A 72,089-nucleotide genomic window follows, 5' to 3' on the forward strand; every position below is an offset into this window, starting at 1 on the left:
TTTAAACTTTCATTTGCCTAAAAATATTAAACAATATAGTACTGTAGCACTGTTATCCCATTGTTCATCAATTTGCTTGAGTGGGCACCAGTAACGTTTTCATTGTGAGACTTGTTACTGTTTCTGGCATATCGAATGCGTTTCGGGTAGCTTGCCAGGCTCTGCCATTCGGGCGGGGTACTCTCGGTAGCTTACTGGGCTCTCCAAGAGGGATGGAGGAATCGAACCTGGGTTGGTGGGTTATATTCTAGGTGAATATATTTTAGGTTAAACCTAGAATATTATATAATAGGGAATATCAGAATCATAAGAACAGAGGACATTAGTCCAACTAATGTCATGGTTGTATTTATTTAAAGGCCCAACTAATATATAAAGGCAGAAAAAATATTTCAAAGTATGTTTTAGAAATACAAGTTACAAGAAATTACAGAACATGTATATAAATGGAACATTTGTAATCAACTAGAGAAGGAACCACACAGCAATGAATTTGAGGAAATAATTGTAACCTAATGCTTGATAGACACCAGATGACATGCCAGTTTTGCTTTCCAGTTTGGCTGTTACTTTGTAAAAAGAAATTTTATAATTCAAATCTTTATCAAGAGGAATCCTATCATACTGAAACAAGTGGAATTTTAAATAGATTGTCATCTGTGAAAACTTCAGCAGTCTTTAAACACCAATAAGTTAGTGTTAAAACTATACGATAACGTTCTTTGATCAAGTAAAGTTGATTCCATTTGGGAGGATGTGTTTCAGGTTATTTTTAAGTTAAATTGATTACAGAAATTTTACTCTAATTTCATTGTCCTTGGTAATTATGTTTTCTGGTTTATATTCTTAAATATGCCTCAGGTTGCCACAGTCTATCTGTTGTTCATTTTCTCTATAAAACACATAAATCTAGCCTATATTTCATGAAATATTTGTTTAGTCTATCTAATTATGAAGGAGATTCTTCAGGGCTCAGATACGGTTCTTCCTTTAGTCTTTTTTCTATTTACTTTTTGTTTTAGGCCCTATGATTTACAAAACTGTGAATGCTAGGATTTCCAGCACTGCACCCTCGACCAATGTTCTCTTCCCTCCACCACTGTCCCTGTGTCCCCCCCCATACCTTGTCATTGCAAACTTTAAACTAATAACCAGTTCTCAGTTTTGTTTCCTCTGAACATTTGTTATTTCCTAATTATGATTCTTTATACTCCACAGAAAACATTATTAAATTTTTGTCCCTCTCCTTATGACCAACTTTACTCAACAGAATTCTGTCCAGATCAAAACACATACTGCCAAATGCATGATTTGCTTTATTTTATGTGTTGATTTGTTTTTTTTGCCACATTTGGTTATACGTAGGGTTTACTCCTGCCTCTGGACTCAAGGATCACTCCTGGTAGGGCTCAAAGCACCATGTGGATTGCCAGGAAGTGAACATGCATCAGCATCATTCAAAGCACACATTCTAAGTGACTGTAATATTTCTCTAGTCATTGATTTTGTCCTTTATTACAGTAGAGTAGGAGTTCATTGTCATCTTTTCTTGGACTCTTGGATTATTTTGACTTTGAATATTGTCAATCACTGTATCACTGTCATCCCATGGTTCATTGATTTGCTTGAGTGGGCACCAGTAAAGACTCCATTCATCCCAGCCCTGAGATTTTAGCAACGATTACTCCTTACTCGTCTTTCCCAATAATTGGAGGCTCTTTCAGGGTCAAGGTAATGAGACCTGCTATTGTTACTATATTGGCAAATCAATTATGCCATGGGTAGTTCGCCAGGATCTTCCATGAGTATTGCAAATAGTGTTTCAATAAACCATAACAGTACACATGTCTTTTCTGAATAGAGTTTTTGGATACTTGGGGAAGATGCCCAGATGTGAGACTGCTGGGTCACATGTAAAATCAATTCCTAGTTTTTTGAGATGTGTCCAGTTTATCTTACAAAATATTGGACCAGTTAACTTTCCCACTGACACAGGATGAATTAATGTCCAATTAATTCCTTTGATTCATTTTCACCACATCCATGCCAATTCCTGCTGTTTTTATTCCTTGCAATGTGTGCCAGTGTCACTGGTGTGAGATATCTTATTATTGTCTTGACTTTCACCTACATCTCACTGATAACTGATACAAAGCATTTTTTCATATACTTCTTGGCCATTTGTATGCTTTTTTGAGTAAGTTTCTGTTCATCTCAACAAATTTTCCCATCACCTAATATTTTACTTTAATTAATTATTTATGTTCTTCCTTCTTCTATTCTTGATTAATTCCTCTGATCCATCAGTTTTATAAAATTTGTAAAGTACCTCATTTTGGTTAATGTAGGAGTACTACTATTTATTCAGCCATTTATTAAGCTGATTGAATTGGGCATGAACTCCACACTTGAATGTTCTGTAGATATATCCAGCCAAAAATGTCTATAATGGAATACCTAACATGTATTCTTACAAACTCTTACTCTTAACAGATTCTCCTCATAAGACCTATTAGTATAACCTCCAAATGAAAGACAGAAGCTGCAACTTATTTTTCTTGAAAATTTCCATAGACGTTGTGTTAGACAGATTTTAGATTTCTGTTAGCAAAATTAACATAAAATGCAGAGTTTTCACTAGTCCCTCTACGTAAATATATATATATATATCTTTCTATATTATCATCAATTACACCCCCTTTACCAAAGTAAAGAACCTAAATTGTTACTTAACTATTACCACAGTCTAGAGTTTACAAAATGTTTCATTCTTGGTATTGTGCATTTTACACAGTCGTATAATTAAATATCATCTTTATTTCCTCCTGTTTCTTCCCCACACCATGCTTAGATCGAATTTATGTACTACTTACAAAGATTCTACCAATAAGAACAGTTGTTAAATTAGTCTTATTACTCTGCTCCTGGACCTTACCTTACTTCTGGAATACAACAAACAATACTGAATGATGTCCATCATCATTCAGGTAGCATATGTACAGCGAACATAATGTTTAAATGTCAACAAAATCAGCTTGCTTATGGAAAGATGCTCATATAAATTTCATTTAATATAAAATTCTATGTCTTTTTAGGGATTTCAGTATCCAAATCAAGCCCATGCCTACTATTTTAATCCCTTCTTGTACTACCCACTCATACCCAAGTGTAATATCCTTCCAAGTACTCTCATCAAGACACCATACTCTTACCTACTTTGCATAGATTGTTTCCTCTTCCAAATTGCAGGCTTGAGAGGAAAGTGCAGAAAATAAGGAGCTTGTCTTGCATAAGAGCTGTCCCTATTTGAAACTTTGACATCATGTACAGTCCTATGAGCTCTGTGAGGAATTGTCCCTGTTTCAGATGGAAGCCTTGAGCACGACTTCTGTGGCCCACTGTACCTCCCTTCCCCCAGCTCCTCACCAACAAAGAGATGTGATCAGAAGTATCAAGAAAAAATGCTTTATCCCTGGAATTTTTTTGATTTGCTTCCTTTACATAACAACACAAATATCTTTCTACACTCTTCAGATACTTGTTGTTGCTGTTTTGTTTTTTTTGCTGTTTTTAGTTTTTGAGCCATGCCTGGCAATGTTCAGAGGATACTACTGGCTCCGTACTCAGCAGTCACTCCTGGTGGTGCTGAGGAAACCATGTGAGATGCTGGACATCAAATGTAGGTCAGCCGTGTAAGTGTCTTACCCCCTGTACTATCTCTCTAGTTCCTTCAAATAAGATGTGCTTGTTGGAGACGAGATTATTCCTTTCCTAGGAACATAATTTAAATTATAATCGTGATTTTGAGAGCATCATAAGTTTTCTGTGCACTGATTAACATAAATAGATTTTTATATGTAAAATAAGTGAAGTCTTGGGTGTCAGAGCTAAGCTGAATTTCTTTGTACGTAAAAGATTTATAATCATCCTTCACTGCACAATATTTAGCTTTAATTACCTTTGAAAACATACCAACTTCACACAGCAATAATTTTATACTTATGTTGACAAGAGCTTAACTCTACTCAGAACACCACAAAATCCATCATCTCTAATCCCAATGGCTCTGGAAAAAAATAATACTGAAAACCCTCAGCTTAATTTAAATCTGTAATAAGCCAAAGAAGGAATAAAGATAACTATCCTCAGATTAGCACACATTCTGACAATTTTAAGAAAATAATTACCACAGCTTTCTTATGTGGAATTGCTAATTTTGCAAGGCACAGGTTAGGATAAAATAAAAGGACAAAGAAGAATTCTACCATATAATTATACTTTCTGCACCTAAAGTAGAAATATCTTTAACTGAATTCCAATGCCTCCTACCCCACCAAGTGGACTAATCATGTTATTTTTTGTGTGTGTGAACAGCTTTTAAAGTATTAAAATTGCAGTCTACAAAACCAACATATGTTTCTATAGGATAAAATGCCTTCCAAATTTAGGTTTCTAGATGTTATCACTGAATTGTAAAATATGCTGTGTAGAATATAATTAGATACAGTTTTTGCCTTTTTAATACATAGACATTTATAATCAAACAAATCCCCTGCAGTATATTAGCATGTAAAATAATCCTATATACGTCATACTAAATATTTTTAAAGAATTATTGATTTTTTAAAAACATCGGTATTAGTGTATGTATAAGATATTAAAAATAAGATTAAAATTAAAACCTGTAGCATTTTGACATGGTTTTATTTGTCATAAATAATTCAAGGTATGCATTTAAAATTTTCTTAACAGTTAAATTTATGGGTAAGATTCAAGCAATATAGAAAATGGTACTAGATCAGAAAACAATGGGGAAAATTCTTGGGATATCACTTAAAATCAAAGTTTTTGCAATACAAATAAAACTGAAATTGTTAACCATCATTTAATATACTAGTAATAGTAATCATTTGCTATTCTTTACTCATCTGTCAAATGTAGCTACTTATATTTTATCAGCCATGTTGACACATAAAGTCTCTAAGGTATGACTAGATATTAATGCTAACAAAAGCACATTTGTTATAAAAATAAATAACAAGCTGCTAATAATTGCTTTATTAGAGGCATAAAGACTTTCATAAACTATTCTATTAAAAATCATGTAGAATATTGCACTTAAATCCTCTTGTTATCTTCACTTTACAGACATAAAACTCTGTTCATTGGAAAATTAATCACTTGCACATGTCATACACATTTCGATGGCTAAGCAAGAAATCCACTTGTTTGTCTCTATAATTTAGTTTTAAGTGTTACTTGGATAACATTCAGTCAATGTCAAAGAAAACAAGACCTCTCCATTAATCTATTGATTCGGAAATTGATTTTAAAAACAAAACAAAAACATCAGAGATATGGTAATAAACATTTTAAATTAAAAAGGTAGTAATTTTGTGTTCACTAAGAGCCAGTGAAGAATTCCTTTACGTGATTAATCATTAGAGTATCTCTACCATGCCCTTGTCTACAAAGCCCCTACATTATAGTAATAATAATAGTTTTTCATGTACCAGTCCTGACGGTATTTCATTAGGTCTAAGCTCATAACAGTAAAGCAGAAGAAGACTGGATCCCCGTCATTGGTCTATTGCATTGGGAACAAAAAGCACATTCTACAGGCTAGTGATGAATAATCATGAACATGTGAAGATTGTTGCACTTGATCTTAGCCAAAAATCCAAGAAGCAATGGACAAGTGAGAGTGGCAAGCAAGTCAGCACCATTATGCATGTTAGTGGTAGGGTCTCATATTAGAAAGTTTTGATAAGTTTAGAATAGCTTTCAGAAAATCATTTCAAATAAGCTAAACTAGCATGTATATTTAAATTAAAAGACGTGATTTGCTTTTTATTAGACACGTAGAAATAACAGGTAAAAGGTCTTAATTTTTGCTTCTTTTTGATTCTCCTTGGAGTGGAGTGACAGTACAGTGAGTAGGGTGTTTGCCTTGCACAGAGCTGACCCAGGTTCGATTCCTCTGTCCCTCTTAGAGAGCCTGGCAAGCTACCAAGAGTATTTCACTCGCTTGGCAGAGCCTGGCAAGCTACTGTGGCATATTCAATATGCCAAACACAGTAATAAGAAGTCTCACAATGGAGGCGTTACTGGTGCCTGCTTGAGCAAATCGATGAGCAAGAGTGAGACGGAGATCACTATCAAATTGTTTGGAAATGTGCATGATAGAGACACACTGTTTAACCAAACCAACACCTTGTCTTTATTGAAAATAAGGTTGTTTCTTGATAGAAAGTTACAATTCAGACTAGTAATTCTCAATCTTGGCTACACATTGGATCACCTAGGTAGCTTAAAGAGAAGTAGCTATTTCATAGGCAATAAAAGTTTTATTTACTTGATTAGGGTAGTCCCAAATAAGAACAATTTTCTAAATTACAATTTTCTAATTTTCCAAATAAATAACTTAGTAAATCCCTAGGAGATTCTCTGTGGACCTCCAGTGGGAATTACTACCTTAGATTGAATGGCAAACATTTTTTTTCACTTTTTTCTTCCTCCCTTTATTTCTTCCCAAACTCATATTTTTTCGCCTTTTTCTAAAATTAGAAAATTAGGGGGTTCAGATTTCTACTGGTTATACTGTCTGGATACATATTCAATGACACTTCTATTAAGGAATGCTAAACTATATTCTATAAATATGGTGACATAAGTCTGGAGTAAATTATGTATTGAACCTAAGAGATGTTGCATTTATTTTGCCAGTGGGAGACTGCTCCAAGGAAGACCACTTGTTTCGTTGGTTTGGCTAAACCGTGTATCTAAGTAATTCTCATTTCAAAAGAGTTTGGTAATGTCTTCTTTTCTCAATTTATGCTGTTCTGTTTCAACAGATCAACAGTGAATTTTAAAATATATATATATATCGCTATACATACATTTCACAGGGGCCCCTCGGAGGGGATGGGCTCCAGCTTCCCTCCCCACCCTGAGCAGAGCTCCTGGCATCCGAAGACCACCGGAACCTAGCTGCAGCCATGCTGGAGGCCCCTCTCCACACGTTCGGACAGGCCTCATGCATGAAGGTACCGGCAGAGGAACCCAGGTGTGTGTAATCCCATCAACAGCCAACATAAAGAGAGACTTAAAAGCAAGCTCTCAGAAGTGCGGAGCCGCTTTGCGGCCATGTGATATCTTGTAGACTTATCTCCCTCTGGGAGAAACTGGCAATCTTCTGAGAGTTTCCTGCCCACATGGGACAGCCTTGCAAGCTTCCCATGGTGTATTCATATGCTAAATCCAGTAACTAGCTGGATCTCATTCCCCTGACCCTGAAGGAGCCTCCAGTGTGACATCATTGGGAGGGCCAAGTCGAGATAGACTTCTAAGATCTCAGGGAAAGGATGAAATGAGAGGTTACTGAGTCCACCCAAGAAATTGGTGATTAACGAGATTTTGGGATTCGTGATAATCATACAGAGAAGAGTATTTTTAAATGACATTTTGCAGCCTACAGTATTTCAGTGTGGGGTTCTCTAAATTTGCATTTTAAAGCTTACCATTATACTACATGTTACACACTAGTGTATGAATTAATTTACTGAATTAATTTAATTGCAGGAGTGTATCACTGTATCACTGTCATCTCGTTGCTCATTGATTTGCTCCAGCAGGCACCAGTAACTTCTCCATGTGAGACTTGCTGTTATTGTTTTTGGCATATTGGATACACCACGGATAGCTTGCCAGGCTCTGCTGTGTGGACAAGATACTCACAGTATCTTGCCGGGCTCTCCTAGAGGGATGGAGGAATCAAACCCAGGTTGGTCTCATGCAAGGCAAACACCCTACCCTCTGTGCTATCCCTCCAGCCCTGCAAGAGTGTATCTTTTTAATGTTTTTTTTAAAACATGTACTTTATATTTTTAGAACATAGGGGCCGGAGAGATAGTACAGCAGGTAGAATGTTTGCTTTGCAAGTGTCCTGCCTGGTTTGTTCCCCAACACCTCATATGATCCCCCAAGCACTGCCATGACAAATTCCTGAGTGCTGAGACAGGATTGATGGGTGTGACCCAAAAATAAATTAAATTTTTTTTAAAAAGTAAATAAATGGATTTTTTTACTTCTTAAACCAGGACTGTGGGAAAATTCCTTAAACCAGAGATCCAGATCTTCCACAATCAACAGAGAAGCGGCAGACATTCTGGTGAGCAGTGCGGCCCGGAAAATGCTCCGGACCCGAATTGGGGCCAGCAACACCGGGGGGCCCGAAGGAGGAGGTGCCGCCAGCACACCTTCTCCAGAAGGAGCCCTGGCGACACTGCGCAGCAACTAACACGGCTCCAGGATTCGGGACTGGGACACATCTGAGCCGCACGGCCGCTTACGCGGCCACGCGTCCTTTTTTAAAACCTGAAAACTTACAATCTTTTAATGGAAAACTAATTATCAAATGTTTCCTTAGTAGGGTTATCTTGTTTGGGGGTATAACTCCCACAACAATAGTGAGTTTTGTGTTGAAATATTGAACGTAATCAAGGTGAAGAGAAAATGAAGTGAAATTCATCAGTTATACAGTTGGGGTGGGGGGCGGGGGGTATACCGGGGATTTTGGTGGTGGAATATGGGCACTGGTGAAGGGATGGTGTTTGAATATGGCATAACTGAGTCATAAACCCGAGAACTCTGTAATTTTCCACATGGTGATAAAATTAAAAAAAAATAAATTAAAAAAAAAACAGAGATCCAGTAAATGCAGAAAGAATATAACCTAAATTAATGTCTCTCCTGATTTTTATACTCGCTGCATATTAAGAAAACACTATCTAGAGATGTTTAAATTCTGATGTTTAGAAGAAAAATGAGTCCCCCTCTCAAAGGCAGATTGTATTTTTAAAAAACGATTATTCTCTGTCTTTCTGTAGAATAGTCTGAAATCTCCTGATTGCCCATAGCTCCTATTTGTATACTGTAAATCTGAGTTATTTCCAATCTGTCAGCACTACACTCTAGGCTAGGAAGGGTTTTCAAATTGAAGATTTGAAAACAGGGTAAACATGGTTTTAAGATAGTTTAAATAGTTTAAGTTTAACATAGTTTAAGATCTAAACTTTTGTTTGTCCAGAACGTACTAAAAATTAAATGCTCTCTGTTTGTACTTTTTTTTCTGAAGTAAAAAAAAAAAAACATTGTTTTCCATTAAAAACATACTTTAGGTAGAATAGAGACTGATTAACACCAAAAATCAGTTGATCTGTGTTTCTCACCTCAGAAAGGTTAAACATTTTCTCTCTAAACAATGTATCAATCTCATCCTGTTGCTCATAGATTAGCTCCAGAGGGCATCAGTAATGTCTCCATTGTGAGTCTTGTTACTGTTTTTGGCTTATTACACCACAGGTAACTTGCCAGGCTCTGCTGTGGGGGTGGGATGTTCTCACTAGCGTAGCATGGTAGGCTCTCCGAAAGGTGGGGTGGGATACTCTCGGTAGCTTGCCAGGCTCTCCAAGAGGGATGGAGGAAACAAACCCAGGGGCCATCATGCATGGCAAACACCCTACCACGGTGCTATTGTTCCAGCCTTAAACAATGTATCTTACTGAAATGTAGAAGCAAGTTGCTTACTGACCTGAAGGAACCCCACCTGCTCCTGGGGCAGGTGCAGTAACTTTGTATATCAAAAGCACCACTATTAACATGATTGGAAAACTTACTGCACCAATACAAAGAATAAATTAAAAAATTTACAGCCGGACCTCCTAGTTGGCAGCTGTCATGTAACCTCACAGTTGTACTCTTGGGCATTTCTCCCAAGCTAATAAAAACCAATGTTCACTAAATGTGCAATTAACCCAAAACAACCTCCTTCCCCAGGAAGAGGAATTCCCCAGAGAAAACAAGACTAAATCAGTTACCACGAAAAGGAAACCAATCCTGACCCCTCATTGGCATTATTTCCTCTTTTGAATGTTAAGAAATATATGCCAGAATGTAGGATCTAACATGCTGCTAATACATGCAACAGATGTAAAAGCCTACTCTGGCCACAATGTCTACAGACCAAGCTGCCTGTATCTCCTTGCTTCAATATTCTTAGATAGCATTCCTTCGCTTTGGGCTGGAGCGATAGCACAGCTGTAGGGCATTCGCGTTTCATGAGGCTGACCCGTGTTCAATTCCTCTGCCCCTCTTGAGCCCGGCAAGCTACCAAGAGTATCGCGCACGCACGGCAGAGCCTGGCAAGCTACCCGTGGCATATTGGATATGCCAAAAACAGTAACAGTAAGTCTCTCAATAAGAGACGTTACTGGTGCTTGCTTCAATAAATCAATGAGCAACGGGATGACAGTGACAGTGACAGCATTCCTTCGCTTTAAAATATTTCCTTGGGCAAAGGACCCAGCTAAGACTCACTGACCTGGGCAAGATTCATCCTGATCTGGCATGTGTCCAAGAGCTGCCTGATTCTCTCCCTTGGCCGCCTGTGATTGCCTGCTGGGCTGGAGCATCAACGTGATCTGAACTTTAGGAAAATGCAAGTAAATTTTGCTTGAGCTGATGTCTGATGTCCATTTAGGAATTCATAGCAAGAAGGTAAACTAAGCTCGAGACCGTTTCCCTATCCTATTTCATGGAAAATCATGGGAAAGGGTTCTTTCTTTCAAGGCTTCATAACTTGAAAGAAAATTTGTCAGAGGACACTGGCTGGTAAGATAGCACTGCTGGGAATGCAGTTGTCTTGCATGTGGCTGATGCAGGGTAGACCCCACACATCCCATACACTCCCCAGAGCACCATCATGGTGATCCCTGAGCTTAGAGGAAAGAGTAAACCTGGAGCTATGGCCGGGAGCTATGGCTTCCCCTAATAAAAATGAAGCTCAAACATCTCTAGAGGATAGGATTTTCACTTCAGAGGGACTCCAGTTAAAAGGTTTTGGTTAAAGATTGCTACTGGGGCTGCCCTTTATTTTGAAGAAAAATGCATAGATACTTTTCAGTCATTTTTCACTTCTTTCTTTTGTGGGGGAGGGACACACGGTGATGCTCAGGGGATACTCCTGGCTCTGCATTCAGCAACTACTCCTGGTGGTTCATGAGGAACTACATGGGATGCTTTGTATTAAACCCTGGTGGGCCATATACAAAGCAAACACTCTACCCACTGCACTATAGCTCCAGCCTTAATCATCTTGTGCTTCTAAAGGAATGGATTCAATAAATATTTTTTTAGCACTAACAAGAGGAGCTACTGAGTTTTCTTACAGTTTCTCCATACTTCACACAATCTTCAATCTGAAAATATGAGCCTTAATATATTTTATTGATTTGCTTTGGTGTGTGTGTGTGTGTGTGTGTGTGTGTGTGTGTGGTGGGGTGTGGGGGTTACAGTGGAGGGTATATTAGTTCCAGCCCAGTACTATCTACTGCAGGGCTATTAGAAGTCTAGATTTGGGGCTGGAAAGAAGTCCAGCAGATAGGACACTTGTCTTGCACATAACAGACCTAGGTACTATCCCTTGTATCCCATGGGCTTTCTTAGCCCTCCAGGTGTGATTCCTGATTGGAGAACTAAGAGGAACCCTGACCATCACAAGGTGTGCTGCCCACCCTCCTCCACCAGCCCTCAAAAAACCAAAAAGCATAGATCGGCTTTTGATACAAGACCCTTAATCTATTTGTATGCATATTAAAGTTTGAGAAGGACTGTTTTCCTTCTTTCATATACATTTCTATGTGTGCACAGACACGCAGTACTGATGCTGCATCAGGAGATATACTTAATCTCTCCAGATATTGTCAGTTGTCAGTCTTTATGAATCTTTGGCTTTTTTCTTTGTTGTGACTCTAGTGACACTTGTCTCATACAACTGAGGATTTTGCTGGATTTTCTGTAGCTAAGAGATAACAGGCAATGATGGAGTGTTGTGAGGTCCGCAGCTGAGGTGTGTAGGGAACACTCACAGGAGCTTTTGCACTACTTTCTTTATCAATAAAATGATGACAAGATTTGTGTGAAGATAAAATAGTTATTGTTGATAATGTCATAGAAATGCAAAATCATATGATCCAAATAAGAAATTCTGAGGCTGAGGTATCAGGTCTCCATGGTTTAGCATACTGTTTTTCAGATTTTGTGTTCTGTCCCTATTGGGGGTCATGCAACCCTCTTTTGGGGTTGGCTCCAACTGGTGGTGCTCAGGGCTTACTCCTCACTCTGTGCTCCTTGATCACTTTTGATAGTGCTAGCGGCACATATGTTATGCTGGGGATCAAACTGAGGTCCTCCAAAGGCAAGTGCTTTAAGTCTTGACAGTATCAGTCAAGCCATGGAATTTACAAAATTCTTTCAAAATAAATTTTTTATGATTTTTTTCTCAGTAAATAAGATTTGCATAACTATGTGTTTACATAGTGTCTCTTGCATGCACGCCTAGCTATCTTCCCTGGGGCCCCTCCAAAGGGATGGGCTCTAGCTTCCCTCCCCGCCCCAAGCAGAGCTCCCCGTGGCCAGAGACCTCTGGAACCTAGCCACAGCCATGCTCAAGGCCCCTCTCCACACGTTCGGACAAGCCTCACGCATGAAAGTACCAGCAGAGGAACCCAAGTGTGTGTAATCCCATCAATGGCCAACATCCAGAGACTTAAGAGCAACCTCCCAGAAGCCCGAGGCTGCTTTGCGGCCATGCAATATCTTACAACGTACTTCTCCCTCTGGGAGAAACCAACAAGCTACTGAGAGTTTCCTGCCCACATGGGAGAGCCTCGCAAGCTGCCCATGGTGTATCCATATGCCAAAGCCAGTAACAAGCTGGGTCTCATTCCCTGACCCTGAAAGAGCCTCCATTGCGGCATCTTTGGGAAGGCCGAGTAGAGAGAGGCTTCTAAAATCTCAGGGATAGGACAAATGGAGAGGCTACTGAGCCCGCTCGAGAAATTGACGATCAATGGGATTTCGTGATCATGAGCATGAGTGTGCTTATATATTTAGAGTAAAATAAAATAAAAAAAAATACCTTTCCAGTAAAAAGGAATCAGTTTAAGAAGTTGTGGTTTAACAACCCTTTAGTATTTTTTTATAATGAAAAGTGTGATTTGTTACTAAGGTTCTTCCCCAGTGATATTGCTATATTTGCTTTTTATACTTAACTTTACTATCATTGATTTTGCTTGAGAATTTAAAAAAAATGTGGTTAAATTTTATACATGCAAAACCTATACACAACTTTAAAACTTACAGTGTTTCTGAAAATAAAATACAGCCTTAATTTTATCTTCATATAAAACCAGCTATTTGAAAATCAGAGTTAACATCAATGTTTGTGAAATTGTAAAGAAATTAACATAATCGATTTATTGCTAATAGCCAATTAAATTGACATATTCTCTGGTTGTGACTATTTAAACATGCATTAAAAGTAAAAAAAAAAGGACATTGAATATGACTCAAAACTTCTAGCTCCATAGCCTAGTGAAATAATTCAACAGAAACAAATATGTGAAATTCATTGAGAACCTGAGAGATACTAAAGGGTAGTTAAAGCACTGACCTTGCATCAAGCCCACAGCTGTTTGATCCTTATCACCATTTCCAGTCCCTAAGCACACTCAGGGGTCATCCCTGAGCACAGAGCAGGAGGAAGTAAGCCTTCTGCAGCCCTTTAGCATGACCAGGAAACTAATAAATAGAATTCAATATGCCAAAAGTATGATACATTCATGTGGGATCCTCTCTTCTTCTCTTTCAAATATACAAACAATTGCTAAATATTTTTCTTCTGCATTTCCTCTGTACCCTCTCTCTATATACATCATATCTTTCTAAATATTGTGTTAGAAGTCGTAAAGTCTAGAGCTCATATTTTCACAGTATTCCAAAGCAAATACGAGCTTGGTTTCTTTCAAAAGGAACAAGGGCTCCCAGAATAAAAATATACTCTAGTATTTTACACAGGTAAGTATCAGCCTAGCAGCCACCACACTTGGCCAACAGAATGTAAACAGATGGTTGGGTAGTTCGGAAAAATATTCTTTAATAGAGGTCATGCCCTGGGGTGTTAGAGAGGCCAGGTGGTACTGGTAATGAAACTCAGGGTTTCACAAATGTTGGCTCTGGCTGTCTCCCTTGATCCATCTCCATTGCCCCTTCCTTCATTTTCTAAAATATGTTTAATGAAATGACAAAAATGTCAGATAGTAACAAAACAAAATGTATCAACAGCACATCTTCAGAGACAGAGTTCGTAAATTTGATATTACAGTGTATCTTAATATATGCTTAATATTAAATTGATCCTATGGATTATATTGGTGAAAACTTGTTATGTCTATGACCTTCGTAATGAAAAGAATTGACACAGTTAAAGTTATATTGCCCTTCGTCTTTTAATATATTAGACAATTATTTTTTTCTTTTGACAACTACCCCAAAATAACAAAGGGTCCAAGGACAACAGAAAGTAGGAATGTATTTTTTTTTAAGTCTTAAATATAAGGGCATGAAAGACAGAGGGGGATGATATATGACTTCACATGAAAGAGGAAGGTGAAATTTCACTGTCTAGGCTTTGAAGAGATATTACTGAGAAGATAGTAAATCTTACAAATACGTAAGATTTGGAAGCACCAGAATAGAGGTTTGAATGCAGATAAATGAGATATGGTTTGAAAAATACTTTTAAGTTCAATTACAACCTCAGGTATTTAACCCTAACCTCTCCTTTATCATTAAGAATGATATAATTGGAAGTTATTCTGTGCCAAAACTGTTTAGAAGAGGTTCCTGATGAAAATCATGCCCATAAAGAGTAAAATGAGTTGTAAGATTCATCCATAAATATAGTTCTTAATATCTTTTGCACCAACTTTGAAAGCCTAGTTTAAAGACCTGAAGCAACAGAAGAATAGGCTTTTGAAACTTTCTATCTATGACCATTATTTTGTCTGAAACATTTTTATAAGATTCCTCATATATAAAATGAATATACAAATAAGACATTTCCTGATAATGAATCATAAAATTATTTAAAAAGAAACTTCAATACCCCCACATTCAGTAGAACTGCCGCCTGTGGGTTCAAGATCCACAGATAAAGAAGCTAGCAATTAGAAGACTGTTCTCCTATTATCTGAACCATCTCTAAGAAAAATCCATAGAGACTGACTGTGGCATCCTAGTACCTAGTAATGAATCTGATACTGGGAAGCCTCAAAACAGAGTAGACAGATGAATTTCCTTAATGAGTTTCTGGTGTCTCATTGCCTGCTGTGTTCCTCAAGCATTTTTAAAGACAGTGACTTTGAAATAATATATATTTAAAAACAATATATAAGCATAAATTCCTGGGATGTTTATATTTGTTTTCAAGTTTATACTTGAAAATAATGATGTAAGTTTCCTGAGAACTATGAGAGACATGCTGTTAATGAAAATGTAAATGTTGAAGTAGTCAAAAAATAATGTTTTTAAAGCCAGATGTTGGCTAATGCTTCAGCATTAAAAAAGAGGGGTGTAGTGAAGGGTTATAGTAACATAATAGGAGAATAACACCTAAGGATAATAGAGATAAGGACCATGAGGATGGCTCCACGGCTGGGAAATGAATCACTTGTGCTGGGGAAAAGGTAGGTGGGATGGAGAAGAGACCACTAAGTAAATGATGGTTGGAGGGATCACTTGGGTTGGTAGGTGCGTGCTGAAAGTAGACTATGGACCAAACATGATTGCTGCTTAGTGCCTATATTGCAAACCATAACACCCAAAAGGAGAGAGAGAGAGAGTAAGAGGGAATGTGTCTGCCACAAAAGCAGGGGGTGGTAAGGGGTAGAGGTGGCGGGAGGGACACTGGGAACATTGGTGGTGGAGAATGGCCCTAGTGGAGAGATGAGTATTTGAACATTGACTGAAACTTAATCACAACAGTTTGTAAGTCTGTAGCTGTATCTCACGGTGATGCATTAAAATTTAAAAAAAAAATAAAGGAAATCATTCCATGCTTTGAGACAATACAGAGAACAATGATGGAATCAGCTTTATGGACCGGATGGGACAGTTATAGTAATGAAATTAACCAATAACTATAAGAGTCGTGCTACCTTTTTCCCCCTAAATATTATGAATTCATGTTGTGCCAATGGTGACATCTTTTCACTGATCCTTGGACATCATACAAGTCTCCAACTCCTACAGTGTGGATGAAGGTCAGTATGGCCGCCTATGCTCTGTGCTACTTAGAGTACATATGAGTGTGAATTAAGGATGCATTGTTGTCCAGGCAGTAAAATAGGCCAGAGATTTGTGGGTTTGAATCCCTGCTTTGGTACTTGCTGACTGATTCTTGTGTAATTTGTTAAATGCAGGTGATTCTCGGGGTTGCCATTCAGGAGCTTTTTGAAAGTTCACTTTGTACACATTTCTGGGATGAAGGAAGTCCAAATAATCAACTTGTTTTGGTGGCAAAAGTAGCCTACTAACATACATGAACTAAACCAATATATATATATATATATATTTAAATGTATATATATACATATATATTTAAAGGTAGCACTACAGGATTTGTATGTCTCTTTTCTAAGAAAGGGTTTATGCAAAATATGGCAATTGGGGCTGGAGTGATAGCACAGCGGGTTGGGCATTTGCCTTGCACGCAGCCTACCTGGGTTCGACTCCCAGCATCCCATATGGTCCCCTGAGTACCTCCAGGGGTAATTCTATGGAACTGGGCTTCGATTCCAGTGTGCCACATTTGATCTCCCTGATTTCCACCAATAGTGATCTTTGAACAGGGACAGGTGTGGCCCCAAAGTGAAAACAAAGAAGAAATCATGAAATATGTTATTTCAGCATTTATATCTTACACAACCCCCAATTATTGTATTCAAGTTTTATTATATGAAGAGTAATTGTATAAATGTGATCATTGGTAAATATGAGATTGAGAGAAATATACTTTAGAGATTATTATTATTTATTTAGTAGTTCATAGTACAGATCTCTTTTAATTAAAGGTCTATTTCATATTAGGACCTGCAGGATGTAATAGTAAAAATGTGTACTGAGAAGGAAACCTGGGGAGGCACAGTTTGGGTAAGAAGTAAAACTTAATTAAATTCATAAATATTGTGAAAATCAAAAGAAATGGGAATTCTGGAGTTCAGTGGTGTCTACCGCAGTTAGAAGGTATCACACCTATTGTTACATGCATCACAAAGAGGACTTCAGCTTCCTTGGATGAACATCCAAAAGCTGCTGCCTAAAACATATCTCATATGGTTTCCTGTTTAGAAAAGTTTTGTTTAAATCACTCTCAGAGAGTGAGGAGTTAATTGGAGCAGCACCTAGAAGAAAATCCATCCTAAATACAGGAGTATCAGGAAATTTCAGATTTCTGCCTGCGGCTGCTTTAAATGGGGTTTCCACTGGCAGATTCCCTTTATCTACCCTCTCCCCCTGCTTCAGAGTTCAGATCACCCAACTGAGAATCCCGCTGTGAGATTTATCCTTTTGCCAAAAAGAACATTACTTTGCAAAGTGTAATGGGGACACGTCTTCCACTTTTACCTCTGTATGGAATGTTTGGGGTCTATAAAATATTTCATAGAAGGCTTTTGAGTAGGAGTAGTGCCATGACAAGTATTTAATTTTTCCCTCAAATATCCCAAAATGCTCTCTCTCTCTCTTTTTTTCTTTTATCTCTTTTTACCCCCACTTCTTAACAATTTTAATAGCACTGAATGGGGATAAAATAAAAATGAAAGCACAGCGCCTGTGTTCGAGAAGGTCAAAGGAGATTGCACTTGCACTTTTAATATCATGTCTCAGAGGACCAAAAGCAGGAACACACAATCCGCTTCTCACACTCCCTTGTCCTATCCCCCCAACCCCCACCAAGTAGCTATACCCTGTTGATTGGCCTTGTGAAATTTTTGCCCAGATAGAATTTCCAGACCTTTTCATCCCAGCCATACTCTGCCTCAAGAACAAAGAGAGCATTCCTAGTTCAGTCATTACTGCTCCACTTTGTTCGTAGACTACACTTTCATGTCCTCAGAGATAAACTCTGAATGGCCAGGCCTTGCTCGTTATTACTGCCCTAACAATAATCTTTGTTAACTGATTTCTACTCTGATTTTGGAAGTTCCAAGCTAGTTAGAATTGAATTTGTTTTAACAAGTAAAATCTATCCTAATCATGAAAGGAATCTGAATCTATGCCACTCTCTTCCTAGGAGATTTATCTTGGTAGATGAAAGAATCTTTCATCAAACTTTGCATATAAATAAAAGGGTCAGAGAGGGAATGTACCAGGCATACTGCATAATGGGTTAAGGCACAAATGACATTTCTGTGCTAAGTCCCTTGAAGGAGGGTTGTTGCTTTTTCCACTTTATTATTTTATTTTCCCTTTCCTTTCATTATTTCTCATTTCTTTGTTCCAGTTCCTATTTTTTGTTTTCTTTCTTAATGGCATATCTTCAAATGGAATATAAATTCTCTTTTTATATTTCTCAGATCATATACCATCTATTTTTAAATACTGTTACCTGTGAGACAAATAAAGTTTTTGATTCTCACATTTTTCAAACACATGAATTCCAAGAAAGTTCTAACAAATATTAGTACATTTTAAAATTCATTTGTTCTAGAATAAAACGGTCTTAAAAATATTCAAGGTTCACAGAGGTAACACAGGAGTTAAGGCAATTGATTTGCTTTTGACTGACCTTTGCTCAATCCCTGGAACTACACATGGTCCTCTGAACATCAGTACAAGTGACCCCTGTGCACTGAACCAGGTGCAAGCCCTGAGCACCACAGAATGTGACTCACCACTACAAATAATAGCATTGTAGCACTGTCATCCAGTTGCTCATTGATTTCCTCAAGTGGGCACCAGTAATGTCTCCATTGTGAAACTTGTTACTATTTTTGACATATTGAATACGCCATGGGTAGCTTGCCAGGCTCTCCGAGAGGGAGGGAGAAATCGAACCTGGGTCGGCACTGTGCTATTGCTCCAGCCCAAAGGGAAACATATCATGTAAAATTTGTATTCATAGATTTTTTCAGTGCATCGTGAATATTTTACATATTATTTGTAGTTTCAATTAGTAATAGAAAAAAAGCTATGAATACAAATTTTACATGATGTTATTCTCAGATTTGATACACTTTATCAGCATTATATAAAATCCCATTTTCACCCATAAGTATGTTTTTCAAAATATGATATAAATATTTATAATTATCATTTTATATTGTTGGTTTATATTTACGGTTATTCATTTATGATTAAATAATATATATTTATATTATACTCTTTCTACCATTTTCCAGTAGCTTGGCAGCCATAACCACAAACTGCCCTAGGCGCCGTGTAATCTCACCAACGGCCAACATCCAGAGACTATAAAACCAAGCTCCCAGAAGAGAGCGACACCGAGTCTCTTGCCCCCTGCGCCTGGTTGTCTTCACCGGGATCCCTCGGAGGGGATGGGTTGCCTTTCCCTCCTCGTCCCAAGCAAATCCTTGACAGTTGAAGACCTCCGGAACCCAGCTATAGCCATGCTCAAGGCCACTCCACTCTCCACATGTTTGAACACTCATGAATGGCCTGGCAGAGAAACCCAGGTGTGCGGGGCCCGGGCTGAGATCTCCAAGCCTGCTCAGATTGGGACTGGGCCTACTCCACCCAGACCCCCCATTTCCAGTAGTTTCGCAACCACACCGAACACCCCTCCCCCTTCCCCTTCCCCCCACTGTGTAATCCCACAAACAGCCAACACCCAGAGACTATAAGACAAAGCTCTCGGAAGCAAAGCGCATGGCTGCAAATTGACCACTTGACATCTACTAGCCTTGTTCTCCCTCTTGGAGAACCTGACAAGCTACTGAGAGTCTATTGCTCACTCAGGAGAGTCTGACAATCTCCTGTGGTGAATTCATATCCCAAATACAGTAAATGATATGTACATACCTCTTGGAGAGCCCAGCAAGCTACCGAGAGTATCCCAGCCGCATAGCAGAGCCTGGCAAAGCTTCCTGTGGCGTATTCGATATGCCAAAAACAGTAAAGATAGGTCTCATTCCCCTGACCCTGAAAGAGCCTCCAATCGTTGGGAAAGACGAGTAAGGAGAGGATGCTAAAAGCTCAGGGCTGAGTGAAATAGAGACTTTACTGGTGCCCACTAGAGTATATCGATGAACAACAGGATGACAATGATACAGTCATCATTTTATCACATGAAATGCTTAGCATTTAATTTTTATAAGATAGCAATCTATATTATGTAATAAGAACAATATAGTTTTGATATCTACGTAGGTAGAGAGTGCATAAGAAAACCTCAGTCTACCAGGGCCAGAGAAACGGTGCTTGGATCAGATCCCCGACACTGTGTATGGCTGTCTGAACATAATCAGGAATAATTTTTGAGCCCTGAGCACAGAGTCAGAAGAAAGCCCACAACACAGTTGGACACAGCTCTTTATATGCAACCCTCCAAGAAAACAAAGTCTACCACAGTAAAAATTACATAAGTGATGATATTAATGATAATGGTAAAATGTTAATAAAGCAGGCTATCATTTAGTAGTTAACAGGATAACTACTCTAAACACACTATTCGTTGCATGTCCAATTTATTTTTTTGTCAGACTCTAATGTTAACTTGGGTATTCTTAATTTTAGTTTCAGTCTGTTACTAAGAGATAAAAAGTCAGATATTTCACACTACTCATGAAAGGAGTAAAAAAAGACTGGAATACAGAAACCAATAACAATACAATAACAAAAATAATAATAAAAAACAAAAATAACAACAACAAAAACCAATAACAAAACAATAGAAACCAATAACTCCCTCTGTGTATTTTGGCAAACATACAATTGCCTAAAAAGATAGGTTATTGCATTTGGAAGTCTTGCTGGTCTTTCATGTGTTTAATAGTTCAGTTAAATTGTATTCTAAGTAGACTGGAAGTTTTTCAAGAGTCTTCGGAATTTCCAAGTTCATCTGTCATTAAGTAATCTGAAATATCATTTTGAATTAGAGCTGTATTCTTTAAATGATCCTAAAATATCATGGCCTTCACCTACATTAAAACATACCTTTGACTCTTTAGGTAGTTTCTAAATACAGGTGTTACTGCAATATAATATAGCAGTATGAATATTATTCTGTCTAACACATGCAAATAAATGCATGTCATTTCCTCTGAGTTGAATGCATTTAAAATGTTGTATATGACATCCCCATAAAAGATAAATACTATCAAAGAAAAAAATAAATAAACGATTGAATAAATTCTGTCACTGCCAAGGATAAAAACTTTCTAAATCAACAATAGAATTAACTTTAGAAATGTGAGCTTATGTGCCAATAATGAACAAAGTGAGACATGAACCAATTACATTTTTCAGAGGAAAAAATAATGGAGATAAATTTAAGAGTCTTTTTGACTTTGGTATTGAAATTAAATGTGAGATACAAAAAAAAATCAGTTTGACAGACTGTCTTCACCTTGCAGTAGTGTTTAAATTCTGCAGAACCCATGGGATCTGCATGAATGAATAAATTCCAGCTATTTAAATATAATACCTTTTTTTACTTAAATTTAGGACCTTTGGCATGTAGCACAGTAGAAAATTCATGTTTCATCTAAAAAACACTAAGTTTGCTAACATTGCTTATTTGTCAGTATAAATTAGACACAAACCTATTAAGTTGCTTTGGTAAGGCTTTCAATTTATACTTAAAAGAAGTAACATCAGGGTCTGGAGTGATAGCACAGCGGGTAGGGCATTTGCCTTGCACTCGGCAGACCCGGGTTCGATTCCCAGCATCCCATATGGTCCCCTGAGTACCGACAGGGGTAATTCCTGAGTGCAGAGCCAGGAGTGACCCCTGTGCATAGCCGGGTGTGAGCCAAAAAGCAATAAATAAATAAATAATAAAGAAGTAACATCAACTACAAAACTTGAGTCACAGTAAACTCACCTCTATTAATAATGACTGAATTTCCTGATCAAAATTTAGTCATCACTGGAAGTTTGTGTAACTCAATTTAACTATCAAATGAAATGCAAACTGTTAACCATCTTACCTGTTATGTGCTAACCATTTGAAAGTATATTCCAGATATTTTAATATTTTATCCTACCCACTGATATATTAGGATCATTTAGTACCCCATTTTCCTAATGGCTTAGAAAATATCTACAATAAATATGCTGACAGCATTAGGAAAGGGAATCAATTTTGCATGTGTTGAGAACACACAGACATACACGTATTTTATAAACGAGATGTAAATCATATTCTTGAGTTTTTTGACTTTGGGGATACAGGTAAGCAACAAATAATATTACTATTTAGTATGATAAGCCAAAGAATTCGGTGACTGAAGCTTCAGAATCTTATTCATTGATAATGTCATTGATACTGTCATTGATAGTGTCATTGACAGATAAACAGTGAATGAATACTTTATAAAAGGTGACATAAAGAAGATAAAAAGCCCCTTCCGAGCCTTGAAAGTACTGTTCAATGAATAAAATGACTTGCATTACCCCATTATTGCTCCAAAAGCATCTATTCTCTTGGAATTTGTGTTGTAGGAAGGAGAATCTGAGGACATAGAAGATCTGGTTTATGATATAATCTTTTGGATTTCTGCTTTGCAGATTTATGAAAGGTAAGGCAAAGCTGAACCTCAACAAGATGATGCTCATGAAAAATGAACTAGTCCCTGACACTCCATTTGCTCTCAAAGGAACAAACATCTCTTAATGCAGCAGCTATGTGTACCTGGGTTGAAAACTCAACATGAGGAATGACTTGGTGCCAGAACTGCACAGGAGGAAGAGAGCAGTGTGGAACACCTTCAAGAGCATAGGAGAAGTGGTTAAGAGGATCAAGGACCTCCAACTCAGGGCACATCTTTGTGATCCCACCGTTCTTCCTGGGCTATATTATGCCTCAGAGACCTGGGCCCTACACAAACAGGATGAGAACACTATTCGGGTATCCCAAAGAGGAATCCAAAGAGCTATTCTAGCAGTATCATGTCTCACTCAAGTGAGAGAAGGAATCCAGAGCTCCGACCTCCGTCTATGATCAAGAATCAAGGACATTGTCTTGTTTGCCAAGACATCAAAAATCAAATGGGCCGAACATGTAATGCGATTCAGAGACAACAGCTGGGCTGTTACCAGCTGGATTCCACGGGACATCAAAAGACCACGTGGCCGCCCACCAACGAGATGGTCAGACTTCTCCGTTAAAATCCTGAATGAATGGTTTGAGGCTCTTCCTCTTCCTAGAGTGAGCAGATATCATTGGGCTACAGTAACACGCAATAGGGACAAATGTAGATGTTACTGGAGCCCGCTAGAGCAAATTGAAGATCAACGGGAAGACAAGTGATACACCAGTGATACAACACAAGCCAAAGTTATCACTGAAACAAAGCTATTACAGAAAAATTGCAAGCACATAATTTCCCATTAGGCCAGATTTGAACTCAACTTTTTGCTAGGTCATCCAGGACATAGAATTGACTTTACTTTCCTGATTTTTTATCTGTAAAATGGAATCATAACATAGTGTTTTCTTCAGTGTCCAGTAATGATGATACATATATACCATGTTTATTTCTGCATCGTCTTGCTACCACATAATCATTGTACCCTGTATTTAACAACAAAGTTTCACAGAATAACCATCCACTACATCTTTTGCAATAAACTAAAAAAAATATTCTGGCACAATATCTGTGACAATTATGCATTAAAATAAAGTATAAAAGGTGTATAAAAGTCTCTTTCACTGCTTGTGGGAATGCCAAATGGTTCAGCTCTTTTGGAAAACAGTATGGACGATGCTTCTCAAAAAATTAGAAATTGAGCTTCCATTTTACTCAGCAATACCACTTCTGGGAATGTACACTGGAGAAGCAAAAAAAAAAGTATATTACAAATGACTTCTGCACTTGTATGTTCATTGATGCACTGTTTACAATAGCTGAAATTTAGAAAAAATCCAAGTGCTTAAGAACAGATGACTGGTTAAAGAAACTTTGGTTCATCTACACAATGGAACACTATGTAGCTATTAGAAAAGATGAAGTCATAAAGTTCAAGTGGATTTAAGTATAAGTGGATCAACATGGAAAGCATCATGTTAAGTGAAATGAGTCAGAAAGAGAGGGACAGACATAGAAAGACTGCACTCATTTGTGGAATATAAAGTAACAGAATAAGAGACTCAAACCCAAGAATAGTAGACATAAGGACCAGAAGGTTTGTCCTATGGCTTGGAAGCTCGCCTCACATGCTGGAGGATAAGACAGCTCAGATAGAGAAGGAAAAATCAAGTAAATGGTACTGGGAGGACCCGCTTGGGTAGGGAGTTGCCGAAAATAGACTATAGACTGAACACAATGGCCACTCAATACATCTACTACAAACCACAATACCCAAAAGGAGAGAGAAAACAAAAGGGAATGCCCAGCACAGAGATGGGATGGGGATGGGAATGGGGTGGGGGGAGTGGGAGGGTTACTGAGATCATTCGTGGTGGAGAATGGGCACTGGTGGAGGTATAGGTAACCAATCATTGTATTATCTGCAACGCAAATACGAACATTTGTAAGTATGTAACAGTACCTCATGGTGATTCACAAATAAAAAAGTTTTAAAAAAAGGTGTTTGTACTATTGGGAGGTACAGTGCTATTAGATTTTACAAGTGATTTATTTTTGAATGGCTGAGATATTTATATAATTGCTTTTAAAAGCATTTATTAAGACACACTGATTTACATCAAGACACCCTGATTCACATAGATATTCATAGTTGAGTTTTGGGTGCATTATATTTCAGCATCAGTGTCAACTTTCCTCTTCTGGTGTTCCCAGATTCTTACCATCCCCCTCAATCCTGAGGCATCACTGAGCTTATGATTTAGATGTTACAGTAGCTACTATAAGAAATAAAATTAAGAATGCATAAGTGTGTAAATGCAATAGTCAGGAAACTGAGGGAACTGAAGGAAAAATTAGAGAAAAGGGGTAAGTTGTTTATACTTAATTTACATTCTAAAACACATCCATTCCCTGTTCTAAAACACATCTATTCCTTGTCGCCAATGCTACACATAGCATATTTGTGTCTCCTTGCTCCATTTTCATAGTGAGATTCTAGAGCTAATATAAATAGTGCTAAGATTTAGGGCCGGTTAGGAAAAATGAAGTCATGAAATTCGCCTATAAATGGTTGGATATGGAGAGTATCATACTGGGTGAAATGAGTTAGAAGGAAAGGGGCAGATTTTAGAGTCATTGCTTTCATTTGTGAGATATATCTATATCTAAAAAAATGGTATGAGACTAATATGTAAAGTCAAAGAAAACAGGGGCCAAGAGGACTGGTCAATGGTTATAACCTACCACAAATGTGTGGTAGATGGAGGGACCAGTATGACAATAGCACTGCACTGTCATAGCACTGTCATCCCATTGTTCATTGATTGGCTCCAGTGGGCACCAGTAATGTCTCCATTAAGACTTGCTGTTACTGTTTTTGGCAAATCGAATAGGTATGGGTAGGATACTCTTGGTAGCTTGCCAGGCTCTCTGAGATGGAAGGAGGAATCGAAACCAAGTCAGCTGCGTGCAAGGTAAATGCCCTACCCGCTGTGCTATTGCTCCAGTCCAGTATGACAATAATAGTTGGAAATCAACACACTGGGTAAGAACTGAGTATTGGAAGTAGGTAAAGGGATATACATATAACCTTTCAGTATCAGTATTGCAAACCACAAGGCCCAAAAGAAAGGAGGAGGGAGGGAGAGAGGGGGGAGGAAGAAAGAGAGGGAGAGAGAAGAGAGAAGAAGAGGAGAGAAGAGAGAGGGGAGGGAGAGAGAGAGAAAAAAAGTGCCGGTTATAGAGGCAGGCTGTGGGGGTGGGGGAGTGGAAGGGAGGGAAACTGGAGACATTGGTGGTAGCAAATGTACACTGCGGGAGGGATTCCTGTTGGAACACTGAATGACTGAAACCCAATCATGAACAGGTTTGCGATGGGCTATTTCATGGTGAGTCAATTAAATTTTCCTTTATATAAAAAGAATAAGGCTTTTGAAAGCATTGAAGTCAAAAGGGTAAAGCTGTCATGAGTAGGATTAGTACCCATATAAAAAGGAACTCTCCGGAGTCATTTTCCTTTTACCATATGAGGACATGTGAAGAGACAGTTGATTGTAAACCAAGAATTGGCCCCTTACCAGAAAGTGAATTTTGCCAGTACCCAGACCTTATACTTCTCAGCTTCCATAATTAATCTTTTTCTGTTTATAAGCCAGCAAGCTTATGATGTCCTGCGATAGTTGCTCAAACTTCATGATTTAGTAACTAATCTAATAATCACACTTCTTTTCTACTTCCAAAATCCCCAGATAAATTATAAAACTTCAAATAAAACACGTGGGGCTGGAGCAATAGCACAGCGGGTAGGGCGCTTGCCTTGCACGCGGCCGACCCAGGCTGACCCAGGTTCGAATCCCAGCATCCCGTATGGTCCCCTGAGCACCGCAAGGGGTAATTCCTGAGTGTAGAACCAGGAGTAACCCCTGTGCATTGCTGGGTGTGACCCAAAAAGCAAAAAAAAAAAACAAAAAAAAACAAAAAAAAAACTTCAAATAAAACACAAATCTTGCTCTGATTTATTTGCTTTAGATTCTTGTGAAGTTTCCAGTAGATTCTCAATTTTTATTTTTTTCGGTGCACAAAGAGTTTCACATCACCCCAGTGAGCTTTTCAGGGCTGGTTGGTTTACACCTTTCCTCTCATCTGATTCAGCTCTAAAAACTATACACACCAGTCTCTTTCCTGTCTCCACCACTCAATTCATGCTGCTCCTCTGCTTCCAATATTCTTCTCTTCACTTCGATTTTTTCCTTTGCTTTGACTTTTCCAAGTTAACACCATTTGTCTATACGTGCACAAGCCATTAAGTTCACATATAAGCTCACACAATTTCCTGAAATTGGTTAAGTACACCCCACATTAGTATCACCATAGTCTTTCCCTTTTATTATTTAAAATTTTATCCTTAGAAAATTTTCATTTTCGTAAGGGTAGTGAACCTATGATTCCTCAATAAGTAAGGTATTAGTTAAAAGTTTATTAGAGTACAATGAAGGGAAAGGAAAAAAGGATGTGTTGTCATAAGATTAGGATCAGTGTTTTTTTTAGCATTTTTTCTAGTATTAGAATTGCCCAAAATACTTATTTCATATTGATATGTTTTGAGTCATTTCTTGAATTTAGTTTTTTTTATTTTTGCTTCCCAACTTTAGTTTATTTAAATGAAATGTTTATATTCTTACCACCCACATAGTCAAGATAAAGTCTCCAGAACTGGTGGAAAGCATAGTACCAATTTCAGATGAATTTCTCTTAGATTACACTAACAAGACTTTTTCAATTAACATGTAAGGGATATTGATAATCTATATGGCATGGTTATTACTGTAAAAGTTTAGCTCCCACTTAAAATTGTTTGATGGCATGGTTAATCAATCATTCAGTTCTCATTACTTTGGTTGAGAAATTTTCTATATCTTAGGTCTTATGAAATGCTCCATTAATCTTTCATATTTTAGAAAAATTTAAAGAAAATGTAATTATATATTCCCATTTATCACTAGCATATCTCTACACAAGACAATGTTAATTGATGAGAAAAATTAAGTGCTTAAAATGAATACTTCTATAAACATTCAATAGCTATAGACTCTTTTTGAGCATCTAAATGTCAAAACAGTTTTGATTTACATAATTAAATTTGCCAAATCATTAGCCCATAATGTAATGGCTCTTGGTATAATTCAGGGGGAAAGCAACAACTAAGCTCTTAATGTTTTAAAATTGACTACAACACTGGAAACGATTTCCACATAATCACTAGAAAGAGCTAAATAAAAATGATTTATTGACAATACGTTTGAGAGGGTAACAGCTTCTACAGGTCTTGCTTTAAAACATCCAATTAATGTTTCTATTTGGCGATGCAATTATAAATGTGCCCTTGGAAAGTTTTGTGTCTCTAATTGAGGGTACAATCCCCTCCTTTAGTTCTGTGACCAAGAGCATCTTTTCATATATAATTTCATGCTATGAGTGAGTTTGATATCTGCTCTCCACCCATGTGAAATCTGAGTATTCACTTGGGAATTATGGTTCAGAGCTTAATCTTTTAATACACACTACTTTAAGTATTTAAGCATACTTCCCCTGGAGCATCTCTAGTCTTTCTCAAAATAGAGATTATGAGGGACCTCTAGGGAGATTATGATGTTACTTTTTAAAGAACTGAAAATAAATTGTTGAAATTAACATTAAAAAACAAAATACCAGATATGAAGTCAAGTTTTAAGTTAGTATGACTCCACAAACATAAAATAACAGTCAAATTGCTATAAACCTTCTTAGAATTACTCATTTCTGTATTGTTCTATTTCTGATGAAGTTGTAATGTTCTTCAAGCTGTTCTAGCCACAGATCATACGGTGGGATATTTGAATCAATAAACAAGTATTCTGTTCACAAAGTCATATGTACACTGAATGCAGATAATGGCTTATTTTCATTTCAATCATCAAAAGATAGGGCATATGTCTAAACATAGATATTATTAGATCACAGTCATACTTGATTTTCACCTAAAGATCTTTTCTTTATTTATATGTTTCCCTTGATGTCTACAGCCTTACGTGAACCCTCCTGGACATACTTTACATTTCCTCAGTCAATTCTTAATTATTTTAATTATATTCAGTGTGTGTTTATGTGTGTGTGTGTGTGTGTGTGTGTGTGTGTGTGTGTGGATGGGTGGGTGGGTAGGTGTGTGTGGGTGTGGATAGGTGTGAGGGGGAAGGGATTGGCCCTCAACCAGTACCGATCTAGGACTATTACTAACTCTTTGCTCAAAATTGATCTGTAATAGATCTTGGGGACCATATATAGTGCCAGGGATTTCCAGGAGGGTTGGTGAGATGCGAGGCAAGTGCCTTAAATCCTGTACTGCCTCTCAGAATTATATTTTTGAGGTAAAGTGCTGTTCAGGGGATACTCATGGTTTTGTACTCAGGAATGGATCCCGTTATGTGATGTTGGGGTTTGAGTTAGGAACAGCTGATTACAAGTAAAGCACTACATTACTTTCTACTAAATATTTAACACCCCTCAGTTAATTATAGGGTTGTTTGAATTTCTTTCAACTTCTTAACAAAGTTAGAGACTTTCCTTTAAAGCATAAATTGGTTCTGCTTTGGATTAATAAATTTTGTCTAGTTTCATGGAAAAACTGAGAACCGCAATGCATGATAATTGGAAGAATTAGAAGACACAGTGGTGTAAATCACACAAATAAACTGAAAAGCTAACTCGAGACAATACTGGCAGGTTTCACTAGCTGAGAGAGATTATAACAAACACTGCCCTAATTCTCATCAGCCGTAATGTATAGAGAAATGTGTTGTTCTGTATCAGGTATATACATAATAGGAAATCTTATATAAAGGTATTATATACCACATGTGTTACATTAATTATATGTTTAATGTTAATCTGTTCACATATAAAGCATAAATATATAGAGATACACAAACATGTTTTCATACACACCTTGCTCAGAATTCCCCTATACTGAAAATATATAAGGTAGCATTTTGATAGACCAAATTGGTATAAATGATCTTAAATGAAGAATTTCAATCTAAATAATCTTCTAAATTCCAGTTTCAAATATTTAATACCAATCCATTACAAGTTAGGGCCTTTAGTTCTTTCATAGGGATATGATGTTTCAGTATATCCACACTCAAACTTTTAACTACCTTGTCAAAGGCAGTTTTTTTCCCCCTATGGATCTATGTCAAATGGCCCTTCTCTAGGAATTTATTTTATGAAAATGCATGAAAGTTCATCTTTATGAAGACTTACTAACTATTGTTAAAAAAAAGGTATATAAAAATCTCAGTAGCTGTTTAAAAAAGGATATTTTTAATGAATATGTTTTTATATTCTGACCTGAAAGATATGATTAATAATGTGTTATAATCTGTCAAACTAGGATAAATAAAGAAATTGGAAGAACATGTGCAACAATTGTGTGTTTAGTTTTGGGTACTATAGAAACTTCTACTTTCAAAAGTAATAATACTAGTGTATAAGACATTTTAGTAAGGATTTGTAGGGTTTTTTTTTTTTTTTTTTTGCTTTATTTGGGTCACACCTGGCAATGCACAGGGGTTACTCCTGGCTCTGCACTCAGGAATCACCCCTGGTGGTGTTCAGGAGATCATATGGGATGCTGGGAATTGAACCTGGTCAGCTGCATGAAAGGCAAACACACTACCTGCTGTGCTATCGCTCCAGTCCAGATTTGTTATTTTAAAGTGAGAAAAATAAACTATTTAAAAATAAGGAGAAAAGACATAAACAAGTGATCTTTTAAGAAATATAGGAAAGAGATGAGGACTCTAGGAGAGAAAATGTAAAGAGTTTCAGGTACTTATATTCTGGATTACCATTCAAATTCCGAATTTATCAACTAAAGTTAAAATGTCAATTTTACATAAAATGTGAATCAAGCAATTGTTTTAAATGATGAAGTAAGAAGAAGTTTAAATTGCAATCTATATTCACTAATGACTTCTTTGCTTCCCTCCAGCAAGAGAGGACATCTCAGAATCTGAACTTTCCATTGAATGAATAGAAAGACAGAAGATGACCCTTAAATCCAAACATTAAAACTACATAAAAAGAGTGTTGTGTTGGTGGATAATGAGTTACAATTGCCCATGAAGTAAAAAGTTCTTTTGGTTTGATTTCACACAGTCATTTCCTGCTACTAGTGACTGTTTGCTGTCACTTTTATAAAGATGTCTTTATTTTTGGCCAGTTTTAACTGATCTTTTTAAGTGATGCCTTCAAAATAAATCAAGATAATGTGCCTGGTGACAGAAGAGATTAATAGTGCTATATATGGTATTTTCTGAGAGACTGAATTTTTTAGACATGTAAAATCTATGGTACTGACTGCATGTCAGGAAACAAATGATAAAATAATGTTTTAATGGGTACCCACAAACTATCAAATACTCTCAGGCCAATTTTACAAATTTCAATCTTAAAACAACAAAAGTCTCTATGCAATTGACAGCTACAATAGAATTTAGCTAGCACAGATGATGTGATGCCAATTACACAGAGCAGCAAGCCCAGAATTTGTGACTTCAGTCAAAACAATTTCTTGATGAAACTTCCATGATTATTATATTTAATTAAATTTACTAGTTTTTTTTGTTTTCTCTTAGATCCTTTGAAATAATACATTTTAAAATGGAATGGATACATTGAAGACCCCTTTAATAATAAAACCGACTTGCATTAACACTGTTGTATGAATTAGTCTTATTTCCAAAGCAAAACATATTAAATAAAAATGTTTTATTTAAAAACTAGAAGGTCTGCACACAACTTCTTTTAAGGGGAGGTCACACCTGGAAATGCTCAGGGGTTATTTCTGGTTCATGCACTCAGGAATTACTCCTGGTGGTGCTCAGGGGACAATATGGGATGCTGGGAATCAAACCCGACTGGCCACGTGCAAGGCAAATGCCCTACCCGCTGTACTACTGCTCCAGCCCCTGCACACAAAGTTTGGAAGATTTTTTTTTCTTATTCTCAAGGCATATGTTTTATATAAAGTATAATAGAAAACTACAATAATTGTTTTGTTACTGATTGCTTTAGCCAGAACTGATTTTATTCTGGAAAGATGAGCCTAAAGAGATTCCATTACGTTTCACAGTTGATGGAGTGTTCAGAAAAGGAAGTACACATGTGCTGCAGAGCCCATGTGCTATCTGTGTCCTTGTGTGGCTGATGACCACATGTAAGGTAGCACATGTCGTATGTATCTCCCTTTGTTGAGATGTGTACTTTCATACCTCCATACTTTCATGTTCGGATGTGTACTAAGGCTCTCTTGGGCTCTATCTCTACTCTGAAGAAGCCCACATTCTCTCTTGAGTACGTTACACCGTCTCTCCTCTCTCCTCCACTCTCTCCCCTCTCTCCTCTCCCCTCCCCTCTGTCTCTTCAAAACTTTCCAAATAAAATCTGCTATACTTTTAAAAATGTTTTATTTAAATTTCTATGTGGTAAGCACTGACAATTAGACTGTGAAATATCTAAAGTTATAACTGATATTTGGTAATTATAATCAGTTATACTTTCCACGTTTCATAGCTGTTTTACATAACTCATAAAAATATTCTTGAGCCTCTTTCTTATTCTTTTGTTTCTCTTTTCCATGTTTTCAAACTCTTGAAGCAAGCACTATAACATTTTACTAATTTCTATTTGGTGAAATCCATGATATCTGTCATTTTTTGGAACACCATATACAGGGATTATCAATTTTCTACTTGTCAAAATTTTCTATTAAAAAGTATGTATATTTGTACATCCTGATTTTAAATGTTTTTTTGCGATTTTTTTAAAAAATTCACCTTTGCTTTTCTGCTGCCGTGCGAGCTCGACCCCGGAGGCAACTGAACTCCTTTGTACATGAGCAGCGCCCCAAAAATGCCTCCAAACTGTGTGATTGGAACTACTGGCCCCTGGGCCTCCAGCGGGGCATGGTCTTTTCACTCTCGACTCTCTCTTATTGACTGCAGCGAGGTGATTGCCGGTTTTTAGAGTATGCAGATAACCGCGGAAGTCCGGGAAAGCCGAGGGGGCGGGATTTCCGGATCCGCCCTGCGCCGATATTTAAGCACAGCGCCATGTGGGTACATTCTTTTCTGCTGCCACAGGAGCTCGACCCTGGAAGCAACTGAACTCCTTTGGACATGATCAGCTCCCCAAAAATGCCTCCAAACTGTGTGATTGGAGCTACTGGCCCATGGGCCTCCAGCGGGGCACGGTTCTTCTCTCCAGGCTTCTCCATCATATGAGCACCACGAAAGGGAAGTAAAAGATTGCAGTGATGCAATTACCAAAAGAATTTTCCCTGGACTTCATATGGAAATCCCAAACCGTGAGGCTGCTGTCACAGCCACGTGACCTAATATCTCCTGATTGTCAGCAACGTGAAAAGGTTCCTTTTTAGCAGATCTTACTGTGGGGGGAAACTCCAAATAATAGTACCGAGTTTTTTGTTGAAATATTGAAGGTAATCAAAGTAGCAGCTATTTCTTTAGACTGTGAACTAAGCCAAAGCCCCACACCGGCCAAGGTGAGGAAATATCCTTCTTTCTCGGTTCTTTTCCCTTTTCTGGGAGAAACGCGGTGTGGTGTCCACTATATTATGAAGTCTATTAAGCAGACACGAACTTAGAGGCGAGGGAATGGGAGGGGAAAAAAAACAAAAAAGACTATATACTTGGAGCAGCAGGACGCTTGTGAAGTCTCGGGCCAATACCAGCGCATGCTCCGCCGAGACTCGACCCGGGTGGCCACACTTTTGAGTGGCCGCGATGTTGCTGATCAACCAGAACCCAGAGCCTAACTAGACTACTTCCGGTTCCAGAAACTACTTGTAACCATGTCTCTAGACTGAACTAAGCCATAGCCCCACGATCAAATGCTGCATGGGCAGTAGGGCTGTCTTTCTTGGGGAAAACTCCAACAATAGTGAATGTTGTATTGAAATATGGAATGTAATCAAGGTAAAGTGAAAACGAAGTGAAATTTATCAACTAAGCAGGCAGGGATGGGGGGTGGGGGGTGGGGGGTGGGAGGTATACTGGGGTCTTTGGTGGTGGAATATGGGCACAGGTGAAGGGATGGGTGTTTGAGCATTGTATAACTGAGACATAAACCTGAGAACTTTGTAACTTTCCACATGGTGATTCAATAAAAAATAAGTTAAATTAAAAAAAAAAGACAAAAGCCCTGTAACTGTTCTCACGGTGACTCAATTAAAAAATAAATAAATAAATAAATAAATAAAAGAAAAAAAATAAAAACTCACCTTTGTATTAAATGATGGATTGCTTGAAGTTAGCTTTAATTTATGGCTATATAGTATTCTGCTATAGACTATTCAATGTACAAACTCTTATTGCAAATTTTTGAATATTTTCTTATGATAAAACACAGCAAATAAACTTCTGGTAATTTTAGTATGAAAACACTTTGCATATGTACATTAGGAACATCCTGAACCATACTCTTGGTAATATTTAAAAAGAATCAGTAGCCTCATTTGAACTCTAACCCCAATAATTTATCAGAAACATCCAATATCCCCATATTTGTTTCTGTTATAAAATTGCATTACTATTAAACATCTTTTATTTTAATATACTTATTTCTACTAAAATATTAGTTTTTTCTAGATGTGTTGACATATTCCTACCTAAACTAGTAATATTAATATGTGAAATTGATTCCTGTTTTTAGGTCTATAATAACCCTTGACTTAAACCTTTTTGTTCCTATGTTTGTTTGTTTTTTATTTAGTAGTTTTTACTTTTTCTAATTGGACAGAATTAGAGAGTGTTGGCTCTCATGGACACTAATTCATCATGTATAGGTATCTTTTTGTTCCTTTGTTTCTGTTTTTGGGGGCCATACCTAGCAGTGCTCAGGGCTTACTCTTGGATCAATTCTCAGGGCTCACTCCTGGCAGTGTGCAGGGTCCCATGTGTAGTGCTGGGGATAAAACACTTGTTTGTTGTGTTCAAGGTATGTGTACTTCCCACTGTTCTCTCTCTAGTCCCATGCATTCTTGCTGTAATTTTACTTACATTTTCATTTTTTAATAATTTTTTTGGCTTTTTTGGACCACACTAGGAGATGCTCGAGGGTTATTCTTGGCTCTGCATTCAGGAATTACTTCTGGTGGATTTGGGGTACCATATGGGATGCCAGACATCGAACCCAGGTTGATCCCGTGCAAATGCCCTACCTGCTGTACTATCACTTCGGCCCATTACGGTCAAGTTTAATAAAAGCCTTTCAAAAAATCATTAGTTTAGTACCTCTGTCATTAACTCATCAACAGAAATTATTTTATATTCTGCCAAAGAAACACATTTTTTTTTTCCTTAAAATGTGAACTCAACCAAAACTTGGTCAACCATTTCAAAAATTTCCCCTGGTGATTATTGTGGCACTAATTACTGAAGACTTTCCAAACTGAGAGATTATTGCTGATACAGAGAATGCAAAGTGTTCAACAAGAGCTGTAATGGGTATTAACTTTGATGATACCTGACTGAGTTCTTAGACAATGGAAAGTTGAAGAACTTTCTTGAATATGACTAATAAATGACATCCCATCCCTGTTCTCTACTTCCATCAGTACTTAAGCAGTACTACTTTGAATGCTCAATTTGGGAATCCTTTGCCCTAAGAGAAAAGATTGATCACGAGTGGAAAATGTCCATATTAAAAAGGTAAGAGAAGATCCAAATGATATCCACTTTTGACCACTATAATTAATAGCTGAATCTTCAGTGGTAACTAATTGAATGGAGGTCAGTGTGTTGCTATGGTAATGTCCTAGTCAAGCAATTTTACCCATTTTCCAGTCTGCTGCCCCTTTGCATAACTGAAGTTATAAAATGCTTTAATTGCAAGATTTGCAAATGATGCAACATCTGGGCTTGAATTTACATATAAAGGGAGAAGTTTAATGGAGTTATTAGCATATCTCAGTGAACTCCTCAGTTTTTATATTTAATTATGAAGCCCTCAGTTTCACCAGTGAACACTGTATATAATAGAAAAGAGTGGTATATTTAGAATAAGAATAAGCTAGTCTCCACCATTTTGACTTAAGCAATTGAATTTTTAAAATGGCATTATCTTTATGTGTCTTTAGGCAATTAAAAAACTTGGTAAATGTCAGCATTTACTAACAATAAGCCCAAGCCATTTACACGAATGTATATTAAAATAAATCTTAATGCATGTACAAATCATGCTTTAAAAATTAAATCAAAGAGAATGATAACTTCACACTAATAATAGGAATGCAATTTTATTATTGTTTATGAGCATGTGAAGAGAGTAATAACAGGATAGCTGTCAGAAGATCATAATATAAATTAGTTAATTCAGATAATATCTGAATATTAGGATAACATCTGAATATTAGGACTGGAGGGATAGCACAGTGGGTAGGGCATTTGCCTTGCATGTGGTTGACCTGGGGTTTGATTCCTCAGTCTCTCTCAGAGATCCCGGCAAGCTACCAAGAGTATCCCATTCTCACGGCTGATCCTGGCAAGCTCCATGTAGCTTATTTGATATGCCAAAAATGGTACCAACAAGTTTCACAATGGAGACGTTACGGGTGCCCACTCAAGCAAATCAATGAACAACAAGATGACAGTGCTACAGCGCTACAGATAATATCAGGTACACTGTAATTCTATAATAAAATTTTTAAAGATATAATAGATCTAATGGGCTTATAAGTTTAGTGTTATTGGTAATTTGTGTAAAACAAACAAACAAAAGAGCAACAGAAAACAATCAAAATCCTACTACTAGAATAGAGTTTATTCTGACTGCTGGGATTATAAAGAAAAATTACAAAGTGGACAGTGATATATAGATATAGCAAATATCTTTTCAATTACCTGGCTCACTACAAAGATAAATATTCATCTTGTTTGTAGAAAAATACTGAAACCTAAAATAACAATGTTAGTATTTAAAAGGAAAAAAAATGCCAGATTTTCTAATTTTCTAATGTTTCTATTCTGAATAAGCCTCACTGAGTGAGCTTTCTAGTAGAATTTTATGCCTGGGGCACATTTTCTATCAAAACATGACTTTATTTTCTTTTATCTTTATTTTCCAGGATGTTGACATAATTAATTATCTGATCTTCTATACCCCTAAATTCCAATGTTTGCAGAATGTTAGAATTATTTTAAAAAGACACACATTTCTTAAGATGCAAAAATTTATACAGACATTTGGAATATATTTCTTTACCATTTATTTTAATCAATTTGTTAAATGTATTATCTGAACTTTAATATTTTGTCTAAAGTTAAGAGTTACAGTGTAGCCCAGTAGAACCTGGTATCCTGAACTCTACTCAAATGTCAGCTTTCCCCTTATAGTTACAGAGAACTTGGGTAAATCGTATGACTTCTTAATAGGTTCTGCACGTATGATCAGGATAGATAAATGTTACTGACCATGTTGTCATAGAAATTTAGCAATGCAAATAAAGTCTTTATTAAGATGCCTAGCACATAATAACCTCCGGATAATGGTAGATAATATCATTTTAATTATCCACCTCATTTGTTGGTTCAACTACTACCTCTGTTAGAAGTGACTGAAATTGGTCAAAGGAAGATAGAATCATGCCTGAATTGGTCTACGGTCTCCTAATGAGAGCAAAGCCTTTTGCTAATATGTAATTTGTTGCATATGAAGCTGCTTTGAAGTCCCATGCATGCCCATGTTTTTGTACTGCTCTATTAAATTTCTTTGTTCCTGAGTTATAAGAAATTCTGTAGGAAACATCATCTTCCCTTGGGTAAGACAAAGGTAATATAAATATTTCCTCTAGAAAATGCTGTAGGCAACTGTGTCTTGTAGATAGGGGAAATTGCTTGGTTGATATCAGACAATAATTTGAAAGAATGAGTTATGAGAGAAAAGGAGGGAGCAACCTGAGAAGCAGGAAGAAGGAGGACACATAGATTTCTAGGAGGTCCCGGGGTAGTTAAAAGCCACATAAAAAGGAATACCAGTTCTTGATGTGAATGTCAATGACTATAAAAAGAGAGAGAGGCAGAAAGAATTTGGTTAATAAATAAATCTAAAGAAAAACATTACCCAGATTACTTTTCATGTGCAACTAGATTTTCCCTTCCATTATAAAAACGATTTTCCACTATGTTTGTGCAATATTTATGCTAAAAACTCAGATTTAATACTATCTCATCATTAGGGCCCATGTAAATATACATTGAGTTACTATTCATGGCTCTTATTTAATGAGGTGGAAACAGCCTGAAATGAATGAACACAATTAATTAGAAAAAATATAAATTAACTTATTTATGCTAACTGTAAGTATGCAAGACCCAATCTTTGCATTTACATGATTTACAGTCTCCTAGGAAGTGGGTGCATCAGCCTGGATAGATCAACCTAAAAAACTCATTGGGCTGAATCGGTCAAGAATAAGCAATGGAGTGGTCATTTGAGTCTGGCTATGTCAACCTGAGAACCTCATTGGGACTGCAGTGGGTAAAGGGTGGGCATTTAATTTAAGAGTTTCTTCGCTTATTCTTTGGCAAAGTAACACTGTCACTGTAGCACTGTCATCCCATTGTTCATTGATTTGCTCAAGCAGGAACCAGTAACGTTTCCATTGTGAGACTCATTGTTACTGTTTTTGGCATATCAAATACATCATAGGTAGCTTGCCAGGCTCTGCTGGCAAAGTAGAATAGAGCTATTTTCTTTCTAAAGTTTAGATTTAGAATCCTAAGCTTCTGGAGCCTGTTACTGCCTTCATGAGGCTTGATCTAAGAGATGAGAGGGAAGGCAGAGGGTGGGGTCGGGTAGATAATAGATAGAATAGATAGATCCTTAATGTGCTGAGACCCTAAGAATGCATCAGAGGTGAAAATATCCTTCTTTTAGACTCTTAAGTGGACATTAAGCCCTTCATTTAATTCAAAGAGTTAAGCAATTTGAGATGGATTCTGGACTCTTTCGTATGAGTCAAGTTTTAGTAATAAAATTGATTTTGAATTTGTAAGGGTGGAAATAGGCAATCACAAATTCATTTTGTTTAACCTAAATTTTAGAAGTTAAGTTTATTATCATGTCCCTGTGTATGTGTATGTGTATGTGTGTGTATGTGTGTGTGTTTGTGTGCACATTTTATCTGTTATTAAAGTTTGGGCTTAAGGTTTCTGTCTGCATTTTGTCAAAATTCAAAACAAACCAAGTATGCCCCACACAATATTGCTTCAATTGATCATGAGATGCTTGCTCTTATCCTATATCTGTGCATTTTAAGAGCTTGAAAAATGCTAGCAATTTTGGTGGTTATTTCTGTTCCTGATTTCTGCCTAGACACAGTTTGAAGTCCCCACTCCAAGCCCTATTCCTGTATGCTTTGGTAAAAATAGAATTTTTGTGAGCAAAATATGATGACTTGGAAATAGCTGTTACCTGCTTGTACCTTTACATTTGAAAACTTGTCAAGTACTTCAGCCTATTAATTATCAGTAGATTTTGGATTCGCTTACCTAAGAGTAGAAAGCTTTTCCTTAGAATAGAAAAAAGGTGGGAAAAAAAGGAAAGGGAAGTTAGGAAAAGCAAAGCACGGGCAATATCTAGCATAATCCTTATACACACTGAATATTAGTTTATAATATTATTAACTGCCTAGCCTTTTTACATCCCTTGTATAACTCCTCCAAACTGTTCTGTATTTGACTAATGAAATAGTAGAGGGACTTAGTTCCAAAGCACAGCCAGCTCTTTAATGAAACAAATATAAAAAACAAGAATCTATTGCCTTTGGGGGTGTGAGGGAGTGAGTGAGATGGATTATGTAGCAACCAAAAAGTATTAATTATGGGGAAGACTTCAGATTAGTCCAAAGAAAGGTCATCGAATGTGGGAAATATGGGTTAGTGATCAGGGGAAGGTTGGAATTTATGCAGCTAGTGACACTTATGCGTGGCAGTGGATGGGTGCAGAGACCACACACAGTGAAAATAAGAAAAAAATCACTGAGGTGCCAGAACAAGACAGATCTGGAGCATAGGAGTTTGCAGGGAAAATTAAGGATGGAAAAATCAAGATGGGTGAGACTATTTAAATGCAAATCCAATGAAATGTGTCTAAGGTACTTTGTATATAGGCTTTTCTTCCTTATCTTAATTTGTCAAGTTGTCGAAAAGTGAAGTTTCTTGGCTGGCAATTTGTGGATAGTATCCTCCTGTTTAGCAGAATTTCCCACTATAAATCCAGGAAGCAAGCTCCTGGGCTCTAGCGTGGGCACAAGCTTGGAGAGCAAAGAAAGTGGCTGCTATTATTGACCTTAATGGAAAAGAACAGAGGAAGTGTGTTGTTAGCCAAAGATAAGGTGAGTGGTGTCACATGTAGGTTTTAATATTTAATGATTCTATATGGGTACAATCCATTTTGTGACAATTTAATTATATGACAAAAATGTTTGATAAATAATATTGTGGTAGGACATCTAATTCATTATTTAACAAAGAAATCAATACTTTCATCAATCATAGTTTCTCCACTGATGCACTATTTTTTTTTCCTCCAGAGTGTGTAAAAACCCTTATTCAAAATCCATAGGCAATTTATTTTCTGGTCAGGACAAGTTTGAATGGAAGTTTAATTGGGCCCAGAACAGACATAAATTCTATTTACTTTTTAAAAACCATTAAGTGGGAAACCTTGTGTAACAAGTACTTTTGGGGAAGTCTTAAGCATATCCAGATAATATTTTCCTTGAATACATTTTAAGAGCAGAGAGTAGCAGTTGTCATAGATTATATATAATACAAGTAACATAAGAATATTTTGCACCGTTTCCTACTTCCTGATTTGACGTCAGTATATATAAACACTGTACTTCAGTATATTGTACTTCAATATTTCTTAACAGTCATAGGTTTTTAGGTACAACAGATCAAACATTTATTAAATTATTTATTAAATGCCCTGAAGACAGGACTAATTTTAATTGTTTAAATATTATTAGATTATATTCTAATTTCTAAATTCAAAGATGTGTAATCTGAGGGTCACATATCTCTTCATTGATTTTATTTTGTAACTCTGATAATGTTCACAATTCATATTGATAAAGTTTGGCCCTATTTCTTTGCATTTACAGCTTCACACATTAATTGTACATTCACTTGAACAGAATAAAGCAATGACACACTATAGTTTTTTTCCCACTGAGGTTGTTTATTGTTGCCAATATTATGAGTGAAGTGCTTACGTTTTTTCTGCATTCCACAAAACAATTAGCAGTTTAGGAAACTATTTTCCAATGACAAAGTGACATATTAGACACAAAAGTCCAAAATATTAATTCTCTGTGATAAATTCAGAAATAGCTACAGACTTCTAAAACCTTCTTTGAATGTAATAAAATGAATTATTTGCAATTTTCACTTAATTTTATCAAATTTATTGCATTGGTAAATGTCTATAATTATGTATTTTATTATAATGATTTTAAAATGATGACATTTTATAGCCTTGTGGATGCATTTTCATTTTTGAATGCTAATATCCCCCTTATTTTTGTAAGAGCTTATTTAATAGCTTATAGTTTGATACTGGTTAAAAGCTACTTTTACTGTTTCATGTTTTGTTACATAACTTAAAATTGAACATTGTATTTAGTAATACTAAGGGGATTTCCTGTCTGTGTATGCAGGAATCACAGAAATCACACCTGGTGGTGCTCTGGGAACCATATGGGATGCTAGGGATCAAACCTGGGTTGTGTGGAAGGCAAGTGCCTTAACTCTATGCTGTTCCCCCTGCCTTATATTGAATAACTGTAAAATAGTGCTTACTTATCTAGGGTTATGCTTTATGTAATACTAAAAATGCCAAAATAGGATCGTGTGTGTGTGTGTGTGTGTGTGTGTGTGTGTGTGTGTGTGTTGCTCAGTAAGGGCTAACTCTTGGTTCTCACCTTAGGAATCACTCCTAGTGAGACACGGAGGATCATAGGTGATGCTGGGGACAGAAGCTGGTTCAGCTGCATGCAAGGCAAGTGCCTTCCTTAACTCATGTACTTTCTCTGGACCTACACTTAAATTCAGAATTAGCTGGGCCTGCCTATATATAGTGACATAAAATCATAGAATTTGAAATTTTGCTTTCCCGTGTTCTAACTTGGAATCTAGGGTAAGTTTTTGAATGTCTTTGCTACTTGGATGCCTCTGTACTATGAATATATTACCCCCCTCCATTTTATTTAAACACCGTGGTTTACAAAATTGTGCATGATGATTTGTTACAGCACTGCATTCAATATTCCAACACCAATCCCATCACCCCTGTCACCTTCTATCCAACGTTGTCTCCATTTCCCACCTGTCCCCACAGCAGACCCACAATAATTCATTTCATATTGCTTATTACCACTAACTGGTCAACAAAATGATTCAAAATATTTTCATAAAAGACAATTTGTGAAGACTGTATCTTACCATGGGGACATTAACTGCTTGTTTGAGGCTTAATTGCTCCAGGGTAAGCCTCTTTATGAAGACATTACTACCTATCTCACACTGTTCTATGAGGATTCATTTTTAAAAGTTATACTTTGGAAATAATTTTAGTTTTTAAAAATAAGTTGCAAAACTGATGGAAAAAATTTAGTGTGCTAAAAGATTATATAGCCATATGTTTTGTACTCCAGAATCAAAAGTGAGATTGTCCCTCATATTTTGCTTCAGTCTTCCCCTGGCCCCAGGAGGTATGCTATTTCCTAATCTTTCATGACCTTAGCATATTCTTGCTGAGAAATACTAGATTTGTTATTCTAAGGACGATATTTGGATGTATTGTATATTCTATAATGAATATATTGAGTGCATCTTTTGTGAACAATCACATCCTGTGAATAATATCAAGGAGCAAAATTTTGCCACAATTTGTTATTGCTTTTGTTATGTAAGCCTTGATCATTTAGTTAAAGGGATGCTTGTTGAGGAGCTATTTCATAACAGACACTCCTACAGGGATCTCTTGTAACTAAGTAAATATTTTCTTTCTTTTCAAACTTTCAAGAGCGAGCTGATTTATCATCTATCAGTGGATTTTTCCTCCAAGTATTATTGTAATTAATATTTAGTGATGAAGTTTAAGGTTATCTAATCCTTATATATTTATTAATTTAGAATTTCTAAAGGAGATCTTACATACTATGAATTTATATCTATAAATTATTAACATTTTAAAAACATGGAAACATACTTTTGTTGCTCAAATTGCCTTCACTATGCCATTGGATGTTCCATCTGGCTGGCTTATTTGTCCTTTGAAATGTTCTCTTTCTTTTTACATGATTTTCTGAGAGTACAAGAAGTTTTAGGCTCATTTTTTACATTTTAATACCTCCCTAGAACCAACCAATCATCAGAAAAATCAATAAAGCATAATGAAATCATATATTTATATATATATTTAAAATCAAACTGATGACATTCTCATGGCAAAATAACTGGTTCTTATTACATGTGTTCTAGGAGTGTCAATGTGTAATTTAGTTCTATTTTATTGATCTATAATTTAATTATTATTATGAATTTTGAGTAAAGTATAAAAACATTAGATATTTATTTGCATAATCCTATGTAAAGAAAAATAAGGTGGTTTATAAAGCAGTTATTTGATTGCTTAGCATTATTGTGCTAAATCAAAAGACTGTGAGAAACAATAATTTTCAGAGGTCAACTTCTGTATATAGTTCCCTTATTCTTTAGTTTTATACTTTCCAGTCGATATACTGTTAACCAAAAGGAGGCTAGTCCTTCCCTACATAAGTGTTTGTTATAGTTATTACTTTTGTGAATTGATTTTCCTGAAGTTTTGATATATGCAAAGTAAATGCTCTTTTTTTTTGTTAAATTAGGAGCATATGAGAAGGAAAATAAAAACTACCTGTTAGTCCTTTGCATTAACTTGGATATCAGCAGAATTGCACGGTATATTGGAATTAGAAAGGCTATCATTTAATTATCCATTCTCTACCTCTGTCCATCCATGAACAATTTCCCTTGAACTTTATACATTTATTACCCTTGAATTTAACAAAAAAGTTGGGAGGATTGCAGGGATAGCAAAGCAGGTCAGGCACTTTCTTTGCATGCAGCTGACCTAGATTTGATTACCAGAACTACATCTGGTCCTGGATCTCAACCAGGAGTGACCCCTGAGTACCAAGCCAGGAGTGATTCCTGAGCTTAGAGTTAGGAGGAAGCCGTGTCTTTTCAGGTGTGGCCCAGAAATCAAGGTACAAACAAAAAACAACAAAGGTAGAGAAATGCTGTGAAATTCTCTTATGATTAGCAGTTATTTAACAAAAGTTATTATGTCATGTAAACCATCCATTTTCTAAGTTTGCTTTTCTCTCTACATACATGTGAGCTATAATTCAAATCGAATAGCTTTGTTGCACCATTGACACTTAGGATGAATGAATGGTTCTTCAGGATCTATGCACATTCAAGAAGAATATTTTGATAGAGGCCTTTGAACAGTTAAAATTCCAATATATTTTAAAAATGAGAATAAGAATAGAATCAGGAAATGAGGCAGTATGATATTGATAGTGCTTTGGACTGCTGGATGATATTGTGGGGACTGATAAAAAAAGAAAACAAAATACAAAAATCCTGGTTTCTTAAGTTTATGAAAAGGAAAACGAAAGTTTTGTCATGAAACTGAGAAACAAAAATTATCAGAATTAGTCTTAGGTGATTCTTCTTGATATACTCAAAATCAATGTTTAATATATGTTCAGAGATGAGCATAGACAGGTAAGTCCTTCAGGCTGATAGTAAGCTAAAGAAAAACCCATTTATCATTCCAAATTTCCTTAAAGATGACAACACTGTATTATTATGGATGATTCTAGACAAGCCATGCTATTTACTGGAAAATATGCTGACAAACACCATTCAACTAAATATCAAAACTTTTTCCAACAAAGAAAAAAGAATCTTATATTCTTACAGATGTGTGGGCATATATGTGCATATGTATGTATGTATGTATACATTCATGCATGTGAGTCCATTCATTCATACATGTGTCTATATGTGTATGTACACAAGAATGCATTTATCTACCATCAATCTTCACATATTCACCACTATTTTCTAAAATATGAATCTTATTTTATAACTGGACATAAAATCCACCCAAAATTGGTTTAATATTTTTATCTGAAAGTAATATTTTCCATAACCCTCTTTACTATGCTAAAGAAAACTGAACTTGATATTCGGTTAATAGGAATTTTGTAGTAACATCTTCCTTTGAAATATTGACCAATTTTTCCTTTAGAATTATTTTGCCCTTTCAACATTTTAAATATTCATGTTCAAAAATGGAATGAGCATCAAGACCATCAAATAATCAAATTATAATCTTATCAAGGCTAATGATAGGACTGTCTCTTTTATTAATCATCAATGATTCATTTCACACAGTCACAAAGCATTTGGATGTTCTTATATGTGAGCCTTCCATCACTGGTCACAAATGTCAGACATTAGTTAGGCAGTACACACTGAGCACTGTTGACATGTAGCTTAGATGAAATCTGCATTGCAATGTCTTTACACTTGCAACATTTCTTAAAGTGAATATTCAAGCTTTACATGAAGTGGATCACATTTGTTTTTAAACAAAGTGATTTTGCCATGTTTTAACATGGCAAGTTATTACTGTATTACTATATCATGCCTCTTATTGTAATATAAAAATATAAGAGGTCAGTTTTCTTACAAATATTTCTTTTTTCATTTCTATGCATTTTTCTATCTGACATAAATAGCACATAAAGATATTTTGGATTGTATATAAATATTTTTATCAGAAATCACATATTTTGTTGATTTTAGCAGAACTGAATTTTATTAGGTTACAAGTTTAGAATTTTTCCCAGATTTATTCTCCAGATATAACACACACACACACACACACACACACACACACACACACACTTTTTCTGAATCCATGTTAATTCTTTGTCGATATATACACCAAATAATTTTTTTGTATTGCATATCTCTCAGGGAGTCATATCAGAAAAGAGGTGCACATGCACATACAGAAAAGCAGGCTTCCATTTTCATTAAAAATAATAATACTTGCATGTAAAAATATGGACCGAAATGATAAAAATGTAGAGTAAAATCCACCTCTTCACTTTCCCCCACTTACCTACCATGCCAACTTGCCTATTTTCCCATTACCTGTGTGCAGGATAAATACATTTTCCTCAAGTATAGTTTTTCAGGTTTTATTTATATTTGTGTTGGGGCCACACCCAGCGATACTCAGTGGTTACTGTTGGTTCAGTACTTGGAAGTCACTCAAGTCCTGGGGGGACTCTACATGGTGCAGGATATCCAATCCCTGTCCACTGCATGCCAGGCAAACACCCTATCCACTGTATTATCACTCCTGCCTCCCCCTTTTCAGTTTTTTTTAAAAGATAAGACATTGAAATGGACAACCTTTGAAAATGTCCTGTCATTCACAAACATTCACGCCCACTTCAAAAGACCTGAGTGAAGGTCAGCTGAGATGAGGTTTGAAACGCTTGCTTAGAGGTGTCCAAGTCCCTAGAGTTTATTTCTTGCTAGAGGCTGACTCCTACTGGTCGATTTCAGGCTGGCAGCTTCTGAAGCTTCCATTCTATGTCAATTCTGCTGTTCCTGTTAACAGTGTATGGATTGCTTCCTGTTTGGTCCCCAAATTTTCTGGGATTGCTAAAAATAGCCACGCAAACTACCTTAGAGATCCTTGTTCATCTCACATTCTTGTGAAGGATTCTCATCTATGCCTTTGGTCATAGCTGCACGCCCAATCTCTAAACTTCCCTGCCAGCACCACGGTTCATCCAAAATTAGGTGGTCTTTCGTGCTCACAATAGTTTGTCATTTCTCTCTCTCTTTCTCTCTCTCTCTCTCTCTCTCTCTGTTTCTTTATTCCCTGGTTTCCCTTCCTGAAATGTGGATATATCAATAATCTTGCTGCACAGAATCTCTTGCTTTCACTTCTGTTCCTGCAATTTGCAAATAACTAGATGATTTCTAAAGTTACCTCTGGTGCTATGGGGGCACTGTCACTGCCTTTAAACTGTCTATTAACCAGTGCTAACTTTAATCAGAATTGTATCAGAACTTCGCTTAACCTCTCTGCCTGAATCAGAGCTCCTTCTAAGCTCCGTGCATTCCACTATTCCTGTTTTTCCCTAATCCTCACTTGTCAGTAGACCCGAGTTTCTTTATTTATATTGAGAACACTTCTTAATGTCAAAGCCAGAGAATCCCACCTCAACAATAATCCTCCTGCTTGCCACTAAAACGATCTTTCTGAAAATGTTCTGACTGTTTATGATTCCCTGAACATCTCTTGAATAAGTACCCTTTTATGTGGGGTAGCATTATGTTTGGTGTGAGTGTTTGTGTGTTTGTCTGTGTGTATATAAATACACATAGCTATGACACGAGCTTATTCCTGAATATGTACTCAAGGGATAACTCCTGAAGGGGCGCAGGGGACCATATAGAGAGTCAGGGACTGAACTACACCAGGTGTGTGAAAGGCAAGCACCTTACGAGCTGCACTCTCTCCTTAACCCGGTACTTCTGGATGCATAATAGTTTTGATATTATTATTGCAGCTCTTTAATGATAACCTATATGATAAAATGAGAACTATTGTTATTATTCAACAGAATATGGTACAAGTAGTATATTCTTACCAATGCTCTTTTCTGACCATCCTGAACTTGTTTAGTAGTAACTAACTTCTAGCAACACTGGTGGAGCTAGAGGATATTGTGGTAAGTTTCACTGTGGGAAGCATCTCCCTGTGTTCATTAACTGCTTTTGTGATCTATTGGGTATCAGTTCTGACAGGTGTTTGATGGAGTTAACCAAAGAGAATAACGTGAAACTGTGTGTGGAATCTTTGTCAACCCAGAAAGCATTTACGAGTCTCAGAATTCCACAATGGCATCCAGTTCATTCCTGAGAAAAATAAAAATGTTCTTGAGCAAACTTTAGCTGATTAAGTCCATGCAGTGCATGTTTTTTGTAGGTTGGACTCTTAGGAGCAAGATATTACAATAATAACAATGGACATGAGTCTGATATATGGCTCCATCTTTTTGGAATTCTCAGTGTACAAGTTTAAGCAGGCCAGGTAGAGTCTACAAAGCCTTGTGGAGTGCTGAGAGCCTCTGATAATACTTGAAGGGTACTAGAAGTGTTCCCACCAAATCACATCACAATGGACCCTTCTTACTCTGTAACTCTTGCAGGTGTTTGGCATCTAGGACATCTTGGTTTATCCAGTAGCTATAACCAAACACAGAAGGGCATACTTGATATTTTCCCCAGAAAGATTCCACCTATTTGCAGCTTTTACACTGAGGATAAAGCCTACATACTTTGCTTAGATATTGGTATTTTGACTTTTTTGGATTCATACAAAGATTTTATTTGGTAGTAGAAATTATGGATGATACAAATTAAAACACAAAACTGCATATGACATATTTTATCATTAATAAGGGGTATATAATTATTCAAAAATGTTGCTATTATGATCACTAATTAGATAATTAGTTCTCAAGTATTTCCTATAAACTATCAGTATAAAAACGTATTTCTTAAATTTTCCAATGTCCATTATCATAATCAGACCAATATTCTGAGATAATCTGATAATAGTCTAATTTGCATAATAATATGCTAATCTAATGTGTTTCATGGTTCTGGACCAATGTTCTGAAGCATTTTTTTTTAAAGCAAAGTATTGTCTGGGGTAAACTTGGAGATAGAATAGGAAAGACAGTACTAAAAATGAAAATATATTGAGAGCAAACTTGTTATGTCTTTTATTTTTATTAACTTGAAAAAAATCTTCATAGTTAACACAAACTCAAAGCAAAATAAAACTCTTCACTATATTGAAGGCAGGTGTCAAAAAGTGTTTTATCAATGATGACTGGTCAAGACTATATATATTAGACTAAAGGTGGGAATAGTACGATCTAAGGCAGTAAAAGAGCAAGCGTGGAACCTGAAGATGGTGGAGAGTTAAAAACCAAAAGAGAAAGAATAAAACCAAATACTTGATTTTTTTCCCCAAAAACAATGCCCAGTCTACATTGTTCAATTCTCATAAAAGAGATAATTATGATATAAGAGACAAACACTACTGACCAACATTTATAGACTCGACTGGCTAGAGTGTGTCAGGGACTCAGTAAAGATGCAAACAAATGCAAATATATGCCCCAGTTTTAGAAAAAGACTCATTCGGTTTGCTACTACATGGATGGGCCTGGAGAATATCCTGCTGAGTAGTCAGTCTGAGGGAAAGGGATGTTCATCTATGGATCCTTCTTATATGTGGGATGTAGAAAGTGAATAACAAATGACCAAAGGCAGAAGAAGCAAAGAAGTGGTATACAGAGCCAAGCTCACCCTACTGGCAGATTGAAAGACAGGACACGGGGAGGGTATGGTGTTGGAACGTTGTGTCTGTGAAGCTCTGCCATAGATAGCATTGTAAAACATGGTGCCTAGAATTGTCACTGTCACTGTCACTGTCATCCAGTTGCTCATCGATTTGCTCTAACGGGCACCAGTAACATCTCCATTCTGAGACTTGTTGTTACTGTTTTTGGCATGCACCACGGGTAGCTTGCCAGGCTCTGCCGTATGCGGTCGAGATACTCTCGGTAGTTTGCTGGGCTCTCTAAGAGGGGCATGTGTAAGGCAAATGCCCTACCGCTGTGCTGTCGCTCCAGCCTAGACTGTAAGAATTTATTAAGTGAAAACAAAAGTAATATTCTGCTTGGAAGACCTAAGTAGTGCTCAACAAAAATTGCAGTTGGCATAGGGCCAGAACCACAACAACAAAGCACCACCGACTTGTACATGGGTGAAAATATTAGATTCCTTATAGACGTAGAAAATGAAAGACGCAAACTCTTAAGCCTAGAGTCAAACAGTTCTTCTAGAAGCTTAGCTAGAAGATGTCTTCTAACAAACAGGGCCTGCCTTTCCCAAAGTCAATGGTAACAAAACCAAAATGAGTTTTGTCATAACCCTCTTTGTATAGCCCTCATAGAATATTCCAACTGAAGAGTACATCTTGTAGAAACCTCCATCTAGCAATTCAATAATTTGCTTAATGTCCCAGGTGTTGATCCTCAAAAAACTTGAATATTCTCTTTTTAAGAATCTCATGTCTTACTTAATTCTTATGTCCATTCTCTTTTGTCACCTTCATTGATATAACATCCTGTCACAAATTATCCACTCTTAATCATTTACTTTCGGTAAGAACTTTTTAAGGACTTTACCTAGCCAGTTGCTCGGTTGAGAGACTGATATATCGGGAAGTCTATCTTTGTTAGTCTCATTATACCATTATGTCACTACTCCTTCCTCATTTAAACATGGGGATGATAATTTGAACTCATGAAGGTGCTGTGCATATTAAGTAAATGAATCTATGTAAAATGTAAATTGTAGTTCACATAGGCCAAATAACAACAACAAATGCCAAGAAGAGAGTTCTCTGGAAAACTGTTATTTGTGGACACTGTTGATGTTGAACTTCCAGCATTCCAAACAGTGAGGAAATAAATTTCTGCTGTAATCAATAATTTTCACCCTTTCCTCACTAGTCTACGTGATTTTGTTTGCCGCCCCAGCAGAAGAATACATTGTTCTTCCCCTAACACTGTCTCTGTATTGAATGAATCTTATTCAAAAATAATTTTGTGAAATCAATATTCTATATAAGTAAATCCAATTGTGGGCATCCACAGTCCTGTATTGACTATTCATTCGTACTCTCTAGGGGTCACTTCGGCAGAGTGAATGAGAAATGGGTGCTGCGGACAGAGATAGAGCAAAGGTCAGTTCAGCTCCTTATGAGTTTGATGTCTGCAATTGAATAAATTCTTAAGCATTCACTACTCATTCCTCATTTGAAACTTGGGGATGATAATTTGAACTCATGAAGGTGCTGTGTATATTAAGTAAATGAATCTATTTAAAATGTAAATTGCAGTTTGCATAGGCCAAATAACAACAAAGCACCACCACCTTGTATATGGGTGAAAATGATAGATTCCTTACAGAATTAGAAAAAAAATGAAAGATGAAAACTCAGAAAAACTTGAGTTATTGGGACATGGCCTGGCATTATTGTTATTTCAATCTCATGGTGGGCTTAGGGGATTAAGGTCATGTTCCTGAGCTCACATTAGCTTGTCTGGTTTGTGGTACCTGCAAGCATCTTTCAAAACTCTAAAAGCAGTTTCTTCCACATCCTCTTTAGCTTCCTTCTTATCTTTACTATTGTCCTTTTCATTTTTTGAATGAGTAGAAGGTGAGTCAGAAGTTCCTTATATTCATTCAGTTGCGTTTCATGCTTTTAATCCCAGGCTCTGACTCACAATAGACTAATCAAAATATTGTCGTCCAAAGACTTTGCTGAAGGCAGTTGGGATACAGAAGGGACCACTATGACAAGGAGAGTTGAAAATTATCAATCTGGATAAGAACTGCATACTGAAAGTAGATAAAGCAACAAACATGATTAAGCTCTCAGTACCTGTATTGCAAACTATATGCCCAAAAGGAGAAAAAGAGAAAGAAGAAAAGTGTCTGCTATAGAGGCAATGTAGGGAGGGAGGTAGGTATGGAGCAAACTGTGGACATTGGTAGTGGGAAATATACACAGGTGGAGGGAGGGGTTTGGAACATTTTATGACTGAAACCCAAGCACAAACAACTTTGTAATTGTGCATCTCATGATAATTCAATAAAAAATAAATACTTTTCTGAAACTGTAATTTAAGTTTTCTGAAGCAATTGTATGCATGATTTCACATTCCAAATTGATGAATAAACTAATGATAAAATATTTATTGTATTATTTTACATCTTATAGCCCATACTATAAATCATATTTTCTTTGCATTTGATATCATTGAAAGAAATAGCTGCTATAGAAACATTTAAAATAATGTGTCCTTATAGGTTTCAATCTATATATTTATTGTCTTTGAGAACTTGGAAAGTGTGGGTTTAATTAAAATTAAAATTCTAATAATCCTGTAAACATGTTGTAACGTCATGCCCTATGGACAAAGAAAGTAATATTCATCTGAAAGATGTAATGCTATAATATATTTTCCTTTGTCCTTTCAGTAAGCTGAATAAAAAATGTATTTTCCACCACCTCTTCAAGCAGAGACTTGATTAATACATTTTTCATTGTATTGTTATCATGACAGCAATGGCTTTTCTAGCAATTTGGTATAATAGATAAAGAGATGGGTCATTTAAATATGTTGGTTATTTTTTAATCAGCAAAAATTAGACTCCCACCTGCAAAGGACTTTATTTGATATATGTTTAGTACATATAATATTTATGCTTTGAAATGTATTACATGACAAATCTACTCTTGCAATTGTATTTCTAGTTAGTATACTGATAAGTGACTGGCTCACCAATAAATTATTCATGAACTAATATGTGATCTCTAAATGGCTGGGATTTTAGGCATCTCTTTAGTCTTCGAGCTATCTCTCCTCCATGATGACTGTTTCCTTGGAATTTTATTTCCCTGTTTTAATTTCCCTAATTTCAAATGCCTTCTTATTTTTTCAAATTTTATTATCTTGATTCTATGATGCCCTGGAAAAGATTCCTCTGGAACTTAAACCCTTGCTGTGATGGAAGCATCTTTAGGCACCATTTATTAAATTAAGGTAGTCCCAGATATGAGAGAAATGAACAGGTAGGGCCTGAGGCACTTCTCAGATGCACTCGAGCAGGCTAATCTACCAAAGCGAGCGAGCAGAATATGTGACAGCTCAGCAGTGACAAAGGAACTGAATCTATCATTTCCTTCCCAAGGTCTGTTTGCCAAGTGTTCAACCAGGACTTATGGATAGTCTCAGTTACAGATGAGGACATTATAGGATTTTACTGAGGTCAAGTGACTTCCCCAATGTCACACTGCAAATCAGTGACAATTCATATTTATTGCTCAAGGACCTGCTTTACAATTATTTGCTAAGTCTACTGAATACTTGTACATTCTATAGCAGAAGAAAAGGAGGAGTATGCTAATATCTACCAGAGATGCACATGAACTAAATGTCAAAGAAATGAATGAATATATGAAGACATGTAACTTTTTCTTTTCTCTTCTTCCTTTGGGCCCATCTCGGCAATTCTCAGCTCACCAAGCTGCTGCTTCAATGCAAGAACTTGTCATCTGGTGCTGCTCCTGTCTAGCAGTGCTAGGGGTTTCTCTAACCATCCCAGGGATATTTGGCAGCCACCAGCACAGTTCCCAGAGATGCCCTGAATATCATGGGATGCCAGGGTGATTTCACCCTAATAATATACCTACAGCCTGGATAAAGATATTTGTTTAAAAATTTTGTTGGGGCCAGGGAGATAGCACAGGGCTTAGGACATGTGTCTTGCATGCTGCTGATGCCAGTTCAATTCTGGATCTAAGTAGCCTCAGGAGCATTGCTGGGCGTGGATCTGGAAGCCCCAGTGAATCCGTGCACTCTCTCTGGTGGAACCCACAGTTCAGGATCAAGCAGAACAGCATCCTGGGGCCTCACAGAACTATGGCCCTGTTGAACAGCAATAGCCACAGGGTATTTCTGGTCCCCTAAACACTGAGAGAAAACCCCCAAGTGACGTTTGTTCAACGGTCTCTGAATAACTGTGTAGCTGCAGTAGTTCTGAAAAGAAATCATTGATTATATTAATTCATTAAGTTATCTTCGAGTGGAGAATGTCAAAATCCTTTCTGTCCTAGGTGACTAACAATTATTTTCCAAGCACACACATCAAAAGGATTACTCGAGATACATTAGAATTTTTTCACTTATTTCTCCCTCCCTGGGTAAAACAAAGTAGGACTACTTAGCAATGGTTGAAGCCATTTTGGGCTATTATAATGAAATATGCTGGGTATCTTATACATAATAGACATTCAATTCTCACAGTTCTGCTTTGAGCAAAGACGAGACAAATAACTTTCTGAATTAAGTCCTGTGAAATACTGACCTACAGTTCCCCAGTTTGGGGTGGGAGGTAGCATCTTGTAATCAAAGGGGCTAAGGAACTTTACAAGGACCCTTCTAAGTCCTCTAAAACTTTGAGGAAAGCTCCATCTGATATTTTAATTACCTCACAAAGGTCCCACTGATTTTATATTGGACATGAGAGTTCAATTTATTAATTTTTGAGGGGGCATATAGATAATTCTTAGTGGTGACTGGGAACTTGGACTTAGCAATAATTGACATCCACCTATTGCTCTGTGACCAGCAGCCTCTAAGAAATGTCTTCTATCTCCCAAATAAATGCACACCAGTTTATCTTCTTCTTTTAATGTTAAGCTCAACTTCCTATTGATTTTTGTAGGGATATAGGTTTATTATCTGGTCTTAAATTTACAACAGGGGCTTACTCTCTGTTCTCTTGGACTAATATTCAGACTGTCCTTGGAAAACAGTCTTTTGGATTTATCTCACACGCTGAATCCCTGTCGTTCTTTTGTTCTTGGAATTCAAAATATTTCTCCAATCAGCTGGAGAATGGGAACTCAGATGTTATTATCAAGCAAGAGAATAATTACCAGAGATTTATAGATTTTATAAAAATATAACAATGCCCACTCTCTAAATTTGTGATTTGTTTCTATCCTAATCTGAGCATTATTTTAGAAACTGTTTTACTATTTGAATTTTGAAATAGAACTATTTTAATAATTAACATTATTCATTAAATAGGATTAATATCTATATGCCATTTTCTCAAGATTAATGAAGTATATTCTAATATTTACCTTCCCACAAATTCACTTATTTTTGCTTAATAGTAAAAAAAAACTTAAAGATTACTAAACTCAAAAGAAAAATCTCTGTCGTTGCACTACCTGGATACAATCTAAACAATACACCACTAGATTGTAGTTATTTTTTTTTAATTTAAAGTATTTGAATTCAATTATATAAGGTAAATGTGTTCCAGATTTATGTTTCCTGTCTTAATTCTCTATGTCTTAGAAGTAAGATGTCACTAATTTTAATTTTAGGGTATGATTGCTATAAGGATTCTGGTAATGGTAGATTTAGTGCCACATATTCTGCCTGCACTCAAATTATGTGCTGTTTAGTAGTATTTATTTTCAATTCACTTTAATAAGAACCTCAAACTTGTGTATTTTTCAATGCTTTTTTTTTTTGGTATTCAGATAGTTGGGGTGAAAGTAACTCCACAGAAGTGAAGGAGGCAAATAAAAATCAGCCAAGGGATGAGGAAGGGAAAGAAACAACTGTTCAGAAAACAACTCTTTAGACAAGCAGAAGAAATGGCACCGAAGAGTTATTCATGAGGATAGAGCAGCAGTACAAGAGTAAAGGGGCTTGCTCTGCATGCAGCAAGCCCAGATTGCATCCCTAGCACACTGTATGGTCCCTGAGCCCACCAGAACTGATCCCTGAGCTCAGAGGTAGAAGGAAGCCCAAGCACAAAAATTGTGCAAATACAAAATCAAGGCACATAGAAAATGGAGACACAAAGAACATGATATGATGGCTATGTTGATTTCCAGATTTTTCAGATAAAATCTTCTTGAAAGAGGCATTGAATATCTGCCATTGCACATGTGGAAAAATGCTGGGTTTATTTAGATTAGAGTATCGATCAGGTAACTGGCAATGTATTAGTTTGTGATAATGTTTCTGATCACACAAAATCAATAAGTCAGGAGAATAAATTGTGCACAATAAAGAATTAACATATTTCAAGGAGTGCTGGAGAAGAATTATGTATCTTTTAATAATTTTTCTTATCCAAATAAATTTTAGAATAATATTTTTAATACAACAAAATTGTAGCTACCAGTTTCATTTATTCCAGCTATTTTCCTAACATCTGATATTGATTTTTAATGAGATAAGTGTAGTCGATGCAATTAAATAATCCTGCAAAAATAATCAGCTCTCATTATATAAACTTTGTACATATTTAACAAATTTGAAATAACATTGGCATGTGTTCTAGAATGAATACTTCTGATGAAACAATTTACTTATAATAGGTTTGTTGTATTTGTGAGCAATGGTATTTCAAAAATTGATTTTTATCTATTGAGGAGATCCTGTGAGTCACAAATCAAAACTCTAAAACGGAAAAATCTACAAGACCCAAATATTATATATTTCTGCAGGTGAGTACATACAATATTAAAAACTTTTATTTAGAATAAATGATCGTGTTTAAATAAATTTTGACATTTGTTTTCAAAGGACAAAAACAGACACAAGTTTTAACACTTTGATCAAATGGTAAAATAGTTTATTTTTTAAAGAGGTATGAAATTACATTTTTGATTTTTGACAATTAATTGTAAAAATAAATTTTTATCTTAATAGTTGACATAAACCAACTGGAACTGAAAAATCATAAAAGGTATTTCTAGTATATAGAAGGGTTACTTAATATGTGTGGACTTATGATTTAGGAATCATTTGGGATTGAGTTCTAAAATCAAAGACTTTTATATTTAATTTTAACCCACATAATACATAAAACTTTTTATTTTCTTTCCCAGAGGACTTAAAACTACAACTGCCATCTTATACTCAAAGCAACTAATTTATAGTCATCAATCATTTCTGCCAGTTCTTGGTATCCCATTTAGGTTGCTAGACTTAGTTTCAGGATTACAGCCAAAATTCATACACATCAAAAAAAATTAAACAAAGGAAATATTCCTTAAACCACAGAAGGATTAATTTCATGTTCAGAAACATCATTTGCTACACTCCCACTGCAGAAATAATTAGTACAGGCAAACAAGGTAACATCCCCTGAGATGAGTTTCATGTATTCACTGAACTCTTATTATAGTCTTCTCTTTCCAAATAGTCTTTCCTCTCAATGTTTATTATATCTTAACATTTTCTTATCAACTTTTGTAAAACCAAATAAGACAATCCTTCAAGAAAATTGAAGCTTAGAAAATGTAAATTTTATTAGTTATACACAAGGATTCTTAGCTATGTATTAGCAGTTTAAAGGATTAGAGAGTTGTTTCATCTTCTTATAAATGTGAACTGCTGGGATATGACAGTTTATGTGAGAAATTCCTTAGCAGCTGTCATCCACATGCTAAAGCTAGTTGCTTTCATACATGAATAATATGACTATCTGGGGGCATGGCCAAGTAGTTATCTTTATCCTGTACATTGTGAATATGTGGGTTGCTCTTGCTCTCTCTGGAACTGTTAGACACAATCCATTTAGATTTGCTCTCTCAGATGAACTACAAAGCTCAAATAGAGATTTTATACTTCATTGACTGACATCCAAATGTAGAAGGTTAGGTTATAGCACAGAGATGCTCAAATTGAACAGTACGAGTGAGTTCATTAATCCAAAAGAGGAATGTAAACAAAAGAAGTATGAAGGCAGTGACAAAAAAATATGCTCACCTATGCATTTTCAATATTGCGAGGGGAAAGAAGGTCTTTATACTATTAAAATGGGTAACTTTTAGTAAATACAATATGCCTCTTTTAGCTCCTTGAAATGAAAAATACACTAATGTATCATAAGAAGAGTGAGGGACTGTAGATGTAGGATAGAACTTAAAGCACATGAGAAGGATCTTGGTTTAATCCCCAGCACTGCATAGAGTCATGTGAGCCCCTGAATCAAAGGGAACCCTGATCAAGAGGCATGAATAAACCCTGAGCACATCTCAGGGATGTGACCAAACTTCCTCATTGGCCAAAACAAAAAAATGAGAACAAGTGAAAATAAATTCTAAGAGAATTATGAGGATTACGAGTAGATGGGTGTTAAATTATCATTTTTATCATCATTATTACTATGTTATTACTATATATGATTCCATATGTTCCACTGAACCCAATGGAGCATTGGAGAGGTTTGAAGTTTGGTTATTCCCTTTGTCAAATAGTTTTTTTTATATCTTTCTCCTGGTTTTCTTTGTATTGTTTTGATTACTTTTTTGTAGGAATACCATTTGTTAACCACACTTCCTATACCTTATCCAGAAGTTATTTGTCATGTCATCTACACTCTTTATGTGTAGAGTCTAATTCAGCTTCTAATCCTTTGCACTTCTAATTTCTCAGTTTATGTCTTACCATACATCTCTCCTCAGAACTCCAGTTTTATGTTCACTTTCTATTCAATTAATCACGTTCATACCTAGTGATTATCGGAAACAACATTAGTGGATTCCTACACTCCTGCAAAAATTCTCTTTGAATTCTGCTCTCCATAACAATGAAATGCAATCCTATCCTTCAAATCTTCAGAACAGAGACCTTAGAGCTATATTCCCTTGTAAAAAAAAAAAGCCTTTATTCTTCTCCTAAATCTAGCTAGCTTTAAACTATTTTGTCTGTATCTAAAATTACATGCTGCCTTGAAGTTCATCTCACTATTTCCACTATTCCCCACATTGGATTATTGCAGTAATCCAACATTTACAGACATCATTTCATTATATCAATTGGCTGCCTCCACTCTTGGCCCTCCCCCTTAACCAGTTTAAAATACAAAAGATAGGTTGATCCTTTGAGATGAATCAAAGCATTCCTCATGCAATGCTTTGTTAACTCTGAGTTGTTAACTCTGAGTAAGAAGCCAAGGTTCTAAGTAAAATTGTTTATGGAACATATCAGGAGAATGGTGGTTTAAAAATCTTTCTATTATCTGGCTTCATTCCTCTCCACAGTAGCAGAATTTCTACTAATACCACCATTATTCTTTTCCAGTTCTATAGGCTTCCTTATTGTTTATCAAATATTTGAATGTATGTACAGCTCAAGAAGGTTTTTCTTCTAGATAGTCTCACAATTCCTGCCCTTTCTGTGTTCTGCTACTGCTCATGTATCATTCCATCAATAAAACAGTCCTTAACCACTCTTTTAATCTTAGTCCTTTCTTTCTACACTGTCTATATTTTCTCAGCATTTATAGCCACTTCCATTGCAACTAATGCCATCTGATTTAATGTGTTCTTCCTATCCACTTGCTTCTTTTTGTTAGTTTCACACTGTGGAAGTATGCTCTCTAGCAAGAGGAATGTTTGACTGCATTTACTAAAGTAACACTGCTGAGAAAATTGTAGCACAATGTCTTAACCTACCGAATGAGTCCATTTGTATTCTGTTGAGGTGCACATTTTACAGTACAGATTTCAAAAAAAAGTAAACAAAAATAATGTAGTGGTTGCTTTATACAAGATGTTTTATGAGATTTATTATTCTCTTGAGAAAAATTAAAATTACTTTAGGGATCAGAGAGATAGTAGGGTTAGGGCTAAAGGGTTAGGGCGCATGCTTCATGCACCCTATTAGTGTTTGCTTATCAGCACCCTTTGATTCTGGAGGTTTCATGAAGTCTTGGAGGCTTCCCTACAGAACTCCTGCATGGTTTTGTTTGTCCTTGGCACTTCAGGGCCCAAGTAATAGCACTCTCAGACCTTGGCACTGAATTTCAGGTTCAACTGGTTGAATAGTGCTGTGAGTGTTCCACACCCCCATCCAGCAAACAAAATAAAATTAAAAATAAAATAATATGATGGGGGTTTGATTTAAATGACAGTTTACAGTCAATTGACCCACTATTTAATCACTTCACATGTAGTCATGTATTTTTACTAAAAAATAATAATGATTAAACAAAGGAGTTGGGTTAAGACAATTTGAGTAAATAGTTTAGAAAAAAATTTAAATATAAACCTGCAATAGGATGTTATGGCATTAGAAATTTTATATTACTGTGTTTGTAAACTTGTAAATTATTCCCAGTTATTCAACTTACTATTTAATCTGGTGGTTGAATTAGCAAACAAGTATCTTTTAAAATTTATTTTCATGGGACTGGAGAGAAAGTTTAAATGATAGAGCATACACCTAATATTTACAAGTCCTGAATGCAATTTCAGGCATTAGATGAACTTTTCGCACCCCACATCTAGCACCCAAGTGTATCCCTAGTGGCCCTTTAACAACACAGAGTGTGACCTGTGGCCCTTAAGAACTTCCTGGTATGGCTCTATAAAAATTAAAAGACACAAGAGGCATTATGGGCATTATGATTTCATTGGGGAGTATTCTGGAAATAACTTCTACAGTTAGTGAAACTGCAAGTTTCTGAGTCTATATAGCAGTCAGGACACCTGGTTGTTCTGATGCCTTGACAGCTAGGGAACACTGATGAGACCCCCATACACAGGTGTTTGCCTCAGAAGGGAATGGGCTCAGAAAGCAAGCTCTGCTCTGCCATGTTCTGTTCTGAACTGTGGGCAAAATCTCCACAGGCATGTTAAAAATAGACTATCCTTATATGCTAAACTGCTTTAGTTTATAACAAGTACAATCAAAACTTATAAAATAGTATAATCAACAAGTTAAATTGTTTTTGCAAAATTACACCCATAATCCATATAAGTGAGAATATAATACATTTTTTCATTCTTGGATGAGGCCTATGTTAAATGACTTTTTGTATAATTCATAGGACATATCGCAGTCCCGCATGGATAAGTGTCTGGTAGATTATTATTGTCTGAATAAGTACATTTTCTATAATAAATCTACACTTGTGAGAAATTAAGTAGTGAAAGATTCTATCATTATGGAAAGAGCAAGAATGTAAACATCCCAGACCTTGAACATTTGGTGCTCAAGTATGTCCTTGAACATTCTCCTGAATGGTCTTTGCTTCACTTTTCCATTCTGTAAAATTGGAATTTTGATAATTATTTACTTATTTTGCAGCTCTTGGGTAATCAAAATCAATATATGTAAGGCATTTTTCATCTGAATAGTACTCAGTTTAAATGGCTAATCATACTTATATTACTAGATATTTCAGAATAATCCATGTTCCAGCTATTCACATATAATTCTGCCTTTTTCAGGATACAGAGCATGTCACATATAACTATCTGGAAAAATACCTTTGAGTATAGATGGAACAAAATGTGTCTGACAGCAGAAAATTCTCTTGTGGAGCCAAAATTGTATACTTACAAATACTTAAAAACTTGTATCTAAATATTTTTAGCCTGCACTAGATTGTAAACCATGAAACAGAATGCAAATTATTTAACAGCAATTTAGCCATGATTTGCAGAGTAACAATATCTATTTCACCAAGGTTATCCTAATTAGAACCAATGAGACTCATTAAAACTCAAAAACCCATCTAGCACACCAGCGCTTTAGCAGACAAAAATAAAATAGAGCATATGAATGAGATAGCTCTTTTATTCGTACCTTTAGCTGAAGTATTTCTGCAGTGCTATTTTTGGTTAGCAAGTTGCATTTCCCAACACGCTCCTGGACAAAAGTGTTCTAATCAGTGCACATATTGAAAAAAGCATTAAAGTCAAAGTTTTATTATTCAGTTGTGTGTATAGCAGCTCACAGTAGAGAGGACTGTGATTCCATTTTATGCCTGATAGATTTAAAACAGTACTTGGACTAATGCCTCACTACTTTCTCTGTAAAGAGGGCAAATCATATCAGAAAACAGATAGGGATAATGGAATTGGAAGGGTCTCTTTGCCTGGTAGTGGTGCCCAGTGGGGATAAATTGGTGAGCAGGTTCTCAGCTTCAGGGATGCCTGTCACGCAGTATTTGAGCCTCAGAACCTGCCTGGAATTCAGTGGTAGACTTCTTTCTTGACAGATGCCTGTAGCTTCCCAGCTCTGTCTTTTGGGATAGAGACCATATTGGAATCCAGGTAGGGAGGAAAGCATAGATGTCTGACAGGTGGACACAAGCTAGAAAGGAAGATTCGATTATAAAGTAACAATACGTGCCAAGTTTTCAGACAGTTGTAAAACAGATTTATAGAATTTCTTTAGATTGTATGAGTGGAGGGAACATTAAGAAAATGATGATGCATAAAACTGTAAAATTAGGCAGAAATAATAAGGAACCTTATATGCCAAGATATCTGGCTTTTAAGAATTTCTGAAATTATGGGAGACAGCATATCATATCAAAGTATCAATAGATCTCATGCAAATATCTCTTTGTTCTATGGAGAAGAATGAATGTTTCTAGGAAAAAGAAATGGTTAGTGTTAGCCCTTAAGGAAGGTAATAATTTGTTTGAATGGGAGCTAAGTAAGAATGAATGACATGGGAATTAAAGCAGAAACAAGAGGCATATGTGAAGACACAGCTTATGATCATGCCAAGGATGTGTCTGAGTGAACAATTATTAGATAGACATTTCACCACAATTAATGCTTTTGTTTGGGATTTCATCATGCATACTGTCAAACTGTGGAATTAATTTTTTTCATTGAATTCTGACTTAATAAAACAATGTTGGAAAAGTAGATTTGAAATTATTTTATTTCTAAAAGTCTCTCAGATTGAAATAACTTACTAGTTACAAATTATGTGGGCACAGTACATTATTTTCATAGTACATAGTACATTATTTTCAAGAGATACTGTTGTGTGTACTTTACAAATATGAAATTTTACTCAAGTCTCAAAGCAAACCATATGAAATGACTACTATTATGTATATTTACTGATGTAGAACATGGGCCTTGGAAGGTTTAAACATGTGTCCAGTGTTCACATGTTTTGAAGCATGGCTTAAATTCAAGCAATTCCATCTTTGATTTATTAAACATTAATATGTGCTTTGGAAAATAAGATAAAATTAACCAATGCTCACTTATAACTTCTGAACTAGACACTTTTTATTAACGAAACATATATATATTTTAAATTTTATTGAATCACCATGAGATAGTTACAAGATTTCATGTTTGGGTTACAATTTCACAATGATCAAACACCCATCCCTCCACCAATGCACATTCCCCACCACCAATATCCAGGGTATACCTTCCGTTTCCCACCCTCCCCCTGCCTCCATGGCAGACAATATTTCCCATACTCTCTCTCTACTTTTGGGCATTATATCTTGCAACACAAACACTGAGAGGTCATCATGTTTGGTCCATTATCTACTCTTGGCATGCATCTCCCATCCTGACTGGTTCCTCCAGTCATCATTTTCTTAGTGATCCCTTCTCTATTTCATCTGCCTTCTCCCATCCACTCATGAAGCTGTATTCCAGCTATGGGGCAACCCCCTGGCCATTATATCTTCTGTCCTTGGGTGTCAGCCTCATGTGATGCTACCCTACACTCCACAAATGAGGGCAGTCCCTCTATGTCTGTCTCTCTCTCTTTCTGACTCATTTCACTTAGCATGATACTCTCCATGTTTATCCATTTATAAGCAAATTTCATGACTTCATCTCTCCTAACAGCTACATAGTATTCCATTGTGTAGATGTACCAAAGTTTCTTTAACCGGTCATCTGTTTTAGGGCACTCGGGTTGTTTCCACATTTTGGCTATTGTGAACAGTGCTGCAATGAATATATAGGTACAGACAAAGATACCAAAGAAAGAGAATTACACACTGATATCCCTGATGAACACAGACACAAAGATTCTCAAAAAAAATATTGGCAAATCAAATCCAACGACTCATCAAAAAGATCATACACCATGACCAAGTAGGATTCATCCCAGGGATGCAAGGATGGTTTAACATTCACAAGTCCATCAACATAATTCATCATATTAATAAAAGAAATAATTGAAACCATATGATCATATCAATAGAGGCAGAGAAAGCATTTTATAAGATTTAGCACCTGATTATGATGTAAATTCTCAGGAGAATGAGCATTGAAGGAACTTTCCTCAATTTAGTCAAAGCTATCTACCAAAATCCCATGGCAAGTATCATTCTCAATGGGGAAAAACTGAAATCCTTCCCTCTTAGACTGGGCACAAGTCAAGGTTGCCTGCTTTCGCCACTCCTATTCAATATGATACTGGAAGTCCTGGCCATAGCAGTTAGACGAGAAAAAAATATATCAAGGGCATACAGATAGGAAAGGAAGAGATCAAGTTATCACTATTTGAAGATGATATGATATTATACTTGGAAGACCCTAAAGACTCTACAGAAAAGCTCCTAAAAACAATAAGTCGACATAGTAAAGTGGCAGGCTACAAAATCAACACCCAATAGTTCATGGCTTTCTTGTATACAAATAATGAAAGAGAAGAAAGAGATATTAAATAAACAATCCCGTTCACAATAGTACCCCAGAATATCAAGTACCATGGAATCAGCTTAACCAAAGAGGTGAAGGACCTATACAAGGAAAATTACAAAACACTACTTCAAGAAATAAAGGACACTAGGAAATGGAGACACATCCCCTGCTCATGGGTATGGAGAATTAACATTATCAAAATGGCACTATTTTTGTTTTTAAGCCACACCTAGTGATGCTTAGGGGGGGTTACTTCTGACTCAGTATTTATGATGGTGCTCAGGGGATCAGATTGATGCTGAGGATTGAACCTGGATTGGCCACCTATAAGGCTAGTGCCCTACATGATATACTATCTCCCATGCTCCTGAACTACATATATTCTTGATAATGTCGGCCATTATGCAAGTGGTTCTTGATAAATTTTGATAAAATTACTTTCAGTGTGTAATACAAAGCAATACATAATTATTCACTAAATGAATAGTTTGTGAGGCCTTGTGCAACTAGAAGATAGTTGCACAAGGCCTCACATAAGAAGGCCTTATAAGAAACCCTTATCTATTAAGAAAAATGACACACATAGTCCCACAGGAGCACAAATTTACAAGTAGGAAAAGAACAATACAGTGTAAATAAAGCTATCTGACAGATTCTTAATCTGTCAGATATTCATATATATGTACATAGACATATATAAATATATTTAGAAAATGAAAGAAACGTTATTTTTTTATTCCTTAACACCACTAATGTACCTGTTTCTTCTCAGCTATCTCTTCTACCCTTTCTCTTCATTCTATGGCTTTTATTCTCCTTATTCTCTGGGGCCAAGGTGATGTAGACATCCCCCTTTAAACCATTGCTTTTCTTCAGCAACTTATGCTAAATACCACATACAAGTTATATAAATATCTAAACTACAAAGTCAATGACACTGAAATAATAAGACCAAAACTTTTATAACCAAACAAAAAAAGCTTCCTTCAGGATGACAGTCTGGGTCTGGGATAGTAGGAGACAGAAGCTGGGAACTCTGGTGAAGGGAATTTGACACATTTGGTAGGATTGGTGATGGAACTGCATGTCAGAAACCCAAGTATGACTGAATCTGTAAACTCCAGATGCCTTAATAAATTAAAATTTGGGAAAGAAGATTGGTTTTAATGCTTTTCTTAACTATTAAAAGATAAATGAAAGTGTGTGTGTGTGTGTGTGTGTGTGTTTTGTGATGGGGAGTTTGGAGGGATGGTGGGAGGCTTCCTTCTGCCATAGAAACTATTTTCTTGTCTTCCTTTCCCCACTCACTGGTCCTTCAAGTTACGACCATGCCACCTGAGAACACAGGGCTTTTTACCATGTTTGCTGTTACATATCCTGTTTCTGGTAGTTGTTTTTCTGTGTAAATATCAAATTTCCAAACACCAATAAAAAATATTGAGACTGAATAGATAGTAAAGGAGGATTTAAGGTGCTTGCTTGTATGTGGCCAATGCAAACTCGTTTTAGTTTTGATTTTTTGTCTACAAATAAAAGAATTCAGGGCTAACTCTGTGCTCATGAATCACTCATATATCACTTACGGAGAGGGTTAGGTGACTATATTGAGGGCCTGGATATTGAAGTCAGGTTGGCTGCATGTGAGGTAAGGGCTTTCTCTAATATTTGATTATCTTCAGATCCCAGTTTGGTCCCTGGCACCACATGATCTCCAGATAATCACTGGAGTGATCCACAAGCACAGAGAATACAGTAACAAGTCACAAGCAGTGCCACTAAGTGTGACTGAATACCCCCAAAGTCATATATAAAAATTGCAAATACATATTTATACCTATCATTTGTCTGCATAGCATTTATATCTACCATTTTGCATTTATATTTGTACAATCTATTTAAATAGTAAAGACCGTTGTTTTAAATATTTTTTCTCTTAGTACACAACCAGGACTAGTATTTTTTTATTTTCTGGGTATTTTACAGGATTACTAGTCTGTTCACACTTTGGTATTAGTAAGATAATTAATCCAACATCCAGAGACTATAAGATCAAGCTCCCTAAAGAGCGTGACGCAGACACAGAGTCTCTTGCCCCCGCACCTGGCTGTCTTCACCGGGGCCCCTTGGAGGGGACGGGTTGCCTTTCCCTCCACGCCCCAAGCAGAGCCTTGACAGTTGAAGACTTCCAGAACCCAGCCACAGCCATGCTCAAGCCACTCTCCACACTTTCAGATGAGCCTCATGCATGAAGGGACTGGCAGAGGAACCCAGGTGTGTGAGACCTGGGGCTGAGATTTCCAAGCCTGCTCAGATTGGGACTGGACCCCTTCTTCACCCAGACCCTCCATTTTCCAGTAGCTTGGCAGCCACACCCACAAACTTCCCCTGGTGTCATGTAATCCCACCAAAGGCCAATATCTAGAGACTATAAGACCAGGTTTTGAGGCCACGAGACATCTAATAGCCTTGTTCTCCCTCTTGGAGAACCTGCCAAGCTACTGAGAGTCTATTGCCTGCTCAGGAGATCTTGGCAAGCTCCTCCTGGTATATTCGTATCCCAAATACCGTAACAGATACATACATACCTCTCAGAGAGCCTGGAACCAAGAGTATTCCGCCCGCACGGCAGAGTCTGGCAAGCTACCCGTGCTGTATTTGATATGCCAAAAACAGAAACAATAGGTCTCATTCCCCTGATACTGAAAGAGCCTCCAATCTTTGGGAAAGATGAGTAAGGAAAGGCTGATAAAATCTAAGGGCTGAGTGTAATAGAGACGTTACTGGTGCCCACTCGAGTAAATCGACGAACAATGGGATGACAATGATACAGTGATACAATTAAGATAATTAAGAAACCATAAATTTTGACATTTGTTACAATGAACATAAATATTTATATAAACATGCATATTTGGGACTAGAGCGATGCACAGAGGGTAGGGCATTTGCCTTGCACGTGGCAGACCTAGGTTCGATTCCTCCATCCCTCTAGGAGAGCCCGGCAAATTATCAAGAGTATCCTACCTGTGTGGCAGAGCCTGACAAGCTACCCATGGCATATTCAATATGCCAAAAACAGTAACAACAAGTCTCACAATTGAGACATTACTGGTGCCTGCTGGAGCAAATTGATGAGCAATGGGATGACAGTGCTACAGTACTATAATGATAATTTTTATCTACTAATATCTCATCAACTTTGAAAAATGAATATCTAAAAAATAAGTTTTATTATTGGAAAATTAACATATGCATTTTTTCAGCTTTAGTCTCACTTATATGTTCCTGTGTGGTATTAAGGAGTTTAAATATCTTCCATCCTGTAAAATACAGCAGTTCTGAACTTTAGCATCTGGTCATATGTGAGATCTACCCTCTTACCTGCCCTTTTTGCTCTGCAATAAACCTTTTATTTACAAATGAGTTTCCATTATCCATAGAAAATGCAAATGATGCAAGTTAAACTCATTCAAGATTAATTTTCATTTGAGGAGTGCAAAATTTGTCGTTCTTCCTTTTCACAGGCAAATATCCATAGCATCTATTAAATTTTCATGAGAATAAACAGCATATTAAAAGAATCCTTGTGGAGAAATGGTGCTTAGTCATATCATGTACAAATAACCCTGACATTTGGTGGGACAAAGAAACATCACTTTGACATTACCCTTTGCTACGATTTTAAAATATAATATGGCAGTGTTCTTCCCTTTGTTCCATTCAAATAAGTTCACCCAGCATCATCCATAATTCCCCCTTCGTGCTGGGTATGATTTTGTGCAAAGAAGTATTTACATGTTCAATTTCCTCCACTGAAAATGTTTTATATTGGCAAGCCTTATGGAGAGCACTGCTGATAATTATAATCATTTTATTATTATTTAATTCGCATGAGTTTTGCCTGAGTTGAAGTAAGATAAAATTCCTTGGAAGCTTCATTATGACTTCCATCTATAAAAGAGAACTGTTTCTCAGGGAGTAAATAACCACCGAGAGCTCAAAGTGATGTTAGGTGCCAATCATGGAAGCCGAGTTCACCTCAGCTGAGTGATTTAACAATTTTGAGTTATATTACCCAGGAGGACTGTGATGTTATGAATCTATTCTCCTCAGTAGGTTTTGCAGTTGAAACTCCTGTCTAATGGTGTGTGCTAATACATAATGATAATGTCCTTCCCTGAGTCTCTAATGGTGTGTGTTACTTTATAATGATAATATGCTGGAAGAAGACAATAACTTTAATATGTCTACCCTATTGAAAAGAATCTCCTCTAAACATGATGGTGCTTGTGAATGACCTCAACTAGTGGCCATCTCAAATTAGAAAACAGCAAAGTGATAAGAAATAATTCTAAGTCTAGCCTCTCTTTTAGATTCGCCAAAAGAGAAACCCCTCTGACATTGCATTAGCATACATGGTAAGACAAAAGGAATATTTTTTTCTTTCACTCTCTTTTTTAACATAGATGCTCAGAGCCTCATGATTAATAACTCTCCAAGTGGTCCTAGAAAATAATTCCTTTTTAGTGGAACAGATGTTAAGGGAATCACTGTGCAGAATTATTCCTGAGGGGGGTTACCATGCTTTAGTTTTTCTTGTGTTATCTCCCACTTTTGCTTTAAGTAAGATAGTAGCATAATGTAAAAACAAATTAATATGAATATCCAAGTATTTTAAATATCATTTACACTGGAAAATTGATCTAATGAAAGCATCTGTATCCTTAAGTTTTTTTTTTTTAGTGTTACTCAATTTAAACATTCCACAAACATCCTCCTGTTGGGTTCCTGTTCCCAACACAAGAATTGCTGAGTGCGACTGTGTGTGTGTGTGTGTGTACTTGTGTGTGCATGTGTGCATATGCATGTGTTTGTGTGCTCCTGACTCTGCACTTAGAGATTACTCTGGGTGGGACTTAGGGGATCCAGGGATAGAACCACAGGCTGGCCACATGCAAGGCAAGTGTACTACCTGCTGTACTAATCCTCTGGCCTCAGAAATGCGGTTGCTTTGAAAGAAAAAAGAAAAAAAATATATATATATGTATATATATGTGTGAAAGTTAAACATAATAAAGTAAAATATATATTATGTTCCTGTGAAGCATTGCAATAATTGGATTATGCAGGGAAGAATGGACCAAATAATAAAATATTACAAGTTCTAAAAATGTTGAGTCATGTATATTTAATGAATTTAAGAAGAAAGGAAGTTACCACTTAATTTATATAAAATTATTATTTTATACAAACAAATCATTATTCCTAAATGTTTTTGTTTTAGTTGTCTTTATGTTAAAGCCATTACGTTCCAGTTTATAAAAAAGTTCATCCAAATCCTTATAACCATTTATTATTTAATATAATTGGCAATACTAAGAAAAAGAATATATGGTATTAATTGGACAATTCAAAAATACCAAGCAGAATGCAGGTATGGAAACTCCTGTTGCCATATCTATATTCAATTGCCTTTTGAAAAATGTAGCTTTATTTTAAAAGACATTGGGCTGCAGTTATAGACAGTCTGGTATCTTAAGATTGTTTATGACATGATGTATCTTAAGATTAATTCTGTTTTAAGAGACCTGGAGTCTAGCCCAAACTCAGCAACTTCTCATCTTCAAGTCAGGGTAATAAAGAAATTCTAAACTATTTAGGATTCAGTTGTATTAAGCTCAAACTTGAATTTGTCACTTTTGCAAATTACATGATTCATTTACATTCACAGTCTCTTGTCCCTTACCCCAAAATAGGAATACTGAACTGCCTATCAAATATAAAATATATTACAAAGCACAAAAGTACTCCTGTTTCCTGAAAATAAAACACTATATGGAATTACTAATTTTTATTAGTAAAGCAAAAATACTCCATTTAGTTAAATGAATAATTATGTTATAAATGCATTTACAAAATTAAAGTATGCATTCATAATTTTAGGCTGATAAAATTCTAACTACTCAAATTATTTTTTTTTCTGGGTGGGAGAATCCTTGTTCTCTTCTAGTTGAGCTCTCAGAGTTATATTTGCACTTCCTTTGTAATAATAATTTTATTTGCATATCAATATTGCAACTTGTATCCAATACAGAAAACCCTGGAGAATATTATCTTGGAAACCCTCATAACCTAAAATCTACATTAAAGACTACTAAAAAATTATTTTTTAAGTAAATGAATTATTACACAAATTTATTTAAGACCAGGGAAATGTCAATAATTTAATGTATATTAGTCACTACAGACTTACATTAGAGCAAGAATTCTCAATCCTGGCTTTCAATTTTAGTTGACTAGAAAGAAGAATTAAAGATAAAACAAAACTACTTAAAACATTTATGGCTTTAAGAACATTAAAATTAACTGAAATGCAGATCAATAGTTTCATAATCTCTAAGAATATTTTGTTTTAAAAGTATAGATATATTAAATTTATATAAAATTTCAGTATAATTACATTCTAGTTAGTTGAAATATATAAAATGATTAAGACACATTAATTAAAAAGATGATTTAAGTCCAATAACCTGTTGATGTATATTCTATGTTATTTTGAATGCTAAATAAAAAAATTATGCCAAATGTATTTAATTTCAGCTGAATTTTTATTATGATCTTAACAAGTGGCATTTTGGAAAAAATACTAGACTGGTGTTTAGAAGATGGGAAAGATAACTCCTGTTAATATTTAGCGGTAAGTGAATTATGATAGTTTCTAACTATCTCACCCAGATTTCTTTCAAATTATTTATGCACAGATATAAACAAGCCATTATTTAGTATAGTTAATAACCCATGACAAGTTTCCTTTAAATAAATGGGGTCTCAAAATTCAATTTTATTTATTAGCCAATTTGAATTTTTTTCCTAGGCATTTATCCATCAAACATGGCACTGTTATTGCACATGCATTATGCAGCATGTCAAATTAAACCATTGTTGATAAAACAAACATTAGTTATTGAAATGATCCAAATGCCAGCTTGAAATGCTGTGTTGTAGCTAATAAATATGCCTAACTTCCAATGCAGAAGAATGGGCAAACATGATAATTTGATTTCCACACTTGTATTTTATAAAAATTAGAAAAAAAATCTTTCAAACTAAACAATGGTTTTGTCTTCTATTTACTGTGAAGCATATGGTGTTGGCAGAAGAAATGGTAATTGTAATAAGTATTTTGAGAGAGACCAAATCCTACAATTTTTAGAAGTCTAAAACACATGCATTATGTCTTTAATCAAGTGAAAAGGAAAAGACCTTTCTGGTGTACAATTTGATATTCATAAGGTTTGTATTTTATGCAAAGTAGAAGGACCTACAGATTAGAATTTAGAAACTGGTATTAAGAAATAGACTAATAGTAACAATCATCACTACTTATGAAGTACAATGCATATGTATCATACTTAACATTCTTTAACTCATTGTGATAAGCTTGTTTCAAGGCTTTAAGTTTCAACTTGAGTCTTCATTCTAATGAGAAATATTTAGTGGGTTCACTTTTAGATCATTTCTCACAATCCTTTCACATCATAAAACAAGAAAAAAATAATGTGGGTAGTGGCAATAGATGTTGCAAATGATTCTTTATGCTAGCAGGTACAAATCAGCCAGTACTGTGCAGACCTTCCATTGAAGTGTCCACAGCTAAACTTTGAGATTTCTGTGAGAAATCCAATAAACCAATAATATTCTCTCATTAATAAAACAGGTGCCAGAAACAGCACAGGAGGTCACATACTTGCCTTGTATGTGACTGATTCTTGTTTAATCCCTTGCCACTGCATATGGTCCAGCAAGCATTGTTAGGCGTGATCCCTGAGCACAGAGCCAAGAGTAAACCCAGACCATAGCTAGGTATGGCCCAAAAGTAACTTTTTAAAAGGTAAAAACTTGATTAATTCTTATATTTTTGAAAGCACAAATCACTTTTTAATATAACTAATTGTAGAAAATAAGATTTAAGATATATTTTTTGTCTTTTTATCAACATTCAAAAATCTTATCTATTTCTTGAGCTCAGCAAATCTTCTAAGAGATGAATTTTTCCTAATAGCCTTAATGATTTGGATTGAAGCGATAGCA

The sequence above is a fragment of the Sorex araneus genome, chromosome 2 (genome assembly GCF_027595985.1).
Source record: "Sorex araneus isolate mSorAra2 chromosome 2, mSorAra2.pri, whole genome shotgun sequence".
Taxonomy (NCBI): domain Eukaryota; kingdom Metazoa; phylum Chordata; class Mammalia; order Eulipotyphla; family Soricidae; genus Sorex; species Sorex araneus.